A 72089-nucleotide genomic window follows, 5' to 3' on the forward strand; every position below is an offset into this window, starting at 1 on the left:
CCAAGAAACAAACATGTATTACTGATTCCACCATGGCAACAGAATTTATTGCATTAGCCGCTGCATCTAAAGAAGCAAAATGGTTAAGAATTTTGTTTTATGACGTACCTTTATAGCCTAAGCCAATTTCACCTATTTCTATCTGTTGTGATAGTGAGGCTACTCTAGTAAAGGCATATAGATAGTGAGGCTACTCTAGTAAAGGCATATAGCCAAGTATATAATGGAAAGTCTAGACACTTAAGACATAGTTATGTCCGACAATTAATCTCTGATGGAGTGATCACTATTAATTATGTGAGGTCAAGTAAAAATTTGGCGGATCCTTTGACAAAAAGTCTTGCTAGAGATGCAGTAAAAATGGCCTCAAAAGGGATGGGACTCAAGCCTATTAATTAGAGTCACCCATGACCAACGCTTGGTATAATGTCAAATCTTGAGTTCAATGACACAAAGTACATTATTAGTATGTGACTGTTAGCACTATAAATAAATCCATCCTAAGATTAAAGTGCTAGGTACCCATAATGATAGGGTAAAGATGAGTAATGTACTCTTAATGGACCTATAACATAAATATGTTAGAGTGTTATAATTACAAGAACACTTTTGATGGGATCTACCTATGTGAGGGTAAGTGTGGCCGCTTCTAGGAGCCCAAGGGCTTGGCTCTGACATCACTTATGAAAAAATGACACAGACACATGGCCATAATAGTGCCCCTAGATACTATACATTGACCGATGTTGAAATCATTGTGTGAGATATGTTTGGTTAATCAAATAGAATAATTGGTTCAAAGCTTAGTCTACCATGCAATTTCGATTAACTTTAACATGTTTTCACTAAGTAAATGTTCAATCGTAAGATACCTTCATTTATGCAAATTGATTTCCAAGAATATCAAAATTTAAATATTTTGAAAATGGGGAAATTGTTGGAACATTTTAAATATTTATAATGTTCCAATAACTATAAATGAATGGGTGTAACTAACCAAAAGTTATATTATTTAATTTTTGAAAAGAATTATAACTATTTAAATAATATTATTTAAATAGTTATAATATTAAATGAATAATTATGTGTTTATTTTAAAGACATTATTATTCGAAAGACACCTATTGAAAGATGTCTTTATGAAGAGACATGAAAATTCATATAAATAGGAATGGGATTTCATTTGGAAAACATACCAACAAATTCTAATATTCTTTCTTTCCTTCCTTCATTTTATAATATTATTAGATTATTCTATAAAGTATTACTGTAGAAATCTTTTGTAGAAATTGAGTTTCTTGTTATACATTACTCAGTGCGTAGTGGACTATTCTCGTCAGTGCAAAACGCAAATAGTCATTGGCTTTATTGTATCATCGAGGTTAATTTGCTTGGAACTCATTTGCACACCGAAGATAGGTGGGGGCGAATATAACCTTAAAGATAGTGGCTTGATACACGCCTTGGAGCCTTGTCATATTTCTTCTTTTTCTGTTTGAGTTCTGTTCATGTGTTCGAGATTTTCCTCACCGAAGATTTGTGCTAACAACAATGTCATGTGTGGGGAAAGATGGAGGGGTGGCAATGGAAGCACCGAGCAGGTAGGTGAAGGGGAGAGGTTTCGTTTACCATTTTAACCAGAGTGATTCAACTATCTAACATGGGTGTCTAAATTATAAACTTTTTATTATTATTATTTTGGGAGCTTAAAATGAAAATGTTTGATAATTGAGTGACCATCTATGTAGTTTACCCTTAAATTAAATGATTGTTCTTCCTTTGTATAAAGAAGTGAGGAAAAAATTTATTAATTTTGTTTGGCATGGAAGATAAAATTAATTAATCAAATTATAATTATAGGGATTTTTCTTTACTTTTAGCTTAATATGAAAGATTCAGGATCATGTAATCAAAATAAATTTGAGTTTCATATACAATTATTCAACATGACTTATTTGAGTTGATTTTAGTTTGGAAACATAAAATAAATTTTCAAAATTAGAAGGATACTAAATTAATTAATTTTAATATTATATTAACAAATCGGGTGACGTTGTCAATGGATAAATTTTTTCAATAATTTATTTAATTGATTTTTATGTTTTGAAATTTAAAATTTTAATATTGAAAAAAATTAGAACTTTTGGGAAGGGGTAGACAAGTACAATTTGACAATTTTCAAAATATTATTTTAATTTCTACCACTTTTTCACTTTAATCCTTAATTTTTTTTTATCCCAAACAATAAAAAAAGATTTTTTTTGAGTGAGCAAAATAAAAGTGTAAACATGATGCGACGTGCATAATTAATCTCCGTTAGAGATTTAACGGTTGGATGACTAAAATGAAAATATTCTAAAAGTTGAGTGACGAAATTGCAAGAATTTCATTTTGGGTGTAACAACCCGATTTTCGTCAATATAAGAAAAGTTAGTGTCGAGACCAAATTTATTGAACTGTTAAAAAATTGTAACCAAACAATTATAAAATGATTATGAAATTAGTAAATAGAAATATTATTAAATTAAATGAGAAATAAAATTATTTAGTAATTAATATTAATTAGAATATTAAAAGTAATACAGCACTAAACTATTTAGTGACTAAAACAAGTGTAAAATGATTTTGAATTTTTGTAAGGCCTTAAGTGCCAATTGAACTGAAGTGAGGACTTAATAGCAAGATTACCGTTATTATTAAGTGATCAGTGGATTAGCATGGCTTAGTCCATTGATTTCCACTAAGTTATAAAAGGTAAGATCATGTCCCTTGATTTTTGTTTTTAATTATGGATTACTAATTTATTTAAGTATATATATATGTGTGTGTGTGTGTGTGTGTGTGAAGTAAGTGGGAGAGAGAAGTTTACATTACTTTCATTTTATTCTCCCATAACCGTATAAGAGAAAGGAAGAAGAAAGGTCTCCTTCCCCATAATCGGCCATTGATGAACAAGGTTAGCAAGCCATTCAAGTTGTCATAGTTGAGTTTTTAGTGAAATTAAAGCTTGAAAATGGTGAATTGTTGTTAAGCTTAGGTTAAATGATATGCATGCTAGAAATAAAGTAGACAATGTTGGGATAAGATTTGGGGTTAGTTTAGCATTTCTTTCGACAAAGTGCTTTTAAAAAGTGATTTTGAGAAGTAGTTTTAAAAATTTTGATTTAAAATTTAAGTGTTTAGTATTGCTGTCAAAAAGTGATTTTAAGAAATAAAATGCTCATTTTAGATATGGTGTTATAAAGTAACAAATAAAATGCCTATTTTAAAAAGTATTTTAGAAAAGTGATTTTGAGGAGTAGTTTTGAAAAGTTTAGTTTAAGATTTAAGTGTTAGTATTGTCGTCAAAAAGTGCTTTTAAAAATAAAATGTCCATTTTAGACATGGTGTTATAAAGTAAAAAATAAACATTTAAATAATGTTTAATTTAGTTAATATTATAATATTTTAATAAAAATATAGAAAATAATTTATTATAATTTGTTGTTAATATTTTAATATATGAAAAATAAATTTTAAATATTTTTTAAGCAATTAACCAACCATGTGTTAGAGGGGTGAAAACGTAATTAAACTGTCAAAAGTGTTTTGGGGAGAGAAAAGCTAAAAATTTTAAGTTCCCCATAAAGGGAAAAGTGCTTTTCAAAACTCAAAAATTGCTTGTTTAACATTCCTTTTGTTTCAAAAATGCTTTTTATGTCAAAAGTGTTTCTAAACACAACATTAATTAATGGTTGCTGAGAAAACTATTTTTGAGCATTAGGGATTAACAAGAATGAAAGCTGCTAAAAATACATGCTATGGATGGGTAGTTTGAAGTTGCTAGAGAATAAATATGAAGTTGGATTTTGATTCGGTCAAGTAAATAATGTGATACAAACATTAAAAAAGAACTTATTTATAAAAGTATGCAATTATACTTGATTTTGGTTAGGTTACGAGATCGAATTGTCGAGGGTCAAAGATGAAAAGGGGAAACAGATAATGAAATTGGTTTGTGCAATTCAAATTTGTTTCCTTTACTTAAGTCTATTAAATAGTTTTTGTTAGTAACTATTATTGATATTTTTGTTGGTATAATAACTTGTGAATTATAAATGTTATGGTTTTTTTTTAGAATTTTTTACCTTCATATGATTATTTATATTAATATGGGAATGATTATACTTATGAAATTTTGTATAAATAATTAATCTAGGAAACTTTTTATTAAGATAATATGCTCATTCACTTATTTTAAGGAAATGGTAGGTTATTAGGTATACACCATGTTGAAAATTATGAAATATTATGTTTTGAGAATGTTTCAACATGTTTATAGAAAAGAATAGTATTAAACGATTACAATATTAAACATAAAAATAAAGTAGTGTAAAAGAATGATTGTGATCAGTCAGCAATAAACCCTGTATTGATATTAGAGGTTCTTCAAACAATTGTAAACTTGTGAATTCAATAGTAACAATTTTGGCCATGCGATCAACAACTTCATTTTGAGATCTCGTAATATGGTGGACTTGTACTTTCCAGTTACGACATAGAAATTGATGGGTTAAGTGTAACTCCACCATCCTACTATTGGCAATGCCACCAACTAAGAGGGGTTCTATTAGAAGTGCATTTATCACACTCTAGATCTAACTGTCTGAATCCCTTCTCCAATGCTATGCATAGTCCTTTTAAAACAAATCTTGCTTAAATCGTAAATATTGTGTCCTTACCAATAATCATTGAGTAACCACACAACCAATTTCCATCTAAATCTCTAAACACTCCTCCAATAGAGGCGTTGGAACTATTTGATTACGTCGCCCCATCAATGTTAAGGTTAATCCACCCTTTCTCCGATGGCAACCAATGCATAGCAGTGGCCATAGGATTAGGTTGAAGCAAATTGGAAATCTACATTGCATAACTCCTCGCCCAAGTAAAACCTGTATCCACAAGATCTTGTACACAATTATGGTTATTAGAAAAAAAATTTTCAATTTTTCCATAGCAACTAGCATAAAGTGGAGAAGAGTGTCTGCCATTCAATATCCTCGCTACCACAGTGCCCTATATTCTACATATTGCATAGGAACCAGTCATTTAGTGGCATTGAAAAGAAGATGATTTAATTGCTATTTAGACCTTAAGCCAATTTTCTAATTAAAAATCTATAACGATTAGACTTTACAATTTAGTCTCTAAACCTTAATTAATCACTAATTCGGCTAAGTTATCTATCCAAAATTCAATTCACTTATATAATAAGTTTGCAATTACTTTTATTTAATATTTATGGCATTGATTTATGAAAATAGGGTCTCAAGCCTGTAATTTTCGGCACCATAAGAAACTAGGTCTTTTCGAAATTAGTCTAAGTTGCTTCGACAATGAATGTGGCGTCTCACATTCGGACTCGACGATCGAGTCAGGTGTTACATTGGGTGACCAAAATGAAAACTCCTAAAAGATGGGTGACCAACTACGTACTTTACCCTTCTCTATTAAATCTTCTATTTTACAACACAATGTCTAAAATAGAGATTTCATATTTTCAAAAGAACTTTTTGACAAGAATGATAAACATTATCAAACTTTTCAAAAGTAGTTTTCAACTTTGATGATATACTAGCCCTGAGTACATTTTGCTTGTTTGATTAAATTAAAGTTCAATTCAATCGATAGCACATATTCAAATTTGACAAAATGTAATTTATAATATTATAGAATAGACTTTATTTAAGAGAGAGTAAGTTATTGGAATTAAAAGTAGAGTGATTAAATTTAAAAAGTTGAAGTAAGCATAAAAGAATATGCTTTATAATAAGAACAAATGGGTGAAAGTCAGAAAGATGCTTTGCTTTGAGTAAATAAAAAAATCTTCTCTTGGGTTTGGCTTATAATAAGAAGGGTGAGCGACAGGAATTTGATTGAGATGAGAGAGGTCGGACGAGAAAGGTGATTTGGATAAAAGAGGCGATGGCATTTGGTGGATTGGGCTCTTTGGGTGAGGGGCTTCAAATTAGTTAAGTTTGACAAAGCATCAAATTTGGGTTTCAAAGACCGCACATTTTGGGATCCTCTTTCTTCGTTGCTCGAAGGGGTTTTGATTTTGAACTTTTCGCGTTCTCCCTCTTTCCATTTCGTTATCATCTTCTGCCTGGGTTTTAGGGACCAATATACCAAAGAAAACCTCTCTTTTTTCTCTTTCTGTAACCATGGAGTCTTTTGCTACGTTACACTGCCGTCACCAACCTCTCCACCTCTCTTTCATTCACCACCGTCCCTATTTCCATAAACCCATCTTCTCTCTTTCCTTCAGGGCTTCGTCTTCGTTCAAATTATCCTCCATCAGGGCTTCCTCTTCCTCCACTCCCTTCTTTGAACCCCCAAAGCCTTCGCCTTCGCTCCTCCAAACGCTGACGCCCCTCCTCAAAACCACCTGCATTACCGTCACCGCTGCTGCCGCGCTTTTCTTCGCCCGCTTCTACCAGAAACCCGCTCTCGCCGCCCTGACGACACCCATTGTGGAGACCGCCACGAGGGAATCGATGGTCTCCTTAGAAGAGCAAGAGAAAACCCTGGTACAAAAATTAGGGAAGACTCCGAATGACGTTGAAACGCTGCGGTCTTTGATGGAGGTCCGGATCAAATTAAAGAAACTGCAACAAGCTATCGATGTTATCGAGCGTTTGATTCGTCTCGAACCCCAAGACCCGGAATGGCCCATGTTAAGAGCCCAAATTCATAGCTACGCTGGCAATTTCGAGCTAGCCAAGAAGGAGTTCGAAGAAATATTGGCTAAAGACCCAGATCGGGTGGAAGCTTTTCACGGCCTTGTAATGGCTTATTCGGATTCGGGTCAGAAATTGAAAGAACTGGAAAAAAGAATTGAAGGGGCAATGGAGAAGTGCAAGAAAGAGAAGAAGAATAAAGATTTCAGGGATTTCAAGCTATTAATTGCTCAAATTCGGGTCATTGAAGGGAGACATTCAGAAGCTTTGAAGGTTTATGAAGGTTTGGTTAAGGAGGAACCAAAGGATTTTAGGCCATATTTGTGTATGGGGATTATCTACACGTTACTGAAGAAGAAAGCTGAAGCTGAGAAACAGTTTGAAAAGTTCAGGAAACTTGTTCCTAAGAATCACCCTTACAGGGAGTACTTTGTTGATAACATGATCGCCACTAGGCTTTTTGCCGAAAAAGCCGAAAGGGAAGGCGCAGTGAAGCGTTGAGTGTCTTGGGGTTTATTCATTTTCTGAGATGAAGATTCATGTTCTTACAAAGAGGTCCCTTTTTGTTTTTCTTCCTTTTAATTTCCTTTTATTTCTCTTATTTTTCCTACCGTTTTATTCAATGTTGCATTACATAAGTATTTTTGGGTTTAGTATAAAGTTAAACATTGCTTAGTTGAGCTAAGCTTATCTATTATGGAAGTTAACTGCAAGCTCCTGTTATCCTATCTATTTGTTATACAAACATGTATATAAATGTTTCTTCGTCACCGGTGATTACCATTAAAAACAACAGTATAATCTTGAATAATAATTAAAAATGGGAACACTTGCTATTACTATCGATCCTTGAATTTCTGGCGTTGTTAAAGTGATGACTTTCAAGTACCTCTGAATTTGTTAGCAGCTTACCATGAGTGTGTGAAAATTACATTGCTGTTACCTTTTAAATTAATTGCGGTGAAATAGTGATACCAATGCATTTTGTTACATAGCCATAATACAATGGTTGATTAGTCATTGTGGTACTTATGGTTGTAAATGAAGTGATGAAGCCGTGGTTCATGAACAATCCTACCAATATATCCTATTCCAATCCTAGGAAATGCTATGAGACGTTTCCTATATAAGAGTAATTTGTAAAACTTGCAGTGGCTAATGAAGGATATAAGATGCATGCTGATATCTCTGAATGGAGTTCTTAATGAGAGGCTGGCGGTTTAACCCGTGTTTGTGTATTGTGGGCGTCAATATTTTGCTAAGTAAGATACGAATGATTACCATGGTAGAGATTGCTGTACAATAGCTACTTTTACTGATGTTATACTATAGTTGCTTCATCCTGAGGCTTCTTTGATTAGTGAGAATTTGCTAGAATGATTTTGTTTAGATAACAAGGCTTTGAATACCCAAATCTCGGACTTCTTCCTTAAGAAGAAAAAAAAACAGAGGGTAGGAATTAATGTTCAATGTTTGGCAAGTGCATGTAAATCATTATTTGAGCTGAGCTCATGGCTGTCGAATCACAACATATGTACATTAATATTGTTTTATTGCAGTTCGTAATTTGTAACAAGAATCACTTGCCATGATATTTAGATTTTTTTTCCTCCCTTACTTTGATATCCTCTTCCTTTTGCACCTTGGGCCAGCTAGTTGCCAACGATCTTACTAGTCTATAGAATAAAGGGGCCATTTCCATCTAGAATTTGTTGTTATGTGGTTGACCTTACTTGTATGTTCACAGGTTTGCTTGATTTTTGTTCGTTATCTGTTTAGACTTGATTTCTGTACTAGTTTGTTGGTTGTTCCAGGGACATGTTTGGCATGCCACTAGTTTCAGTTCAGCTTAGCTGTCGCTATATTCCCGTTGAGCCTTTGTAAGATCAGCCATTAGACAACTCCGTAGATGTCAATGTTTCTGGTATTTCAATGCTGTGCATGTTAATGGACACAGGATTCATACTTTGATTGTTTGGCGAGACATGTGAAGTATGAGCAGTGTGAGTGTGCGGAGTTGAAATGTTGAATATGGTATTATTATTTACTCCTTGTGTAGTTAAAATACTGCAGCTTCTGCATTACCCTTGTAGTTGTTCTTTTGATTTTTAGACAAAGGTCTGTGACGTAGCAGTCTTGTCTGAATCACACAATAAATGTCTGATACTGACTGTTAGAGGTAATATTCCCTTCTTTGCATGAACATTTTGTACTGTTATTTTACCCTAAACCCCATCTTCAGTTTGGACTTAAACCGTTTGGATTACACTGTAGAGGGTCAATTGCATTTAAGTATAAATTGTTTGTCTTCGAACGGGTGAGCTGGTTAGGCAGCTGTAGGTGACCGGCGATGGCTTCGGAGCCAGAAAAAACGGGAGAATATCAGAGAGCACCGAAGTTTAGGGCTCGGGTTGATGCTTAAATAATTGGGGTTTGAACCATTTACAAGCTTTATCAGATCAAGTGTTGCCATCTTAGTTTTATATTGCATTTCCTTGGATGATCAAAGCGTCATGGTTGGTATCTGAGACAGTAAAGTAGCGAAAGAAATCAGGGAAGAAACAGTGTTAGAAAAGGGTAATCAGACACCGCTTTTCATTAATTTGTTTTTCTTTATGGTGGAGACAACTATCAAAATTTTTTTATTTCTAATTATGGTGCTCTTTTGCATCGGCTTTTTTTACACTGAAATAAAGGCATTCCGAGACAATCATGCCTTGATGAAAAATATACATGGATGGTTGGTGAAAGTGAAACATATTTGATTTGACGCCTACTTTTTTCTTTTTATTTTTTATTATGTTTATGCTCTGAATATAAATTAAAAGTATTAGAAATTATGTCATTTTATTATGTGTTAATAGTCAATTTAAACATATGAATTAAATTTTAATGACATTATTTAATTTTTTTTTAACACAATAGATCTATGTTGTTTATGCGGAATATTTGATTAATGTGGTTTGAATATGCTTTATGGTGGATTAAAAGGAATTGATTGATTAAAATGTTTTGAAAGTCATGGGGTCAATTTGAAATTTGAGCAATAGTTTGGGAGTGTGATGCAATTTAACCCCTTAAAAAGTTGGGTGCAATGAAGCAGCTAAAAGGTGGATGGGCAATGCATTATTTAGGGTCAAATGACATGGTATGTGTGTTATAGTTAGTTTTCAACGTTCGTAGAGAAAAGAAGTGAAATTTAGGACCTACCGAAGGGAATTTCATATAAAAATAATTATAGCATTATATACCAAGATACAAAAATATTTATGCAACAAGTTAGTTGTATGATTTAATGTGGCACAAACATGCCCCCACTAAATTCAGAGCGTAATTTGTTGTGGTAAATATATATATATATATATATATATATATAAAAGTGGTAATGGAAATAGAAATATTAGAAAAATGGAAAAGGCAAGTTGGGGGAGGAGTGAGCAGTTGCCCGCGCAGAGCAGACTGAGCTAGCTCTTATATCTACAATCAACAGTCACTCTCACACTATTTGAATGTTAACAACACCACTCTTGCCTGTTTTCCACGCCTCTAACGGACCTCTTTTATTGCTCCTCGCCCCTGTCACGCTCTCCCTTATAACTATCCCCAGCTAACATTTTCTTTTTCTCTTTTCTTTTCCTTACTTTAAAGCCACTGAAAGTGGAGATGTTTTGGCAACGGAGCCTTGATTTCACTGCTTCAACTGCCTCTCCTTCTTTTACAGGTCTGCTTTCCGTTTCATTTTCACTTGGTTTGGTTGCTAAGTTAATCCTAGGCAAAAGGAAAACCCTTTAGATTCCATTTTTGGCTCATGAAATTGGTACATTTCTGATTGTTACCACCAAACGCATTATTGTTTTAGTTTTACTTTTTCTGGTTATCTCCTCCTTCTATCCTTTGCTTATGCTTTCAGTAAATTTGCTTGTTTTTTGACTTTTCTATGATGCAATCGACATGATTTTGCTTGCTTTTCTAAGGATATGACGAGCTACCAATGCTTAGCTTAGATGCCGGGTTGCTAATTCTCATGTTTTTATACGTAGCTTCTAAAACTGTCTCCCCCTCTCTTTTCCAGGAAAACAGAGAAAATTTCCAAACTCGGCGTCTGATTCCGGTTCTTGCAGTAGTGATACTACAGAGGGAGATAAGGTGCGCTGTTTTGTTGCAGTTATAACCAAATATTTAATGAGTTAATATTTATAACCAAGCAGCATTTCTTTATTGTTGCAGTTAATGTTTGAGCTGGGTTGGAGATCATCAAAACAATCAACGGGGGCTACAATGAAGAAGCTGCTAGCACAAGAGATGTCGAAAGAGAATGAATCTAGAAGACGACCACTGAGTGTTATAGCAAGATTAATGGGCGTTGATGGACTACCACCTTTGCAGCCTAACCACAAACAAAGGAAAAGAACCCAGATTAGTCAAGCCAAAGTTCAAAACGGTGGTACATTCAGTAGCCGGCAGTCTTCTAGGAAATGCTCAAAGGAGGAACAGGAATTTAAAGATGTTTTTGAAGTATTAGATGCAGCAAAAGTGGAGACTGGTGGTTACTCGTCGCAGGGGGCTGCAAATTCAAAGGTTTCTGATGTCCAACTGGCCTTTATTCAGAAGAAATTTATGGAGGGTAAGGGTCTTTCACCTGATGAAAACCTACTAGATTCTGGGGAATTCAAGGATACCCTTGAGGTGGTAGACTCAAATGCGGATATTCTGGTGAAATTCCTTCATCAACCAGATTCATTATTCACAAAGCATTTGGATGATCTGCAAGTTGCGCTACCTCAGTCTCGCTGTAGTCGATTTTCGACTATGAAGTCATCACACACTCTTAAAAACCAAAATGTTTGCTTAGGCCAAAAGGCAGGGAGAGAAACTCAATTGAAGTGCCCTCAGCAGCATCAAGAAGATATTCTGAATCAATCTTATGGGAGATATGCTGCTCACAATCGCCTCAAGGCACCTAAGGTTCAATTGGAAGAGAAAAATGGACCACCTATTTTACCCACAACAATTGTTGTCTTGAAACCAAGTCTAGGGAAGTCACAAAACTCTGCCCTAACTGCTTCATCACCTTGTTCTTCTCATCATCCTCCATCTGGTAGTGCTGGAAACTCGGGTATCCTAAATAGGGAGGCAGAACTATGGAGGGAGAAAAAAGTTCACCAAGATATTGAGTTTTCAATGCATAATTCTAAAGAGTCCAGGAAAATTGCCAGGGAGATTACTAGACAAATGAAAAATCGCTTTAGCAATGGCTCAATAAAAATCTCAACCTCCAGGTTTAGAGGATATGCTGGGAATGTAAATTCTTGTGATGTATCTGGATCTGAATCTGCAAATGATTCAGATGTAAAAACAGTGTCTTACACAGATAACATTGGGTGGAATAAGCAGCATAGGAGGTCATCATCCGGTTCTAGTGAATCATCTCTTAGTAGGGAGGCCAAGAAGAGACTATCTGAGAGGTGGAAACAAACACATAGGCCTCAAGAGGTAGACTTGATTAGTATGGGCAGCACACTTGGTGAAATGCTTGCCATCTCAGAGAAGGAAGTGAGCCCTGCAAATTCTAGTAGTGGCTTCGGTGAGGAAGGATGCAGTGAGTTTGGGAATCATGTTAAGTCAGCACTGTGGAATGAACCTTTAGGCATTAGCAGTTGGGATTGTTGGAAGGACGGATGTCTTGGTAGTCTTTCAAGACCTCCGTTGGTTCCTACTTGTTCTACTGACTTTGGAAGTCTTAGAATTAACACTAATCATGGAACTCGTTGCATAGACCGGCATGAGATTCGAAAAGATGGTTCCAAGAGAGAAGCTTCATTGCCAAGCAATCAAAGATTCTGTGTTAAGAAATCTCGATGTCCAATTAGTAGTTGCAGTAATAACAGGGAAAATAATGATACTTCACTAGATAGTCTTTTCACCCCATATCAATTACTGCAAAATTCAGACGGTGATAATCAATCTGAAGACAACCTTATGGTTTCAGGGGCATCTGCTTGTACTACCAGGAATTCAACTTCAGTTCTTGAAAATGCAGTGGATGCCAATAATCAGAATAAGGTTGTGCTTTCTGAACCTTTTCATAAGGATTTGTCAGCTTCTACTTCAGCGAATGCTGTTGTTTCTACTGGCGACTTGGATAATTTGGACTCCCAGGTATTATTTTTTACTCTTCAATAGTGTTTTAGCTTGTAAATCCTATGCATGTATTGTCAGTAGTTTGGTGGTGCAAATTTTTTAATAATTATAATAATTAATTTTTTCCCAAAAGTTGCATCCAATGATTATATTGAAATAGCTCAACTTTTCTATAAAAGTTCATAGAAGTAGGGACATAATCTTCTATAAAATGTTATGAAAAAGCACATCTTGTACCGAGGACATGTACTTTAATGTGCAGCTTTTCACTACCTATATAAGATTCAATTATGTATTGCTCTGCTTTTCTACTATATTTTCTAACATGTATTGCTCTGCTTTTCTACTATATTTTCTAACATGTATTGCTCAATCGCTCTCATTGTGTTGCATGTAGCGATATTGACTAACCTAATACCTTGGGCACTCTTGGCCTGAAGTCTAACTTATGCGGATAATAGATGCAGTCTTAAGTTGCTCTTTCCAATAGTTGTGTTGTAATTTGAAACTTGCCGGAAATAGTTAACCTCTACATCTTATATAATATTTAGAGCATATGTTTTGTTGAATAGAATTTCCTCTACTCATCTCTTGTATTTTATCTCCAGGAACCATCTGAGGGACCTTCCAAGCAAGCCACATCGCATTGCCCTGTACCAGAGCAAGAATCTCGATTGATCTCTAAGGAAGCTGATCAGCCTAGTCCTGTTTCAATTATAGAAACTCCTTTCACAGAGGATTTTTCATCTGGTTCAGAATGCTTCGAGAGTATTAGCGCTGATCTCCAGAGTAATCAAAGCCATAAGTTCATCCAATTCATATTCTGCATGAAACCTTTTGTTCTGAATTTTCACTGCATGAGTTTCTATCTATTCTGTTTTTAACTTTTAGTTCTGTTTATGCTTTTAGGCCTTCGGATGCAACTTCAACTATTAAAGCTAGAATCCGAGGCATATGAAGAAGGAATTATGCTTCTTTCGAGTGAAGATGAGGGTGATGAAGTATCCATCGGGTTCACTGAGGACAAAGGGATACCGAAGGCCGAAGAGGATTGGGAATCCATGTACATAGATGACATCTGGGTTGAATCTGGTATTAACGGAGCCGACCTGGATACATTCTTAGCGAGATGCCATTCTCCAGAATGTCCTGTGAATCCGTTGACATTCGAAGAACTTGAGAAAAAATATGGTAATCTAAATAGTTCGTCAAGGGCTGAAAGGCGATTGATGTTTGATAGGATTAATTCAAAGCTAGGGGAGACCTATCAGCAATACATGAAGCATCACCTACATCCACGTGTGAAGTCTGTTAGGAAATGGAGCATTGAAGATGTGGAAGATAGCCTGCGCAAGTCACTAGTGAGCCAAAACATGGATGCCGGAGAGATAGTGCTAGCAGGAGAAAGTCAATGGCTGGAGTCGAGCGACAATATGGATGCAATAGGTAGGGAAATAGAGATATGGTTGGTAGATGAACTAGTAGCTGAGGTAGTAAAGATGCTTTCGGTTTTGTAAGTTGAAATATACCAAGAAGAAGAAGAAGAAGATGGAATTATCATTTTCGAGAATGTATAAATTAGTTTTGAATCTTTACACCACAGCTAGAATTATCAGAAAGCAAAGCATCTATATTGCTGCTATCGGAATTTGAGACGGTCTCAGATCCATAAGTTTTAAAAAAGTAAATTAATTTATTGATTATAATTTAATCTGAATAGAATGGAGGTGGTCCAAAATATTTATTATAAATTTATTTAATTTAAATTATTATATATAAAAATAATGTTTTTAATATAATGAAAATAACTTAAAAGTTCCATATAAAATTATTTTAAAAAATATCATATAAAAGTTGAAAAATCATTATTTTTTACAAATATTTAGGAATAAAAGATTGAAATTTTGCCAAAGTTATAAAATAAAATTTATTTATCAAATTAAGTTTAAAATTCATAATAAAAATTATATAAATTAAAACCAAAATGAATTGAAACAAATAGAATTATAATAATATATAATTCGAAAAATTAAAAAAAAAAAGTGATAAAATGCCACCCCTAACTATAAAAGGGCGGTAAGGTTAAGCATTAAATTGGATAGTTTATACAAAATAGTGAAGGGATCTGGTTTTGTTAGGAAAATGAAATTTGACATGGTAATCAATGTGTTCATTAATTTAACAAGGTAGGTAAAAATAGTAGTAATTCCTATTTTATAAAAAAAAAAACCCTGAATGATATTAAATTTGAAAACATGTTTTTCCAAAATCGTCAAACTTTGAATTGACATATTTGTAAGGAATTCTCCAACTTTAGCACATTCTTTACCATCATAATATGTTGATATACGCTGAAATTATCTAAGAATCAAACATCGACTAACATTTCATTCCCAAAACATTTATTTTCCATTGAAGCATGAACTTAATTAAAAGAAAAAAAAAACAAGCATAAATATGAAAAAGGGAGATCAAACATCACAAGGTCCATTGGGATCTAATTGCTTGCATAAACCCATGTAAGTGAGATAAAGGACCCGATCTTTAGCACCCGTCCTATGGTTCTTGGTATGCTTGCAAAAGTACTTCAACTCCGATAATTTACAACACCCCAGCATCTTCCCCAACAGCAAAAACAGCCAATTTATGTCTCTTTTCTTCTTAAGAACAGGCTTCAAGGTACCACCACAAGTTTCACAGCTAGGCAATGTGGGTGTGGTCCATTCAGAGGGTGCTCGATCATGCAATGCAAACTTGTTTTCTTTTATAAAATCCCTTATCTCTTTGAACTTCTCTTGCAAATCGTATTCCACCTTGCAAACCTTGTCGCACTTCTTGCATTGAACATCACCGTAAATGCTGGTCAAGTTGTGAGATACAAGATAATCAAGGGTGTGAACCGTGGCACGTTGGTTAGTGGCCCAAGGGAACGGTGGTGGGATGGTTTCGGATCGCCCTTGCCTTGGTGCTTGAAAAGGGTTCCTACGTGAACGAGAGGGACGTGAATGGTTCACAATCGCTCCAGAAACAGTGTTACTATCAATAGCGTTAAAGCCGGTTGGGGTTTGAACTTGGTGGTTCGGGTAATATGGTAATGGTGGCGCTTGTGGGATTGGGATACATAGTTGAATGGTTTGTTGCTGCCCCATAGGTGACGATATTGGTGGTGGCATTAGTGAGGAAGACGAAGATGACGGTGGCTGCGCTGATGGTGATGGTGTTGATAACGATAATGTGAGTAAATTTTCGTCCTCGTTATTAGAGGCTTGGAGAGGATGGGGGTTAATATCCATGTCAAAGATTAGAACAAAAAAAGAAAAGAAAACTTTGAGAACATTAAGAGAAATTTTAGGTTGAGAAGTGGAGATCTGAAGCAGAAAGGACTGGTTCAACAGATTTATGTAATTTTTTTCTTCTGAGTTCTAATGAGATTGAGATTCTAAATTGAATTTCAAAATAAGTTGACCAGAGAGATTTTAAGGAGTGATTCATTCTATTTAAAATTTTCTTTAAATGGGAAATATTTCATTTATTAATATTAGTTTTGATTAAATAATTTTAAAATATTTAATTTTCAGTCATAAATAATATTTCATTAAGTAATTTAGTCCCTATCAACCTCGTAAGTGAACAACTAAGGTGAATTAATCACAATATTAATGTCTTCCATCAAATATATATAATTTTGATTGAATAATAATAAATTTAGCATTCAATGTTTATATTTTGTCATTTTGGCCTTAAATCTAAAAAATTCAATAAATTCAGTCTCAACATTTACACAAATGTTGCTAGATAAATTTGTTAAATTAGGACAAAATTGACAAAATATGTAAACTTTGAAAGCTAAATTTGTTATTATACCAATCAAAATCATGTACAATTGATGGAAAACATTAAGTCGTGAATTGCTCAATTTTAAAATTGATGAGATTAAATTACTTTTATTTTTGACTATATTTCATTATAGAATCATTACAAGGACAAAATACCATCTAAAAGGTAAAATTCAATTTATAAGTGTTCTTAATTTTCTTTATCGGTCTTTTTATTATTATTATTTTTAGTTATATTTAATCATCAATATCATCAATTTCAGTATTAAATGTGAATTTAAATATATTTAGATGAAATTAGCATAGGTAACTACGTAATATTTTACAAAATAAAAAATGGTAATAAAGTTTAAAATAGCTATTTTTAATAAATAAGTCCAAAATTTTCATGCTGATGTTTAAAATAAGGCGAATTAACCATAAAATTGTTTACATATAACTACGATTAAATCACATTGAGACATTAATATTAAAAAGAAAAAACAAAGTAATGAAAAACGAAAAGAAACTAAATCATAATTAATAATAATCTAAACCCTAACACAAAACCATGAAATCAAAGATGAAAAGGTCCATGAGGATAGAGTTGTTTGCACAATTCAATGTAAGCAATATAAAGAAGTCGATTCTTGGCACCCGTCCTATGATTCTTTGTATGCTTGCAGAAGTATTTGAGGTCTGATAGTTTGCAACATCCCAGCATTTGTCCCAACACCAAAAACAGCCAGTTTATGTCCCTTTTCTTCCCAATAACTGGTTTCAAACTGCTCCCACAGTTCTTGCAATTATCAAGCCTGGGATACATCCAACACTTGGGGGCTCGATCATTCATCCTCCACCTGTTGCCCAATACAAAATCTTTGATCCCCTTCAACTTTTCTTTTATGTCATATTCAATGGTGTAAACCGTCTGGCACACTTTGCATTCAACCTGCCCATTGATGGTGCGAATGTTATTGGATTGGAGATAGTTAAGGTCATGAACCCTGGCTCGTCGTGTTGTGGCCCATGGATATGGTGCTGTTATGGTTTCACTTTTGCCTCCTTTAAGTTTCTGAAAAGGGTTTGCTCGAGCTCTGCGGCCGGTCGGTGCCGCCACCGCAGGGTTAGGGTTAGGGTTAGAGCTAGGGTCAGGTGGTGGTCCTAATGTAAGATCGAGGTGAAGAAACTCTTGATGGTGTCCTTTAGTAGCATTAAGGTTGCTTGGAGAAGAAGGTAGATGATGTTTGTGTTCCAATGAGGAAGATGAAGAAGATATGGATGGCGTCCAAAGGTTAAGTTGGAGGCGTTTTGGATCCATATGAAATATGTAAACAAATAGTGAGAGAGAAGAGAAGGGTTGGATTGAATGGCAAATAAACAAAGGCAATTCCTATATATATATATAATATGTTGTCCAACAGTGACAAAAAATTTAGTTGAATTAATGTCTAATCTCATATTCAAACTTTGGACATCGATATTGGTAATTAATTGAATATCAGAACTTGGGAGTAAGAAATAGAATGAAATTGTGATTGTCTTGACCTGTTTCAATTAAACACCAATTTAAAAATAGATGATTAAGCTAAGGGTGAATGTTAATAAGCAATTTCACTCCAACTTCAACACAAACATATATGGAAATCATTTTAGTCATAGCACAATAATAGAAGAATTAACCACGTCTGAAAATTTTAATCCCCCGTGATAAATTAATGCTTTATTAATGTATGAAAATGAATTCGCTGTTGCAGACCATCCAGATTTCGCAGAGGAATAGGTCGCTCTAACCCAACAATTTCTTTCTTTCTTTCAAAATTAAAATGTGCTCCAAGTGCTTGTACTTTTAGTAAATTTAAAATTTAATCATCTTATTTTTATTTTAATACTTTGTCTCTTTACTCTTCTAACTTAAAAATAAAAGTTTGCGGATACTAGCGTTCAAAAAAGAGGAAATAAAGAGGAGGAGACGGTGGAGGCAAAGAGGTCATTTCACCTGTGACAGACGGAGAGCCAAAGTATCAAAGGAGGAGGAAGGATAAATGAGACTGCTATGCTAGGGTATATTGCTTAAAGGAGTAAAAGTGGGAAGAAGAGATCCCTTCAACATCGTGTGTTGAGGTACTTGGAAGAGCCATGTCAAACGGTGTGTACGAACATCCAATAGACACGCTTAGCATGGGCCACTCAGGCCAAGGCATGTATCCCACAAAATGACATATATCCTATCCTATCATTGGTGTTGTTTCCCAAGGTACGACTATTAGGCTTTGTATTTAATAAGCCTCCAATACCTCCTCATTGTATTCTCAAGAAACGTTCTCAGCACGCTTCAACAATAAGACATTTCATTTACTAAACTACCCATAAAAAAAGCTTTGCCTGTTGCACTACCCGCACAAACGATCCGCCTATTAACCACTCATACTTAACATCTAAAAATAATCTACGATCACCCTTTAGAAATATCCTCACACGAGATTATACACAAGTTTGGGAATTTTCCTTAGAGCTAACCTCCTAGGTTTAACAATGTTTGGATTATGCAAAATGACAACTTGTGGTTAATCTTATTCAAATAATATGATTATTCTTAGAGAATTCCTTTAGCTACTTCATTCCATAACAGGTGAAGCTACAGACGGTGTTGATATGAAGCGAAATAACCATCCATGATTGACGTTATTGACCACGTCATCTTAAATCGGAGAGTATTTGAACAAAGCAAAGGAACCACTTGCAGTCAATGCCATCCATTTTATGTGCTTAGTCTTTTCTACAACTTATTGAATTTTCACAAGGTTTTCATTTCGCAAAAGATGGTATTAGCACAAAATAATGTGAAGAATAAAGGGAACCAAGACAAGATGTGGAAAAAGTTAATTTCATTCAATAAAATATATATACCAAGTACAAATACAAATACGAAAAATCAAAGCCTAGTCTTCTACATTTACAAGTTCATAAGGGCATCTACATGGTTGGAACCTGGAACATGATTTTCTATGGCACCTTCATTTTGAGTAGTTTCTCCTCCTAAACCACTCGTTGGTTCATTTGTTAGGGCGGAAGGAACAGAGAACACCTTGCTAGTCGTACTCTCCTTAAATAGTTCCCAAAAAAAATATCAAATTCCATTTCCCTGCCTTGCACCACATCCATACAAGGTTTCCAAATCACTTCGTACAAATCCAACGACCCACGAGCGACTTGGACCCCTATAATGATCTCATCTCTCACAATAGGTCCAACGGTAAGTTGCTCATCATTAGACATCTTAAGGTCCTTGGCCTAGGCACTTTTGTCCTTCTTCAACTCTTCTCGAGCTTGTTTGAGCTGCGCTTCCTTCTTGTGGAGGACTAGCTTCAATTAGACAGCCTCCTTCTAAGCTACATCTTACTCATCTACTGGCGGTCACAATGAATGATTAATGTATCTTTCTTCCTCTCAAAGGAATCCAAAGAAGCCATGAGAAATCCAACTCGACTTCATAAATAAATAGCTTCTTCATTAGCTTTACTTGCTGAGAGATCCTCATTGGACCCATCTTTCTAGAGCTCTTCTATCGCTTGTTGGCTCTCAACCAATTCATCATTAACCTTTTAAATTATACTTCACATTATACTCTTGTAAAGTTTTGTAGTGGTTTAGGGTAAAGTCCAGTGCATTTTTCGATCGGTAGCAAGCTTTGCATAACACGATCAAAGATGTCACCTCTGACAGACATGCCAGAAATGGTGAGAAGAGTCATTGTACTTGAAGGACATACAAGAAACCATCCAAGCTTGTTAATACAATAAACACCACTCCAAAACCCTCAAGGTTAAGATGAAAGTTATACCTGAAAAGATAATTGTGGCAGGTATTTGACAACTTATTGGGGTTGAGCTACATCCGGCAAAAATGTCACTCGCGACAGGGCTTTAGGACGTAGTTCTAGATTGACCTTTTAGAGCAAATTTCGGGGTAATGACACCAGATAAGGCTCTAGAACACCCTCAAATTTCCACTGTAGAAATTTCAATGGAGCTTGTTGAGGAGTAGTAGGATCCCAAATAATTGCCTTTTGAGGCTTCGATAAGCCCCTGCCCCTTAACCAAACCAGCTTTCTTAATTTTCTTGGGCGGGTTTTTAGATTCTCTCCCCAGTCTCTTCATATCAGTAGTTGCCACGGCGTCAACAAAAAAATTCACAAAATTGTAGCCCATCTGGTCGGTGGTACAGGCTGAGGTGGTTGCAATAAAAGTAGTTGCACAAAAGAAAAGCATACTCAAATTTAATAAAAATCAAGCACAATGTCCACACTTTGAAAGATAATAAGGATAAAAGGAGAGGATACAACCAAAGTTCATGAGCCCCATCATAACATCCCTCCGATATTTGCTCCAACCATTTCTTCTGTTATTTAACATACTCTTGGAGTGTTTCCACATCCAGCGGAAAGACATATTAGAAACCTCCCCTTTATCCTATTTGTTCAAATATATGTCAATGGTGGCTCGAGCTTTAAAGGTTTCCTAACCTGGAGTCTAAGCTTGACTATACTAGGAAGAGGATTGGCTGGTCCTCATGTCAATAGATATAAATGGATGGACGTTCACAGCAATGGGTGATTCTACATTATTTGGAGGTATGATAGGTAGAACACGGGACATACCCTCCGAAATATTCCATTTATGTTACGTACATTTCTCATACTTCACCGTATCTTTCGAATCAAAGGACCATAATTGGCCATGAAGCCTCTACAACCCATCATTCACAAAACCTGCGTGAAGTTGTACTTTACATACCCCTTCGCATCCCTATCAAACAAAGGGGAACAATGAGGTTGCCCCGTCAGTTCATTTGTGAAAGTTGTCGCTGGCCTTACAGTAATCCTGCAATGGGGATTGGTAATTGCATAAGTGTAACGCCTTTACCCAACCCAATCGTCGAGTTCGAGCATGGAGTATCACAATTGAATCGGTTTGGTCTAACATCAAAATTTAATAAAAACAATTCACTAAGAGACTTTATAACTTTATTACGAATATTTCTTACAATAGGTACCTTGAACCAAACATAATTTGACTACCTTGAAATTTCAAATTCTAAGAAAACTACTCAATTACAATAATTCTAACCCCGAGGTGAAGCCTCTGAAGGTACCTCTTTCCATATGCATGACACCTTACTCACGGTGATTCTTGATCTAACACGGTTTGGCTTGGTCCCTCCTCAAGATCCTTATTCACCCAACGAGTCTTACAAAGTTAAGCCAAAATCCTGTAAGTTCAAAAGAACTTAGTGAGTTTCTTTATTCAATTACTTAAAAAAATACCTCATATTGTAGGGGGTAATAAATGAAAAAAAAACTAAACACACTGAACTCCCTAATCGTTTTAGGATGATTTCTCTTAATCTGGAATGGCAGTCTCCAATTCATTTTCCAAGCTTATCTATTGGCAGATATATCGTTAAGTGATCTTCACCTGGTCAATCTTATCACTATACGACTAGCTTGGGTGGTTTCTCAGATGTTTTACCATAACTGCATACTCAGCCCTTTCTTCACATACTCTTTTTATTTCATCCATTCTCCATACTAGATATCCATCTACTCATAAATTTTATATTTAACCCTTAATTAAAATGTTTAATGGTCGGTTACCAGTATGGATCCTCTTTCCACTATGTACTTATAAGGTTGTTCTCCTAAACTTCCACCCTAAGGACCCTTTGGTTAGGTCTTCCTTGGCGAACATTCCAAATCTAACTAGTCCTTGACTAACTCACTTTTCCAAATATAGTCCTGAAAAACTTGTTGCCATCCCATTACTAGGATTAACTAAAGAGAACCTATGCCACTATGGTGGATTTACTCTCATTTCACCCTACACTTGGTTAAAAAGTTGTTTGGATTACTTCCTTATAATCCGCCCTATTTGTGATACTTTACTTTTAAGGTGTAACATGTTTGTCTGTTATGGACCATTTTGGCGTACAGTGTCCCACAAACTATTATCTGAATGACCATTCGAGTTTACGATTTCTCTTATATGATGGTTCCCTACAAAACTAACTCTATGGTGGGTGTACCCGTAATAGTTTCCCTTCAAAGAGGAATAGTCTTGACAAATATAACTGTCACTTGGATAATGCTTAATAGTACTTCTTTCTATCCATAGGTTCCATCAAACCCCTCTTTACAAATTAGACTATCCGGAGTACATACGTTTTGCCTCATCGTATAAACTACAATTTTAATGAAGCCTTAAATTGGGAGTGAATCTCTAGTTACTATTACAAGACCTTTCTCTAACATACAAAGTTTCTTTGAGCACTTTTTGGAGATTCTTAATGGTGGATTCTTATTTGTGATCCTCGGATCAATCCTCTTTCGTTTGCCTATATACAAGGCATTATTGTCATGTTATTCTCATATCTGATTCTTGTTGGGTTTCCACCATATGCCCTACTAGCTTCTATGTTTATCATTTTGGCAGACTTTTTTTATTGCTATTACTTTTTCCTCTTTAGGCAGATTCTTCAAGTCCACTAGCTAATTATTGCTTCCATCAATTATATTTTTCTTCTAACCCTTTTTCCTCATTTTCTTGATTTTTCATGACTACCATCCTGGCGGACTACCCCATTTTTAGTGTCCCAATGAACTACTCCGTGTTTATTATATCGGTGCATCCTGAGGCATGTTAAAAGCACCATTAATTTTGATATTTTATACAATAAAACAAAAGAATGTCTGGTGGTTGGGTATTATGATGTCAACTATGCTGGAGACTATGATATGTGGTGATCGACAATTGGGTACATCTTCAGCCTTGGATCAGGAGCAATATCATGGTGTAGCAAGAGACAACCAACAGTGTCATTATCAAGCACCGAAGTGGAATATCGGTCGACAGCACCAGCGATACAAGAGAGTACTTGGCTGAAACAATTGATGGAATATCTTCATCAGCCAACAAACTATCAAGTAAATCTTGTCTACGATAATTTATCAGCCGTATGTCTAGCAGAGAATCTGATCTTTCATGCCAGGACAAACATATAGAAGTACACTATCATTATATTCTCGAGAAGGTCCTTGAATGGGAGATCAAGATGGTGCCAACAAAGACAGATGATCAAGTTGCAGACATGTTCACGAAAAGCCTGAGTAGACTAAAGTTTGAGAAGTTCAGAGAAGCACTTGGTATGATCTGCAAACCATTTGTGGAAAGAAGTTTGCATTGAGGGGGAGTGTTGAAAGCCAATGTAACTTCTAGATAAAAACTAAACTTATATTTTCTTTGGAAGATTCTAGAATATATATAAAATAAAATAAAAATAGGATATTCTCTAAAAGACTAGATATTATACATGAACATTCTAGTTATTAGATATTTGTAAAATTAATGGTAAGGATGTTGACATGTGTCAATAGTCCAATGGTCACTAAACTTTATAAATAGGGGTAAGAGCTTTCATTTATGTGATGATGAAAAATAGAGAAGTGTGTGTCATATTGTAATTGTATTGTGTATTAATAAAAATTTTCTCTTATCTTGTAATTGTAAGTCTTGGTTAAGCCTTAAGTTTTTAAACACTTAGTGCACTTGGGTTAGCTTTTTTATATGGTTGGTTCTTCAACCTAAGTATTATAGTGCACTAAGAGGTTAGAAAGTAAAAGGTTAACCAACTTCAGAGAGTTGGTGTAACATTAATTGTAGGTCCTAGGTCCTCTGTAGTGGTGTGTTGGGCTCATCGAGTTCCCAACTTCTTTTATTTGTTAATAAAATTTTAAATATATTTCTAAAATAAGAAAAATTAAAAAAAATTCAAAAGCAATTATAATTTTTTTAAATAATATAAAAATATAAAAAAAATATAAATCTCTTTTCAAATATAAAAAATTCCAAATATAATATTTTTAAAGATATGAGAAATACAAAATATTTAATAAAACTTCAAATTGAAATAAAATAAAAATAAAATATAGAATTTATGTAAACTTTTTGGAATATTTAAATTTTAAAATTTTCTTTTACTAAAATTTATAATTTTCATACTTTTCATTTTATATTTTTCAATTGTTTTTATGAATTGCGTTTCAATTTTATTTTCTGGTTTTATAATATTTTTATTTTTAAAATTTTTAACAACTTACAGATTTTTAAGGATATATATATATTTTTAAATTTCCATTTTATTTAAAATTTTCAAAAATTTTATTGTTTTGGATTATTTTAAATTTCTTAATTTTTATAAAATAATAAAATGCATTGTTAAAATTTCTACTTTTTAACCTCTTTTTTTTAGATTTTTAAAACATTAAAGCTTATGGACTAGAATGTATATATAGCAAAATTGTTCGGTCAATATTGAAAATTAGCAAATTTCTCGTTATTAAAAAAAGCTATCCACTTTTTTCTTAAATTATTATTTCCCAAATTGAAAATTTTATATATGAAATATTATTTTTAAATTTAAATTTATACGTAACATTATTTTTAAATGTAAACTTTATAATGATATATTTTCATCCCCAATACTACAAGAGGCAAATTTTAATTAGGGTAGACAACTTATTCAACTATTAATAAGTTTTTATTATAGTCTATGAAAAATTATAAAATTGTCACTAAATATTATTGATCTGTAAAAATTGATTCGTTCGCCCTTTACATCGAGAACGTATTATTGATGTGGAACGTTAATTTATAGGCTTAATAGTTAATTCTAATCCTTGAATTATATATATATATATATATATATATATATATATTAAATATCACTGGTGCTAATTAACACATCGGTGGCATCAATAAAAAAATATTTTTTCACTAACAAAATTTTAAAAAAATATTGGACCGGTGTCGCTTGATAGACCGACGACACCCATTAAAAAATATTTTCTCTTTTTATTTCTCCACTGTGAATACTCGTATTTTTCACAGATATTTTAAAAAATACATACGAGTATCGTCTAACACAGTGACAGTAATAAAATAAATTTTTATACAGTTATGATTGAGTCATGATTAGAGGAAAAAAAGGATAGTATCACCGGTTGGTCAAGCAATACTAACTTCTACTATAGCAATCGAGTTATTTTCGTATATAATATTTTTTTTCAAGTTATTTACGCAATTAATTAATAATTTTAGGTTATTTATATAAAAAAACCTTTTTTTAATAGAAAAATCATATTAAAGGTGAATGGTAAAAGGGGTGTTGGGGAGATGACGAATGGCTTGTGCTTTGTAGGTGTAGACATGCGCATCATAGATGTGGCAGTTACCTATGGTTGAAGCAGCAGCAGCGTGCGAAGATTTGTCCATCACATGCCTAATATTATTATAGGATAACTCCACATTTAATCTTGAAATTCACAATTATTTTAACTTAATTTTTTTTACATTCATGTTATTCTAAAATTATCTCGTATCATAATTTAAATTTTTAATAAAAAAATATAATTTTAAAAAAAAATATCGAATTTAGAAATTAAATAGTACTCGTAAGCCAATATCTTTCTCCTCTCAATTTATGCATAGAATTCTCTTTCGATTCCAACTAAGTTTATCGAAATGGACAACCAATTAAAATTAAGCTTAAATGGTTAATGCTTCTGTCACTCACTTAAACTTTAAAATTAGAATATAAAATAACTTCAACTTCGTCTTTGATCAAATCAAAGAACTGATCACTTAATTTTCACTCTTTGTTAATATATGAAATTATTATTTTAATACAGAAATATGTGAACCATTTACAGCCCAGAAGGCATATAGTTATTGCCACTGCATGTCCCATTTTAAAGTACCACACTTTGTACTTGATTTAAAGGTCAGCATCAATGATTTGTTTTTTTTTTTTTACAGCAATTTTATATATAGATATAATTTTTGTCAGTTAATTTTTTTTATCTTGTAGAAAATAAAAAACAAGTGTAAGAGTTAAAAAAATATGAGCAGATCAGATGGGTTTTTCTTTTAACTTTGACATAATTGCAAAAAAAGCCCTCAATCTTTAGGGCTTTTGGATATATGCCCCTAACCTTTTTATTTTCTAAAATAGGCCCTTAACGTAACAGATTTTTTAGACATCAACCCAATTGAAAAGGTAACCGTCAGCTGACCGTTAGTCAACAACGGGTCAAAAAAATTGGTCTATGTGGAATTCCAGTTGACTGATGATGTGGCAAACATTAAAATAATAACGCTGACATGGCAAAAAAATTAAACAAATTTAATAAACATAAAACAATAAAAACCCTAAATCCCCAAACCCCAAATTTGAAACTTTTTTCCCAACTTCTAAAATCCCCAAATCGTGAAATTCCCCAAATCCATAACCTTCAAAATCTTCATTGAATCCCTAAATTCTTAAAATCCCTAAATCTTTAGTGTTGAAACCATTTTTTTGAAAACAAAAATAAGTTATCGACTTTAAAAACAAAAATTGGAGTCGCCACCGATCCTTTATTAAGGTGTGATCGGCTCACCAAAAAAACAATTCTGGTCTGCAAAATTTGAGAAAACAGGTTCGGGAGTCAGTTACGCACGAGGAAGGGTTAGCACCCTCGTAACGCCCAAAAATCGGTACCAAATTTGATTATTTAATATCTTGATGTCGAAAATTTGAAAAGAGTTTAAAAAATTTTAACCCGTGAATGTATTAAAATGACAAAACATTCTCATTTCAAAGAAATAAAACACCACACCCAGTAAGTTAGGGCACAATATTTTAAATCTTCAAAATACCGAATATTGCTTTTGTTTTAGAAATTTTATTTCGAGATGACGAAATGTCACGACCGAAGAAGTTAGGACCCGACATTTTACATTCCCGAGAATAAGCTTTTATTTGAAAATTGCAAATTTATTGTGAAATAAATACTTAGCTTGCTAAATTCATCGAAAAAAATGATCACGATCCAGTAAGTAGGACACGATCTTTCTCGAGAATCATGATTGCCAAATATTAAAATGTTTTTAAAAAAACAATTTTATATTAACAAAACCAAAAATATACTTTCTTTTAAAGTATGATAAAACGTTCGTGCATATATATACAAAATCACGAAAATGAATCAATAATACAATGTACATGCATTTAAAAAAATAATAAATATAATAATGAATAAACATAATATATTAGTAATTATCAAAATATGGACATATGTATATAAAAAATTTTAAAATATATTTATAAAGGTATAGAATAATATATATCTATGTATACGTATATATAAAAATATTTGGATCATAAAATATAGAAAACATATATATATTATAAAAGTATATACGCATACATATGTATATAAGGCTAAGAAAAATAAAATAATAATAAAATCTATGATATGTACATATTATAAAATTGTATAAACATATGAATTATAAAACAGGAAAATATAAATAATTATAAAATATGAATGTATATAATATATATATATAAACTATATACAAAAAAATTGTAATAATAATAATAACAAAATACATTACTACATATATATTTAAAACATTTAATATATATATATTATATGCACACATATATACATACAATAATAATATGATAATTAACAGTAATAAACAATAAAAATAACATAATAAAATAAACTAAAAAGCAAATTAAGGACTAAATTAAAATATCAAATGAAGTTGAATGCGAATTTTGAAAATAAAACAAGAAATGGAGTAAATTAAAACAGTGCAATAGATAAAGGAACGAAAAAGTAATTTTCCAACCCACCCTAAAACGCTGCACACTATTGGACCAATTTGAAACGAAAATAAAAGGTGCAATGATTTAGAACAAATAAATAAGTTAATTTTAAAAGCACCAAAATCATGAGGACTAATGGCGAAAATAGTCCATTTTGAACCCTATATAATCCCATTTTAAAACCCTAAAATCACTTCCTTCGCCATTTGAAGATTTGCGTCATGACCTCCCTTTCTCGCCATTCTCCCAACCCCGACCAAATAACGATTTAACGAGGGCGCCGACGACGGTAAGTTCTCATTTCCTTCCCTCTCCGTTTATTATTTTTCAAAACAAAGGAAAACAAAATCAAATGAAAACAATAAAAGAACAGAAAGAAAAACAAAATCTGTTACCTTCCCAAAATCCTTTTCTTTCTCTTGTATTTTCTTATTAATGTTCATACAATATTTTTTTTCCAAAAAGCCTTGCTTTTCTGTTTTCTTTTATTTTCTTTAACTTTCGATCCCAAAAATCTGTCCCCCTTTACATTTTTTATCCTATTTTCTACTGTTATTGATCATTTGTTGCATGTGAAGGAGAACGTGGAAACGGGCGTTTGTGCAATGCTGTTGAACGTCTGAGCGATTTACGCGTAAAGATGGAGCAGTTTCTTTGCGACAAAGGCACCGCCGCTAACTCGCTTAGGGTTCTCATTGTTGAAGATTGTTAGGGCTAGGTATTGGGCCAATGTTGAACTATTGTATTTTGGGCCATTTTTTGGGTTTAAAAGTATTTGGGCTAAGTGTTGTATTTGGGTTTGTATTAAGTTTGGGCCCCGGGCAATAATTGGTATTACAGCTGCCCTTCTTTGCTCGTTGCTGTGTAACGGGAACAGAACAAAGACTTTAAGATGGCCAATTTTACCCGGGCATACTGAACCTTAGCGCTCTTCAAGTAGCCTCATTCCAACCTACCGCGTCTTCAGAGGTATAGGAATCGGTGCTTCAATCCACTCCACTGCAACATTAAGGAGGTAGGACTTGTACCCTGTAACTTCTCAAAAGAACAAAATTTGCTATATTTAGTCTACTCCATTGCAACTTTAGGGAGATATGACTTGTAGCTTCAATTTATTCCACTGAAAGTTGACGCGACCTGCTCCTTTGCAATTCATAGAGATAAGATCCGTGGTGTTAATCCGCTCCACTGAAACTTCAGGGAAATAGGATTATCTTCTTCAATTTATCCAATTACAATGTCGAGGAAACAAGATCCGCCGTCATCAGTCTACTCCACTACTGCTTAGGGAGATAAGATCTGAAATCTTCAATCTATTCCACTGCCAACCAGGGGGATAGAATTACTGGCTTCAATGTACTCCACTGTAACCCCAGGGAGGTAAAATTAGCCATCTTCGATCTGCTCCACTACCGCTTAAGGAGATAAGATCTGAAATCTTCAATCTATTCCACTGCCAACCAGGGAGATAAAATTACGGCTTCAATGTACTCCACTGTAACCGCAGGGAGGTAAAATCTGCCATCTTCGATCTACTCCACTACCGCTTAGGGAGATAAGATCTGAAATCTTCAATCTATTCCACTGCCAACCAGGGAGATAGCATTACTGGCTTCAATGTACTCCACTGTAACCTCAGGGAGGTAAAATCTGCCATCTTTGATCTACTCCACTACTGCCTAGGGAGATAAGATATGTAATCTTCAATCAATTCCACTGCTGCCCAGGGAGATAGAATTACTGGATTCAATGTACTCCACTGTAACCACAGAGAGGTAAAATCTGCCATCTTCGATCTGCTCCACTAATGTCTAGGGAGATAAGATCTGAAATCTTCAATCTATTCCACTGCCAACCAGGGAGATAGAATTACGGCTTCAATGTACTCCACTGTAACTACGAGGAGGTAAAATCCGCCATCTTCGATCTGCTTCGCTGTCTATGCAGGAAGGTAAGATCTAAAATCTTCAATCTATTCCACTGCTGCCCAGGGAAGTAGACTTACTGGCTTCAATGTACTCCACTGTAACCACAGGGAGGAAAATCATCATTTTGATCGCTCCACTCATCGCTTAGGGAGACAAGATCTGAAATCTTCAATCTATTCCGCTGCTGCCCAGGGAAGTAGAATTACTGGCTTCAATGTACTCCACTGTAACCACGAGGAGGTAAAATCCGCCATCTTCGATCTGCTTCGCTGTCTATGCAGGAAGGTAAGATCTAAAATCTTCAATCTATTCCGCTGCTGCCCAGGGAAGTAAAATTACTGGCTTCAATGTACTCCACTGTAACCACAGGGAGGTAAAATCCGCCATCTTTGATCTGCTCCACTACTGCTTAGGGAGACAAGATCTGAAATCTTCAATCTATTCCGCTGCTTCCCAGGGAAGTAAAATTACTGGCTTCAATGTACTCCACTGTAACCACATGGAGGTAAAATCTGCCATCTTTGATCTGCCCCACTACTGCTTAGGGAGACAAGATCTGAAATCTTCAATTTGCTTCTCTGTCAATACAGGAAGGCAAGATCCGCCATTTTCGACCTACTCCACTGCTGCCCAGGGAGACAAGGCTGGTATCTTCGATCTGCTTCGTTGTCAGTACAAGAAGGCAAGATCTGCTATATTCAGTCTGCTCTGCTGCAAACTTAGGAAGGTAAGGCTGAAGTTTCACCGGTTTGTCCTCTGAGGAACATGACCTGTATAATTCAACTTATGAACCTAATTATGCCTAGTGATTAGGATATCATGATCAGAATGAATTAAATGCTCCTAACTAGACATGTGTGAATGGTGTTTGCATAAATGCAAAATTTTACTCTCCGAGAATGATCCCGCTTAGGTTGTCATTACTCGAAGTTTATTAAAGTCGTATCACTGACGTGCTACAACGTCTTTTGTTCGGATCACATTTCTAAAGAAACGCTTGATCAAATTACCCCCCACTGTAAACCTCAAAGATTCATCCATTGGGACGTAAAATTTGTACCATCTTTCTCCCGCTGTAACCCAATGGTAGAAAAAATTGGTCTTTTCTCAATCCTCATCTATCGCAATTCAAGAATGCAAAATGTGAAGCTCTTTGGTCTTTCATACCAATCTCAGGGTGTCATACAAAACGCCTATGCACGAATAAGGGATTCTTCTCTCCAAAGAAACCCCTTTTTATTACTTGGTGATTATTGCTTGCTTGTTCATCTAAGCCTTGCCACCAACCTATCATCCTGTCATTTTGTTCAATGTATTCGACAACAAAATCAAAAAGAAAGTCCTAATTTAGACTTTTCCTTCTCAGATTTCCAACCTTTAAACCTAGTGCGTTATAAACAACAGTCCTGTTTCAGGCTCCTATATTGTTTAGAAACTTCTAGAGTAATATGCAAAACTTCCCTTGTGAAAGTTTTATTAGTCCATTAATCATTATTCCAATGCAACATGCTTGCAAAAATGTCATAACAATAGATAAGAATAAAGTTAGTTTTGAGCATAGCTCGAAATGAATAAATTATCAAAAATAGTAAAGAAGGATAACAACGAAATTGATTGGGAATGCGTATCTTGGAAAAGAATGAAGTATTCAAAGAATAACAAATTCAAAATAAATAGTATGGAGACGAGGTGCACCAGATGTCGCAGCTTGAACTTCTCTGTACAAACTTCTTGAAGACCATTTTGAGTTTGACATGTGTTTTGGAGATCTACATTACTCTGTCGATGCCTCAAGATGTCGCGTACCCTTACCCGCTGACTAAGGCATATCAAGATCACAGTATGCCCCATTCTAATCAACATTTGAGCTGCTCTGATTACCTCATGCCCATTCTAATCAATATTTGAACCGCCCTTTTCGGGTTTTCAACTAAAATCCCCTTTGGTCTAAGGCGCCCTTTACGGGTTTTCACCTTAACCTCTCCATTTTACTTTTCAATTTTTCATTTTTTTCACTTTTTCATTTCTCATCATCTTTTTTTTTTTTGCGACTCAAAGTGCCCTTTGCGGGTTTTTACCTTGGTCATCTCCTTCTTTAAGCGAAGCATTTCTTAATTGATTCTGAGTTTACAGGATTAGACAAGTTTTTACTATCCATCTCACTCAAGATCAGTGCTCCTCCGGAAAATGTCTTCTTTACAACATAAGGACATTCCCAATCTGGCACTCATTTTTCTCTAAATCTTTTTGTAGAGGAATGATCTTTTTCAATACCAGGTCTCATTCGTGGAATTCTCTAGGACGAACCTTTTTGTTGTAAGCTCGCATTATCCGTTTTTGGTACATCTGACCGTGACGAATAGCCTTTTTCCTTCAATTAAGTTCAACTGATCTTATCGAGATTGGATCTTCATCCTACTTCAGCTCAGCCAATACCCGGAGAAAAAGAATTTCAACTTCAATGGAAAACTATGATAAGCTAAAGAGAAAGGCATTGCCCCAGCGGGGTTCTTTTTTCTTTTCTTTTCTTTTCTTTTCTTTTTCCCCTTTTTTTGTTTTTTTCTCTCTTCTTTTTTTTGGATTGAATCTGCACTTATAGGATTAGGCAAGTCCTGGTCATTTCTTTCGATCAGAATCAATATTATTCCAGATAAGGTCTTCCTCGTAAGATCTTCCACTTCAATTAGGATGAAATCCAACAAGAATACAGAAAAATGACAACTTGACTTCAACGGAATAAGCCAGAGAAGAAGGCATTGCCCCGACAAAGAATTCTAACTACATCGTTCATGATATGAATCTTGAACATACTGTATATTTTTAACGTGCTATTGCTCAGATTACAATATCAGTGCTTAACCTGGGCATATCCTGGTATAACCATACGAAGACATCTTTGAACTCTTGAAGTAACTTAACATGGTCTTACTTCGTTTCTCCGGTTATGCATGTTCTCTTAAAGTCACAATCTCCATTGTCCCTTCAAGAGGTAAAATTTGTTCTCTTCTTGCTCTACCATCCTCAACAAGTCTGGAGATAGGCTACGATCTATGTCATCTTCAAAGTCATGAGATCCCTCTAAACACATGTCACGCTCAAAAAGAGATTCTAAATCTGTAGCAGTGTCATTCATGTCATTGATATCTAGGGGCCCATAATAAATACCAAAGAATATACAAAAGAATGTATAAATTTATGAATAGTTATCTGTACAGTATGATTATGAATTAAATGAATGAATGATTTGGAAGAAAATCCAAAAGAATGAAAGAATCTAGAATTATTCGAAAAGAATGAAAGAATATTGGCTCAAAAATGAATGCAAAGATGTATTCATAGAATAATGACGTTCAAACATGAGCCTATTTCACAATGGAATTCTTATTGTTTCTAGGCTAAAAGCAACAAGTGTGTTTTGAACATTACCCTAAGTAAGCTCTAAATGCTATAGAGATTTCTTCTACAGTCTGTTTATTTAAAACACTCCCAAATTTATAAGGGTGAATATCTAACAAGGTCTCTTTTTAATTATGTCTTCATGTATGTCATTGATGTGAACGCTTCCTAACATCTCTTCATACATCGCATACACCCCATTATCAAATATGATTAGGTAGCGAATTTTCTGCACTGGATGAGTCACCCAACTTGACAATACCCATGTTGATGAATTTTTCAACTAGCTTTTTGAAGGTAATGCAATTCTCTATTGAGTGCTCTGTAATTCCCGCGTGGTAGTCACATTGCGCGTTCACATCATACCACTTAGGATACGGAGGTTGTGGAGGTTTTAAGTAATGAGGAGCAACAACATGCGCATCGAACAAGCTTTGATACAGCTCCTTATAGGACATCGAAATTGGTGTGAACTGGAGCTTCTCAGTACCTGGCTTCACACATGATTCTTGTCTTGATGAACCCTGCTGATTAGTAACCACCTTTCCTGGCTGATTCACCGTAATCGATTTGTTGTACATGTTCACGCTGTTCACCTCATTTTCTTCTTCCTTTGGGGCTTGATTTCTGTTATTTCCTCCAGCATCAATCTTTCCGCTCCTAATGGCACTCTCAATTATCTCACCACTCATAACTATGTCAGAAAAGCTTTTTGTGGCACTTCCCAACATATGTGTGATGAATGGGGCCTTCAACGTATTTATAAAGAGCATCACCATTTCTCTTTCAAGGAGCGGTGCTTGGACCTGAACTGCAACCTCCCTCCATCTCTAAGCGTACTGCCTGAAACCTTCAGTCGACTTCTTCTCCATGTTTTGCAAAGTAATTCTGTCAGGAACCATTTCTGCCACATGACTGTACTGCTTCATAAAAGCCTGTGTCAAATCCCTCCAAGAACTAATCTTAGCACGGCTCAATTGATTATACCATTTAGACGCTGCCCCCGTGAGGCTATCCTGAAAACAGTGTATCAATAACTGCTTATTATTAACATACCCAGCCATTCGTCTACAAAACATGGTAATGTGGGCCTCAGGGCAACTGGTCCCATTATACTTCTCGAATTCTGGCATTTTGAACTTGTGAGGGAGCACTAAATCCGGTACCAAACTTAAATCCTTAGCATCAATCCCATGGCATTTTTCAGTAGTTTCCATTGCTTTGAATTTCTCCTCAATCCACTTCCATCTTTCCTCCAATTGCTTTGGTAATTCCTCTTTTGTTCTCTCTTTTTCAACTGCTTCATCGAAATCAGGAATAATAGGATTAGTAGGATTGTTCTCAAGACTAAAGCCTGATCCGACCTGGAAATTCATTGACCTCGAAGCATCGGCCTGAAATTGTTGGGGCCTAATCGTAACAGAATATTTACGGGGGTACACTTCCACTTGGTGCTGCATATGTAGAGGAGTGAAGCCTGGAGGATACTGGAGTCCATCCTCACATTCCTCTTCAATATTTGTTACAGGGCTCTTTCCCTTATCTTTTCCTTTAGTCAACAATTGCGTTAACTTTGTCATCATGCTTCCTTGTGATTTCTCCATTTTATCTATCAAACTTTGTTGAATCTTCTCGAGTTGTTCCTTCATTTGCTGCTGAAGCTGATCCTGCGTTTCTTTTTGAAACTGCTCGAGCTTTTCCAACCTTTGGTCCATATTTTTTAATTTCGCTCTTGTACCATAACGGTGCTGGGTTGGCTGGTTGGTTTCTAGGTTAACTGAGGAATAATTTTAATTAATCAGAACCCTTTAATAGTTTTTAATGCATATGATGCGATGTATGAGAATGAATGCAAAAAGAGACGTTGATTTTGATTCAATTCCATTTAGAAAACTTTACTAGTAGACAAATTTCTTTACATAAAGCGGATATATATATACGGCTTTGCCCTCATACTCCAGGTGAAAACATCTTCTCCTTCTTCATCTGGATGCCCAGATAAATCTTGAGAATTCTTCAAAAGGGGTATCTCCTCTACCTCCTTTTTGCTTGATCTTGGTTATAATCCAACGTCTGCCCATCCCCGCAATGCTCCTCAGCTTCTTTAAGGCAGTTGGAATGTTAGAAACTCCTGAACAATCAACTTGACCTTGAGGCACGAAGTAAAGTCATGTATTCCTCCATCACCCTTCTTGTATTTCTCGAAATATATTCAGGCAGCCGTACTATTTTCCATTTTATCAAGAAACCCGTTTTCTTATGATAGGCTTTCTAAATTAGTAATCAAACTTGAATCAACATCTCTTTTCTAAAATGCAAATGCAATGCAATCAAAAACAAAACAAAACGGGTTAGTATCAGGTATAAACATTTAATCCAATACAATCAAGAAATAATAAAAACTCCTAGTCAGGTATCTACTAAGGTTTAGAGTAATTCTACCTAGGGTAAGTTCCTAAGGTTCACTATATGCGGTTTTGGCTTCTAGAGTAAGGGTACCCGAACCAACAGATTCCTCGATCCTCACCCATTATAGGCACATATGGACCGAGTTCGGTTCAGGGGAATACATTTCCCTATGGCTACACGGAGATGAAAATCTCACGAAGACATAGGTACGGATGTATCCCGAAAGCGATCCACTACCCTGCACGGAGGTGAAAACCTCACGAAGGACTAGCTTCTCACTCCCACTTAGAGGGGTAAAATTGACCATGAAATGCAAAATGCAAATAAGCTAACAGCCTTAAGCTAATCAAGCAAATATATAACAATGAAAAATCAATGAATGCAAAAGGGAAATCATGGTTTAAAAAATCTTTAATTCTCGACAAAAAGATACCAAATAATCAATTATGGCTCGACTCTCAAAAATCCCCAGTGGAGTCGCCAAGCTGTCAAAACCATTTTTTTGAAAACAAAAATAAGTTATCGACTTTAAAAACAAAAATTGGAGTCGCCACCGATCCTTTATTAAGGTGTGATCGGCTCACCAAAAAAACAATTCTGGTCTGCAAAATTTGAGAAAACAGGTTCGGGAGTCAGTTACGCACGAGGAAAGGTTAGCACCCTCGTAACGCCCAAAAATCGGTACCAAATTTGATTATTTAATATCTTGATGTCGAAAATTTGAAAAGAGTTTAAAAAATTTTAACCCGTGAATGTATTAAAATGACAAAACATTCTCATTTCAAAGAAATAAAACACTACACCCAGTAAGTTAGGGCACAATATTTTAAATCTTCAAAATACCGAATATTACTTTTTGTTTTAGAAATTCTTATTTCGAGATGACGAAATGTCACGACCAGTAAGTTAGGACCCGACATTTTACATTCCCGAGAATAAGCTTTTATTTGAAAATTGCAAATTTATTGTGAAATAAATACTTAGCTTGCTAAATTCATCGAAAAAAATGATCACGATCCAGTAAGTAGGACACGATCTTTCTCGAGAATCATGATTGCCAAATATTAAAATGTTTTTAAAAAAAAACAATTTTTATATTAACAAAACCAAAAATATACTTTCTTTTAAAGTATGATAAAACGTTCGTGCATATATATACAAAAATCACGAAAATGAATCAATAATACAATGTACATGCATTTTAAAAAATAATAAACATAATAATGAATAAACATAATATATTAGTAATTATCAAAAATATGGACATATGTATATAAAAAATTTAAAATATATTTATAAAGGTATAGAATAATATATATCTATGTATACGTATATATAAAAATATTTGGATCATAAAATATAGAAAACATATATATATTATAAAAGTATATACGCATACATATGTATATAAGGCTAAGAAAAATAAAATAATAATAAAATCTATGATATGTACATATTATAAAATTGTATAAACATATGAATTATAAAACAGGAAAATATAAATAATTATAAAATATGAATGTATATAACATATATATATAAACTATATACAAAAAAATTGTAATAATAATAATAACAAAATACATTACTACATATATATTTAAAACATTTAATATATATATATATATTATATGCACACATATATACATACAATAATAATATGATAATTAACAGTAATAAACAATAAAAATAACATAATAAAAATAAACTAAAAAACAAATTAAGGACTAAATTAAAATATCAAATAGAAGTTGAATGCCGAATTTTGAAAATAAAAACAAGAAATGGAGTAAATTAAAACAGGTGCAATAGATAAAGGAACGAAAAAGTAATTTTCCAACCCACCCTAAAACGCTGCACACTATTGGACCAATTTGAAATGAAAATAAAAGGTGCAGTCAGATTTAGAACAAATAAATAAGTTAATTTTAAAAGCACCAAAAATCATGAGGACTAATGGCAAAAATAGTCCATTTTGAACCATATATAATCCCATTTTAGAACCCTAAAATCACTTCCCTTCTGCCATTTGAAGATTTGCGCCGCAGCCTCCCTTTCTCTGCCATTCTCCTAACCCCGACCAAATAACGACGAACGAGGGCGCCCGACGACGGTAAGTTATCCTTTCCTTCCCTTCTCCGTTTATTATTTTTTCAAAAACAAAGGAAAACAAAATCAAATGAAAACAATAAAAGAACAGAAAGAAAAACAAAATCTATTACCTTCCCAAAATCCTTTTCTTTCTCTTGTATTTTCTTATTAATGTTCATACAATATTTTTTCCAAAAGCCTTGCTTTTCTGCTTTCTTTTATTTTCTTTAACTTTCGATCCCAAAAATCTGTCCCCCTTTACATTTTTTATCCTATTTTCTACTGTTATTGATCATTTGTTGCATGTGAAGGAGATCGTGGAAATGGGCGTTTGTGCAAGGTCTTTGTTGAACGTCTGAAACGACGACGTAAGCGATGGAACAGTTCTTTGCGACAAAGTATGCCGCTACTCGCTTAGGGTTCTCATTGTTGAAGATTGTTAGGGCTAGGTATTGGGCCAATGTTGAACTATTGTATTTTGGGCCATTTTTTGGGTTTAAAAGTATTTGGGCTAAGTGTTGTATTTGGGTTTGTATTAAGTTTGGGCCCCGGGCAATAATTGGGTATTACATTTAGCATTCCAAAATATTCTTGAAATCCCTAAAACTTTTACAAATCAAACCGTTGGATCCTTAAAACTTTTAGAAACAAAAAAAGCTTCAACAATCGTGAGCAGTTTTCATAACCCAAAATCGAAAGTTAGGTGCTTTCTTATTTGGTTTGTTGGGAAAATAAATTCCATTTTTGGTTTGATTTGTTGGTTATTTGTGATTCATTATTGCAATTTTAGTGTCACAATGTAGGGTTTGTTTTGTCGATTTGTGATGGGATCTTTTTTTTTTTTGAATAATTGATCAAGGGATTTTTCTACATCCCTAATCCCTTAGAACCAAATCGTGAAATCCTTAATCTTTCTGGAAATTATTATTTTTCTTCCTTGTTGTCTGAAATCATGGATTCACATAGTTCACATAGTCAATCTAGAGGTTGGGTAATGCATGGTTCAAATGGTTTGAAGAAAAAATCGTCATATGCAAATATTGTTGCTTCATCGCGAGGGGAGTATGTCTACGATGGTCCAGCAGTAAAATGTCACTGCAATAAGTTAGCTCCAAGAGACACTTCATGGAGCGATTTTAATCTAGGGAGGAGACTTTATGGTTGTTCAAATTTTTGGGTAAGTGAAGAATTTTTATTTGCAAATTGAGCTTGAGCTCAACTTTGATGATTTCATAAATCTCACTATTTGTCTTGTTTTCATTTTGGATTATTTCAATTTGGCTGAATTGGGATTTGTTTGTAGGACGGTGGTTGTAATTTCTTCAAGTGGTATGATGGGAAAATGTGTGACCGTGCACTGAGTTACTGCGTCAATTGCGTGATAGTGAACGAAATATTTTGAAGGATAATTTAGCAATTAGAAAGAACGTTATGGATTTGGTTGCATTTGATGATAACCATAATGGTGGCAATGGTGTTGTTGACATTGAGGTTGAAGGAGGTAGATCAATTTGTGGTGTTGAAGGAGAAGTAGCATTAAGGAAGAAAATGTTGACCATGAAGCAAAAAATTAAGTTATCAAGAAAGAGAAGGCAATGTATAAGATATTATTTTCTTGCTCTATGTTATGTATTGTATGGATCACCATAGGTTTCTTTTTTGGCAGTAATGGTAAGAGGCATATGCAGTTAGCAGTTGCAAATGTTGATTGACAAATATTGGTTGTTTTTTATGTAATTTAACATTATGCTTGGAAGTAATGACCAATATTTGTTGTTTATGCCTAATTTAATTTAGCTTAGTAAATAATGTAGTAACAATAAACATAAGACTAAAAGGACGACCTTGATAATTTAAGCATATGATTTCCCCATTGCGATTTGGATAAATGTATGCAGCTAGCAGTTGCAAATGTTGATTAACCAATATTGGTTGTTTTTTTTATGTAATTTAACATAATGATTGGAAGTAATGGCTAATATTTGTTGTTTATGCCTAATTTAATTTAGCTTAATAAATAATGCAGTAACAATAAACATAAGACTAAGAAGACAAATTTGATCATTTAAGCATATGATTTCCCCTTTGCAATTTGGATAAATGTACTTTACAAAAGCATATGATTAGTCTATACACCATTCACCCTATACACTATTCATGCTATACAAGCCAAAAACCAGAATGTGAGTAAGCTATACATGAACCAAAAAAAAACCAACATATTGGTTTTCAATACAACAAAATAACATTCAACAATGGTGTATTCCAAAACCAGAATGTTGTAGGCTCAAAATGTGACTACGATCTTCTATTCTAAAACCAAAATGTTGTAGGCAAAATACCTTACACTGTTCTTTTTAGATCATGAGCTATCGTGAGATGGTCCTACGAAATAGAAACAGATACAAATAGATAAATGAATTATGGCACCCTGGATAAAATGATTTTCTTGACAAAGGAACTTCGCAGACAGAAAACTATTGCAATAAGAGACTTGTGTTTTTATGGACATATTTATAGAAGGTTATATACACAGTCATGAAGTGAATTATGGCATGATTTAGCATACAACATAAAGAAAAGGATAGCATCCCTAGTTCCAGAGAAAACACAATAAATATATATAATGAAGTTGTATTTTTTCCATGTAAGATTGTACAAGTTCAAAAGCAAGTAGTGAATCACAAGACAAACAACAGAAGCCATTCAAAACAAAATAACGGTGATTTACTCATGTTTCCTGCAACTGATTCTTATGTTCCCAAGTGGTCGAAAGGAGCATTTCACTTGTTATTTCGCAACTTGGGTGTTGAAGAAGTTTGTCCACTACCATCTTGGCATGAAGCTGTCGTCATGCTCCTTGTGGTTCTACCAGACTACAAGAGTATTTTATATTAATATTAACACAATATATAATGTTTGATCAATAGTAAAAGCAAGAAACTTACATAAAATGTTTACTTTCCCTTAGATTTATCTGAGGTAGTTGACATTTTAACAGAAGATTTCCTTTCTTTTTTTAGGTGGTTGTGTATCTTGCTGCAAAAAATAGACCATAATCATTGGTTAGATAAAATAAAATAAAAAATTTACTCAATATGTATAACCGAATAACAACACTGTACCTGTTTCAAATTTGTGCAAGACCGCTTGTTATGGCCATGTTGGCCATATTGAGTACATGTCATGAGTAGACATTTCCTACTCAAATGACCAGGCTTTAATTTCTTTGGTTCATCTTTGGCCATCCTCCTATTCTTTTTGGGCCTCCCAAGCATCTTCTTTTCAATAGAAGGTAGCACTGGCTCAATACAAAATTTTCCCAATCATGTGGCCCATTTATGAGCTGCATTGGAAAAGAGTAAGCTTCCTTGTAGGTATCAATGTGATAATATTCATGCAGATATTCATCTGGTTGAAGCCTTAAGTGATACATGGCAGCACATGCATGGGAACATGGAATCCCACTAATGTACCAACTTCTACAATTACATATCCTTTGACTTAGGTCCATTGTATATTGATAACTTCCTTTCCTCAACTCACATCCATTTTCACAATTCCATATCAGTTGCCACTCTACACAGTCTTTCTTGCCGGTATCAAACTTAGCTTTCACCAATGGACCATAATTTTGCTTCGATCCATTACATAACTTCCTTTTTTGTACTATCCTAGTCATCATCTTGGTCCTAATATCCTCAAGCATTCTGATAATTCTTTTGACCTAGCTTCAACAATGCTTGAATTGAATGCTTCACACAAATTGTTGTCAACTATATTTGATTTACAAGTAGTCCCCAAAAATGCCCTAGTCCACATCTTTGGAGACTTTTTCATCAAATTATCGTAAGCATCCTTATCTTTCTTCTCCAGTGCTAAACATATATCCTCCCACTCCCTTTCAGTTGTGCACTTCACAATATGCTAGAAATCACTCATAAGATTTCTCTAACTTCCTCCCTGACCAATTGCAAACACGTGCCTCGTACAATTCCTATGCTCTACCCTTGGTAGTATGTTAGAAATTACAATCCCAAGGCCCTAATTCAAAATAATGAACGAGATAGATTGTTAGAAAATTTTAGTTAAATATAAATAATAGATTAAAAAATAATACCAAGCTTAAAATTGCATATTTACTAACCTTTTGTTGGTCACTGATAATTATGTACCCATACCCATCTTCTAAGCCCAAATCAATTGATAGGAGACTGAGAAACCATGCCCATGAATCAGTGCACTCCACTTCAACCACAGCCCATGCAATAGGGAACATTTGGTTGTTTGCGTCCCTTCCAACAGTTGTGAGAAATTCACTCTTAAATGAGCCTTTTAGGAAGCAACCATCTAGCCAATGAGTAGCCTACACCCCACTTTTCAACCTCTCTTTAGTGCATCAAAGCACACATAATACCTCTTAAAATGAGGAACAGAGTCTGTTGTCACCCTTTGAACAGCCATTTTTATTATTCTTCCTGGCATCTTTGACCTTAACTCATGAGCATAGTCCCATAGCAAGCCAAATTTCTCCTTATGATTCCCAACCATTTTCTCATTCACTATTTTCTTTACTCTATAACAATAGTCAATGGTCACATTTACATACATCTTAGAAACACATCTTCTTTGAATTTCCCGCAGCTTCATCTTAAGGTGATCCTTGATAGTTGCTTCAAAATGTTGGGCAACCATAGCAACAGTCACCATTTTATTCTTAAAAGTAACCAAACAATGGTGCTTATCCTGAAACGTTTTTATTTACAAGCATTTCGCAACAGGACTGTAGCTAGCCCTAATTCTCTATGAACAGTTAGGGGAAGCAATGCACCTCACAACAACCCTTTTCGGTTCATTCTTAATAAACTTTAGTTGTCTTCTACATTCTTTGGAGTATTTTCAAATTGCACACTTAAAATGTTTGCCATCCTTAAACAATATTCCCAGACTAAATTTTAACTTATTATTGTATAAGGGAAACTTGCATGTTCTTCATCTTCATCGGACCCAACCAAGCTTCATGTTTTTCATCTTCATCGAACCCAACCATCCTCTTCTCCACTACTTCTCTCAGCAATATTATCCTCTCCAACAGTAGACCCTAAACTAATATGTCCACCACTTCCCATACCAATATACTCATCTACCTCAATGCCAGTAGCAAACACACCCTTCCCATTAGCTTGTACCTCTCCTACATCACCCTCCCTACCAGATTCTACCTTTTCTAAATCACCATCACCATCAGTTTCTACTCCTTCATCATCACTCTCCCCATCAACTTCCACCCCTTCAACATCACCCTCCTCAATAGTCAACAGAAAAATTTCACCTACAATTATAGGGTTATCAACCTCATGTTCAACATATAAGTCAATCTCTTTAAACTTGACCCAAAAGTCTAACATGGCTATGGTGGAAGTGTAATCATAAATCACCCTTAGATTATTTTGTAACCCTACTGTGCCAGACTCATGAAAATATATTAACATGACAATGTTAAACCCTAACCCAATTTTCACTATTTTACATAATTCAAAATAAGATAATGTGTCTGGGTCCTCTTTAAGCCTAATCACTTCCCCACCTACATATCTAACATATGGGTCCTTTACAAAGTGCCTACCCACATGCAAAATAATATAATATTCCTCATTTGATGACATCAGCAAAAAACAGTAACACATTGTAAGTAAAAAACATTAAAAAAATAAAACAGTAACACAGGTCTACAATTTTAACATCTTTTCTAAGAAAAAACAATTTTCTTTGAATAAACAAACAATTTTCTAAGCAAAAAACATTAAAAAACTCACTACCTACATCGAGACCACTTCTGTGAATACAATACAAAACAGTAACACATGTCTACAATTTTAACATCTTTTTTCTTGGGTAACAAAAATCAATATCATCGGGACCACTGTCGCATCACAAATCAACAAAACAAACTGTACATTGTGGCACTCAAATTGCAATAATAAATCACAAATAACATCTACAATTTTAACAACAGCTTTATCAACAACATTAGGACCACTGTCGTATCACAAATCGACAAAACAAACCCTACATTGTGGCACTGAAATTGCAATAATAAATCACAAATGACCAACAAATCAAACCAAAAATAGAATTTATTTTCCCAACAAACCAAATACGAAAGCACCTACCTTTTGATTTTGGGTTACGGAAACTGCTCACGATTGTTGAAGCTTTTTTGTTCCTAAAAGTTTTAGGGATTCAATGATTTGATTCGTAAAAGTTTTAGGGATTTCAAGAATATTTCGAAATGCTAACGATTTAGGGATTTAAAGATTTTAAAGATTCAATGAAGATTTCAGAGGTTATGGATTTGGAGAATTTCACGATTTGGGGATTTTAGAAGTTGGGAAAAAAGTTTCGAATTTGGGGGTCTGGGGATTTAGGGTTTTTTTGTTTTATGTTTATTAAATTTGTTTAATTTTTTTGCCACGCCAGCGTTATTATTTTAATGTCTGCCACATCATCAATCAATTGGAATGCCACATAGACCCATTTTTTTATTGGCTGTTAACTAACGGTCAACTGACGGTTACCATTTCAATTGGTTGATATCTGAAAAATCTGTTACATTAAGGGCCGATTTCAAAAAATAAAAAAGTTAGGGGCATATATCCAAAAGGCCCCAAAGGTTGAGGGCTTTTTTTGCAATTATGCCTTTAACTTTTGAATACACCAATAGTTACTAGAAAGAGTGTTACAATGGCTTTTTATCTTCTTTTGCTTTTTCTTTTACCACCTGAATTTGTACTTTTTCCAGGGCTCCATTATTAAACAGTTTGCAGAAGTTAAAGTTGGGTCTAATGTTAGATACTTCATTAGCATGGAAGCCTAAAAGTTGTAGTTATAATAGTTTATCTATTTTTGTTTTACAAAAGAAGTTATGGTTTACGGGTATCAAAGTGTTAAAATTCAAAAAAACTTACTCTCTTTTTTTAATTAGGAATGTTATACCTACCTCAGCTTGAATATGTGGCAGCACGAGTAATGATTCAGACGGTACTCACAGATGGTTCCCCACTTTATATTCTTGACAGTGATCACTCAAATGGGCATTCGTGGCTAGCCATCTGTTTACTTTGTACCACCCGCAAGAGACCATTCGTTTTTATCCACCAAGGGAACTACTAAAAGATCACTAAAGCATAACAAACTCATACTACGTCAACAAGGAGAATGTCAAAGCAAAATCACACAGTTTTACGCTTGACGACAACTGACGTATAATGGAATTGTTACCTAGATTGGCGGTCGAACCGGTTAGGTCACTCGTTTTCGGTTTGTCTGATTTAATCAAATAAATTATTAAAAAAGTAATAAATTTTAAAAAAATAGAGGAAACTAGTTCAAGTAGTTTTTTTTTTACCTCGATTGAATCAATTTGTACTGATTTGCAGGTCAAACGATCAACCCATCTATCTGGACCAATACCTCGATTGGCTTCCAATTCAATCAATTCGACCGATCGATCTGATTCGATTCTAATCTTTTAAGTGGAGTTAGTTTATCTACAATAACTTGGTCATATTTAATATTTGTACTTTTAAAATGCTTAATTTTTTGCACATTTAATGAAAAATGTACAATATTTGTTGAATTGTACAAAAATACTAAGAGATTGCTACATGTTTTAAAAAGTAAGGCCCATCAATTTATAATAATAATTAAAAGAAAAAGGCTTAGGATTAAGAAAAGCACATTTCAAAAAGTAGAAGTGAGATTAAATGTATAAAAAGAAAACATAGTGATAAAATTATCTTTTATTTCAGTTTGTCAATCTTTAAAAGTTTTATAAAAGATGTGTATGTTGACCCAAAAAACAGAAGTGTTAAACAATTGAGCTAACACTTAAAATTCATTAGTTTTACTGAAATATATATTATAGGGAAGCTCAAAGGGATTTGCAGTATCAAAACAATGTGGGAGAATCATGGCATTGGCCTAACCACACTTTCACTTTTCTTTTTAATTAAAAGAGAACATGGATGGTGTAATATGAAAATGGAATGTAGAAATAATTAGTGAATGGAAGGAATACATGACTTATAGTGTTATATTGTTTGGTTTCATCAAATAATTCATAAGGACTAAAATGAAGATATAATTCTACTCTTTTATACGGGTGAATAAAATTCGATTCGATTCGAAACAATTTAAAAAGAATTTGAATTTCGAGTTGTTCGAGTTATTTGAGTCAATTCCAATAAGTAATTCGAGTTTCGAGTTCAAGTCAAGTTGAATTTTTCAATTTGAGTAACTCGAATAATTCGACTATCAAATTGGTGTAAATTCTCCTTTGGTCCATGTCAATTTTGAAAATGAGCAAATTGGTCTCTCTCAACAAAAATTACAATAAAAAATTTAAAATAATTTTTAAAAATTCAAAATATTTATAAAAATTCTAAAGAATATATAAAGAAAGTCTAAAATAATAATTTTGGGACCTAAATAAGTTAATTAATGATTCAAGTTTATCATACTAATATATTATTATTATTATTATTATTATTATTATTATTTTTCTTTGAAATTTTTTTAAAATTTATGTGCTCTAACATGGAATTAGTTATACTGTAACAAGATTTTAATTTGACATGTTTAATTTTTTTAATTTAACTTGAACAATTTCACTTGACTCAACTCGAATTTCATTTCACTCGATTCGATTTGAAAAAAATTCAAATCGAGTTAGAATGATAAAATAGGACTCGTTAACTCGAAATTTTTTCACTCAATTCGATCGAACGCTCACCCCTATCCTCTCATAAAAATTAATATTTTATTTATTACTAATCTTATGAAAACTTAAATAAGTTATATTAGGATAAATTATACTCAAGGTCATTAAACTATTATAAAATTTACGTTTTGGTCACTCAATTTCAAAAAATTACAAAATGATCACTAAACAATTCAAAAGTTTTCATTTAAGTCACTATGCTGGTAAAATCACTATTGTATAGTCTTCTCTGTTCGCACCACCTGCATCAAACAAAAGCTCTCATTCTCATTCTCATTCTCATTCTCTTCTACAATTCAATTTTTTTTATAAAACAACTTTGAATTTCACGAATATGTGAACTAAAATTCAAAAAACTTTCTTCTTCGATCTCCGACACTGACTGTCGGATCGACTTGGATCTAAGGTCTGTTCTTCTACTTGTCGATGGGTACTAATCCACCGTACCAATTGTTGAATTGTAGCTTAGAGCTTGTTAGTTGGACTTTTAAAAAACATTTACAACCCAGTGATTTAAATAAAAACATTTGAATAGCTCAGTGACTTAAATAAAAACTTTTGAATAGTTCAAAAAACATTTTGTAACTTTTTGAAATTAAGTGGCTAAAATGTAAACTCACTAATAGTTTAGTGATCTTAGATGTAGTTTACCCTATTTATTAAATATATAAATTTATTACTATAAATTAGGTTAAAATTTGTAGTCTAATTTATTAAAATAGTTTTATAATTATAATATAATAATATTAAAATATGATTACCAAAATTTTATTAAATATGATAAAATATAAAGTAGTTAATAATAGATATTACAAATTAATAAGTTATACTTTCATTTTTAGAATCAATTTATTATAATATATATGAATAAAAAATTATTAAAATAATGATTTTATTTTTTGCCATCCAATGGTGCATGGAATACTGTTGTTATGTATCACCAAAGAATTGTTATTATAAGAGGGAAGAGAATAAAGATAGACTATTGAATGAGCCTACACCTATCGATGGCTGGGTCACCTTCGGGTTTTATCCCCAAATTTACTTTGAATTTAATTATATACTTTTAAAAATATTTTTATTTGAATTTAATTATAGAAAATATATAAATAATACTACCCAATCAAACTCGATATAACCTAGCGTATAAACAATTTATATTTGGACTTGCCTTACCATCAGCATTCATCACTCCCTCCAACCAACATTAAAGTAGATGAAATTAAGCTGAACTCTTAAACCCAAAGCAAAATTGTTCCAACATTATATTCTCTCATGCTCGCTTTCACCATACCATCCCAACAAAAATCGGCTACTTTTTTTTTTTCACTTTGTTCTAAGATAAAAGAGATTCTGATTCGTTCATCAAATACAAAGTTTCATCATTTACAGATAACTAAAAAAACAACACAGTTCCACAAGCCAATTCTAGTTTATTTTTCTTTAGTTTTGTTCCCATTCAGAGTTCATAATAGAGACAAGCTCTACTTGTTTGTCATATTTGCAGACGAAGCAGCAACAGGCATGGTGGATGTCCAAAACTGTGCACTCTTTACCTTTGAAACACTAGCCAATACCCCTAATGGCGTTACATCTCCAACGATTGTCACCTTCTTAGCTGCGAAGTCGATGTTGAATGATGTAACACCTGAAAATAGAAACTTTTTTAACTTGTCTGTAAATTTTTATGTGGAAAAAAAAAATTAAGGTAAACTAATTAATGGAGATGACAGACAATTTACAAAAACATATATACCTTCCATTCTTGATAAATGTTTCCTCAGTTTTCCTTCACAGCCTTTGCAGTGTAATGACACTCTTAAAACCACTACCTGAAACCCAAAATTTTTTATAGCTTTCAGATTGCAAGATTTAGCTGCAATATTTTCTTTTCAGGGTATTTGATAGGGATGAATTATGAGGGATCAAATTATAGTTTTGGTCCCTCTACTGTGTTTACATTTGTAATTAGAGGGTTAAACTAAGTCATGATCTTATAGAATTAGAGGGTTAAACTAAAACATTAAATTAAATCTAAAATTGGAGCATAGTGTAGGGACCAAAACTACATTTTAACCAGTTAGGAGGAAGGGAGCAAACCTGGTCTTTAGAAGGTTTCTCTGGGGGAGATGATGAAGAAGGTTTTGAAACAATGGATTGATCTTGTTTTATGGCTTGAATCTTGCTTGTTTCAGCAGGGACCAATGCCCAAACTGGATCATAATCCGGTCTTCCATCGAAAAACCCAGAATTATTATTATCACCCAATAGATACCTAGTGGAACCAGGAGGGGTGACGAAATCAACCGCCTTGGTGGCAAAGCTTTTCCTACCAGTTTCTGCATCTTTAATTTCACTTGGCTTCGATGTACTGTTCTTAGACGAACCCTTCTTCTTCTTCTTATGATCATTCAACTTAGCTGACACACCAGAAGAAGAAGAACCCTTTCTTGCATGATCATTGCTTGACTTGCTTGAACACTTTTTTTCATTCTTCTTAAGCTGATGGTAAGGCAAAGGATTGATCGGCGGTGGCTGAGATGTACAAGGGTTAGAAGGTAGAGTTCTGGTAAACCTTTTGGCGTCTCGAATGATGGGGTTGTGACGGTCGATGGCTCGACCGCCGAGTTGGACGGCGGATGCGGAGGAACAAGAGGAGGAAGCTGCTTGATCCATGCTTAAACATACGGCTGTTGAAGCTTGGGATGCACAAAAAATATCCATTTTCTTCATATTTTTTGTGTAGCTGTGGAGGATAAACTAGTGGCCTTAGAAGAAGAGAAAGCAAGTTCCAAAAGGAGATGGGTTGTTTTGCCTTTATGCTCAAGTCCAGGACTATAATCCGAGATAAGGAAAGGGGTTACATGTGTTGGGATTTGTATCTTGGAATCCATAAATGTTATCTTTTAAAAACAATTATATCAAAATTTTAGGTAATTTAGATTCTTTCACTACAAGGACCAAATACAATTGAAGAATCTCATCTTTATGTAATGTTACAAACTTAATGAATGAAAAACACCAAAAGTAGAGAGCTGGTTTCTTCTCTTGTGGCTGCTTTTAATATATGCAACTCTTTTAACTTTGGACTAAAAATTAACCTTATTTTAACTTTTCATATTGTTGTTATTAGAAAAAGGAAAAATAGTTTTGGATTGGATTGGCGTAGGTAATGTAAAATCTCAGCTTTTGAATAATTTAGTGACTAAATTATAAATGGTGACCAAAACGAAATGGGAATTTTTTTATATTTATGTTTCTTTACAGAGCATGGTTTAATGTATTTATAATGAGGAGATTAACAAGTACTAGATTTGTTTAATCAAAATATATTTTTCTGTAAAAGAAATTAAATCAAAATTTGTCTTCTTTGTTGTGCAGGTGGGGGGGATGGCCTACATTATCAGTCCATTGTCTGTGAATTCAATGTTTTTGAAAGAGCAAAATAAGGGGTCATATGAGACAAAGCAACGGTAAAAATCATACAGCAACCATGGCAGGACGCTTACAGAGCAAAACATCATGGATTATTACATTAAATTAGTGTCTAGTTTTTTGCTGTTTAATTCCAAATTATTTGAGTTTTAATACCATAATAACGCATGAGGTAGTTGAGGAAGAATTAAGAACATATTGTGGTCCATTTAAAACCAAGCCCCCCCCCCCCCCTTCCCTTATTGCACTAAACACAAGCAGGAGCAGGCCCAGTGGTGTTCCTGCATTTCACACAATTATTATCAAAAACATTTTAACATTCATGATTTTATTCAGATTCTTATGGAACATATGCTCATCTTCAAATTCCCATTCACATTATCAACTGGAATCAGATGCTTGGAAATGCCTTTTCTTTTCTTTTCTTTTGACTCTTTTTTATATTCCCAACCCCTTTTAATTTTGGACCAATTCAAGAGCTCTTCATATATTTGCCAACAGATTTTTCTCATTCTTCCATCACTAGGGCTTTTGTTATTGGAAAATAATATAGGGTCCCTTTGCTTATTGACTATGCTTTGCTTTTGCCACCAACCTGCCATTCTTTTCTCTTCATAAATTTTAGATTTAAATTAGATGTTTTATTACTTGTCATCACTGGAGCTTCAAGTGTAATGACAAAAGACTTCCATTGAAAGGAAGTCATGATTGACATCAGCTCATCTCTAAAAAAATGCTTTAGTAAATTTACATGATTCTTCTCAATTAAAGAATAAATGATAGATGTCCAAGAAAAGTATGGCCCCAACTGCAGTTCTTCTATCAGTCTTTATTCAAGAATAAAAAAAGGGCATATGGGTGGGGGCAATACAATAAAGGCCTGCTGTTGTCTTTGGGTTGGACATCTGTGAAAATTATGGAAAATGAGAAGAACTCTTGAATAAAACTGAGCAGCAGATGAAATGGGTTGGGCACACCAACTTTTAAGGGTTTGTTTGTTTCAAATAAAAAGTATTTTTTTTCCATAAAACAATTTACCCCTAAAAATCAAGTAAACCATTTTACTCTCAGGTAAATCCATTACAAATTCAATCAGTATGATTTTACACAATTTATAAGCACAAATAAATTACGATGATTAGCGTACTGAAAAGACACGAGAGCTCAAAATGAAATTACAAAATTATTTTTTTCTTTTTATTTTATTGCTTGAACTTACAAACAAAGCCTAAGTGCAGCCTTTCAAAGGCATTACTAATGCCTTTAATAGGGTTATAGCTAAGCAGCAGGACCAAAAACAAGAAGAAGATGAACATATACTTCAGCCAGGCCACCAAAGGCCTTCAAAAAGCAATCAATACAAAACTTGACTTCGTGCGAACAACTGCACAATGTAGATGTTAACGCTTTGAACTAATAAAAAATAAAATAATAAAAGAGGAAGGAATAACACATCTTCCCATAGATGATAATAATAAAAATAAATGAATTGGCAAATTACAGATGCTCTTCACACTGTACATACTTGTTTTGGTTATTCTTCTCTCTTTAAGCTCCTTTTCCTTCATCTTCGTTCAAAATGCGCTGCCGGAAATCACCCACCATAAGAGGCAACCCCTCTCTTAAGGAGATTTTAGGCTCCCAGTTCAGCAGCTCTTTTGCTTTGCTGATATCTGGTTTCCTCATGTGTGGATCATCTGCAGTATTTGGTCTAAATTCTACCGTTGCACTTGGATCAATCGTTTCTTTGACAACCTCCGACAATTCAAGCATGGTGAACTCTCCTGGGTTGCCCAGATTAAAAGGCCCTATGTGCTCACCATCCATTAAAGCAACAAGTCCATCCACCTGTCATTCATGAGTTTCAGTATGAAATCATCTTCCATTTTATGAATTCACATGTTCTTGACTTCCTGATTCTCTGATTTTTAACAATTCAAGTTAATGGTATAGAAAAACTAGTTTTTCTTCCAAGCTCTAATCCAAATGAGAAAAATAACAGAAATTCTTTCAACTTAATGCTTCTCCCCAGCTTTCATAATCCAAACACCAAAATAAATGCTTAAATCATTCCCCATTTGCATGTCAAGCAAAAAAAAGGCAGCATAAGGAAATGTACACAAGTTAATAAATGGCCATACCAAATCGGAAACATATTGGAAGCTGCGAGTTTGTTTGCCATCACCATAAACAGTCATTGGTAGCTTCCGAATGGCCTGCAGAACAAAGATAGTTAATAGAATATGTACATATAATCCGAATCTCAACTATTATAGTAAACAAATGACACAATTAGAAGGACGAATAAACCTGAGCAACAAAATTGCTAACAACACGCCCGTCATCCAAGCACATGCGAGGCCCATAGGTATTGAAAATACGAGCAATCCGCACCTGCAAACGCAAGTATCATCATTTGACCATCACATGCAAGGGATCTTTCACATGGCATATGACCTTCTTTTATCTCCCTTTCACAAACACTATTAATTTTTTGTATTCTTCATGTCCGTTTTACGGTTAATGTTAGGGATTTGTGGCTGTCTCTCCCAACAATGTTATCTCCAAGGTTTGAACTCGCGTTCTCTTGTTGGGAGTGCAATGTACTTTACCACCGCACCTAACACTTGTACAGTACACAGGAACCACAAGGCATTAAATTGTACAAGATGTAGGTTCAAGTCATTATCAATAAAAGTTTATCTTTTGGGTTTTGACCAAGGATGAGGATGATCACTTCAATGCTCCAATTAATTGACCAAAATAGGACCTTCAGAATATTGATGATTCACTACTGTTGTATGTTCTCTTATATACATTCTGAACGCATTGACACATTCGTTTAGCACACTACTAAAAAAGAATCTGTAAACTATATAGGGCTAGTTTATCAGTATGTTTCAAAAGTGCTTTTTAAGTGAAACCAACTTTTTAAGCCAAAAGTAATTGTAAACAAATAGTTTTTCAAGCCAAACAAAAGCTTTTCAAAAGTCAGTTTGGGTGCCAAATTATAAATTTGACCCTCATTTATATTAATGGTAAAATATAAATATGATTTATATATTCAAATTAATTTTTACAAACAATTTATATCAATTACTTAAAAGCATTTAAAACTTATATTACATATATCATTGTATTAACAATGAGTTACCGCAAATTATTTTATTATATTTGTATTATATTCTAAGTTGAATATTTGTTAATATCAAAATAGTAATAACATGGTACAGTAGTACTAGTAGTAGTTGTAATAATAATAATAGACATGTGAAAATAAGGATACTTTACCTTTGAGTCAGTTATAATTTTTATTATAATTTAAGTATTCATATTTCATATATGAAAATGTTAATAAATTTGAGTTTATGCATTCCATATATTTCATATATTATAATATTAATTACTTAATAAATTATAGTTTAATACTTTTATTATAAAGTAAGTTTAGATATTCCATATATAATATTGTCTAAAATGAACATTTTATCTTCTTCAAACTTTTTAAAAGCACATTTACACTGCAGTTCTCAACCTCAGTTTAGTAATAGTTTCTTTTAGCATATTACTAAAATAAAAGTGTAAAATCAGCTCCAACCTCTTCTATTGTTGACTGGTTACGGAAGCAGAAGCACAAATAAGCCACTACTTGGATCTATAAACCGACTAACCTATCATAATTCTCACCCACATTAAGCATCAAAGGTTATAATACTTACTCCCAAGTAATCTCTACATAATGCTTGAGAATAAATGTATGCTAAACAGTACTTACAAAGATTCCAGGATGTGGGTAAAAGATATTAGAACATGATAGCTATAAATATTAGAAGATGATCATTTCTAGAGAGGTGCTCGATACCCTGTTATATGTATTGTACATAAATCAAACATGCCAACAGTATTCAACCTACAAGCAAATCAAGAAAACCATACCTCGACACCGGCACCTCGATGATAATCCATAGCTAAGGTTTCAGCTGTCCTTTTCCCTTCATCATAGCAACTCCTCTCGCCTAACCAGATTAAGCCAAACGATAACAATAGACGACATGAATAGGAAAACAAGCAACCAAAACAAATAATTGTTGTAGCACTAGCTACTTTACCAATTGGATTGACATTTCCCCAATAGGTCTCTTTCTGTGGATGCTGAAGCGGATCGCCATAAACCTCACTCGTGCTTGTCAGCAAAAACCTAGCCCCAACTCTCTTTGCAAGCCCCAACATATTAAGAGTTCCCATCACATTTGTCTTGTAATTCACTAAGTCAAAGGATCTCAAATTGACATAAACATGACAGAAACAACATTAAAATCCAGAAAAATAAATATGGTAAACCGAAATTGGCATAAACAATGGCAAAGGATATGATAGTCTTGACAGGATTGTATTTATAATGAACGGGAGACGCAGGGCAAGCTAAATGATAGATCTGATCCACTTCCAAGAGAATTGGCTCAACCACGTCGTGTCGAATGAGTTCGAACATGGGATTCCCGAAAAGATGAACCAAATTGTCTTTCCTCCCCGTGAAGAAATTATCAAGAACAATCACCTCATCGCCTCTAGCAATTAGCTTATCAACAAGATGACTCCCAACGAACCCAGCCCCTCCCGTGACCACGACCCTCATTCTCCGCCGTCCGATCCCAACAGGTACCCGGCCCACCTTTCCATAAACGGCCCTGTTCGTACCGGATGAAAAGGAAGCCGAGGAGTCGTGGTTATCGGAAAAAACGGAGACGCCGGAGGAGACGGTGTTGTCCTTGGAGAAAGATCTGCGTATGGGGGAATGGGCATCGGTGGGACCCAAACGAGACAAACTGGGTTGTAGGATGAAAAAGGTGGAACCAATCAAAATGCCGATGAGGATAAAAAGAAGGCGTTGTTCTTTGAAGAGATAGTTAATGGATCTAGGGATAGATTTGGGGTGTTTTAAGGATTTGGGTGAATAAGGAGGCGTTTGTGTTGATGGGGTCTCCTCATCCCGCCTATGGTTCATGCTAGATTGCTTGTGCAACTGTTTCATGGCTTTTTTATTTCTTGGTTTTCTTGTTCTTTCTAGAGGGGGAGAAATGAAGGAGCCTTTAGAATAATTTGTTTTTCCTTTTGGATTTTTTCATTTAATGGAGAGTTGAAAACGAATGTAGAAGGTGGAAGGCTGGAACACGTTTCAATGATTCACTGGTTTTTAGCACCAAACGTAAATGGAGATGGACGAGAGAGCTGGAGAAGGAATGTAGATAGAAAGAGGGTGGGGGTGGGGGGTGGGGGGTGGGATGGGTCGTTTTGCTTAAAAGGAAACGTAGTCATATGATCCAAATTTTACTCATTTTATTTGTGGACGTACGCACACTCACCGAATCCATCAGGCCATCACCCAGGCCTACCCCAAATGCGTATTGCACCATTGGGCTGCAAACCCGATGCCTAAGTGAAGTAATCCCCGCCCCATTTCATGGCTCCAATTAAATGTTATTTTCTTGGTGTAAGTCGAAAACTATTGATTAAAATTTTGAAAAAAAATTATATTAACATGTTTTTAATTTGGTCACATAAAAAGTTTTTTACAATTTGGTCATTGTTATTAGAGAATTCTCATCAAACACACCACATCATCACTTTTTACTTTTTTTTTTACCTCCATTACCGTTCATCATCTTCTTCCCCTTCATGCCATCCCCTACGTCTAGACTTGTCCATGGGCCGGGCCCGGAAAAAATTTTGGCCCGACTCTTAGGCCCGGGCCCGACCCGACTCGGCCCGAAATATGGACCTAAAATTTTGCCTGCCCAGGAAAAAATAATAAGTACGAGCCCGGCCCGGCCCGGCCCGATTTTTAATAAACACAAAAAAAATATTTTAAAAATAAAAAATAAAAAAATATATTTTTAAAGTATTTTAAAATTAAAAAATAAAAATAAAAAATATATATTTATTATATTCGGGCCGGGCTGGACTCGGGCCAAAAAAGTTGAGCCCGAGCCCGGCTCATTTTTTAAACGGACCTCTTTTTTTGCCCAAGCCTATATTTTGGGCCTATATTTTTACCCGAACCCTCTCATATTTCAGACGGGCCGTCAGGCCGGGCCGGGCCGCCCAGCCCATGGACAGGTCTACCTACGTCCATCATTCTTCCTTTTTTTTTTTTTCTTCCTTAATTCCTAGCTTCCAACAACCGCACCATTCCTTCCACCACCCAACACTTTATTGCATCTGAATCAACACTAATAAACTAAATTTGACATTATGCTTATATTTTTTAGATTGATTATTAAAAAATTGATTTATAATTCAATATTTATAACATAAATATTGATCACTGTTGATAATTTCAATTTGTCACAATAATTTATATTAATTTATAATTTTATAAAAAATTTAATTAATCAAATCCATCACACATCTCTCACCTAATACTACCATTATTTATATTTTTAATTTGGCATAATGACTTATTTAACCTTCCAATTTAACAAAAAATTCATTTTAGTCTTCCATTTAATTTTTCTTAACTTTTAGCTCTTAAACTTTTTTTATCAAATCATCCCAAAATAGATGGAAAAATTAACATTTTCAACTTTGTAGACTTGACATACATGTGGATTGGCACATGAATGACACATTAACATTTAATTATTTTTAAAATTTTTAAAATTTCAAAGAATTTTAAATTTATTTTTAAAATTTTAAAATCATTAAAATTATTTTAAAAGGTGTAAAACATATTTTTAAAATTTAAAAATCAATTAAATGTTGACATGTTATCATATGACAATCCATATGTATGTCACTTCGTATGGTTAACAAACGTTAACTTTTTCAAAAATAATTCCAAAACTCTATGACCATAATTGGGATGGAATATAATTTTCATTAAATATTTGTCACAAGTTGGTTAATAAACTTGTGATAGTGAATGATTAAGTTTAAAATGTTAATTCTATCGCTAACTGTCACTAACTTATGATTGATAGTTTATATAATTTGATGGTATAGAATGACAAATCTTTGTGTCACCAGTGGCGGATACGGCTCCAACCTTCTAAAATAGAAATTTTTTCATTTAAGTCATTTATAATTTATAAAATTTTAAATTAATAATGGTAAAATTGTACTTTAGCCTCCTAAAAATAATAAAAATTTGATTTAATCCTTTAAAATCATAAAAATATAGACATTAAAATGACTAAATTACATTTTTACTATCGTAAAAATGTACAATTTATTTCCGCCCCTAAAAAAAATTTCTGACTCCACTACTGTGTGTCACTGTGAAGACTTTTTTCAACTAGTGAATAGAGAATAGAAAAGATGTGATTTTGATGGTGGATTTTTTGTAATATTAACTATATAATTTTTGAAATTAGTAAGAATAATTGAAAATATGATGTTTAGAAGTTTAAAGAAAGTTGAGGAGGATAAGGATGGTATTTTTTATGAGAGGATTGTTGAGAAATTTTGGGAATGGGTTGTATGCAGTTGGGATTGGTACAAATAGATGGGAATGGAAACCCTAGCTAGAAAAGGGTTTTCTAACCCTTATTTTCAAGTTTTTGTAATTTTTCATTTTAAGGTCATATCATTTGTATTTTTTGCCAATCAAGTCCTTATTTGAAGAATTTCAAGGGTTAAATCTAGACCTGATCATGTGTCGGGTCGGGTCAGGTTTAGATCGAGCTAATGTAAAATTTAAGGCCCGTTTTCTAGGCCCAAACCAAAAAATGGATCTAAAATTTTGCCCAAACCCAATTTAGATTAAAAATACTAAACCCAAGCCCGACCCGACCGCCCGTATTAAATTCTTTTAGATTATTTTTATATAAAAATAAATTTTAAAAATATAATACATCAAATACACTAAAAATATTAAAATAAATATTTCCCAACAAATTGGAAATACATTTAAAAAAAGTTTGTATACTTAAATAACATAAAGAAAGTTACAGTTTAGCAAGCAAATGCCTCTAAAATAGTAGCAAAATTAACAATAAAATAATATTATCCAACCAATAACAACAAAACAACAACAACAAAAGTTTAGGCTAATTCGGGCTGGGCTTAGGCCAAAAAATCCTATTGAAGACCCGATTCGTTTATAAAACGGGCCTTATTTTTTGTCCAAGTCCATTTTTCGATCCTATATTTTTGTCAAAATCCTCTCACTTTTTGACCAGATTTTCGAATCTGGACGGGTGGCTCAACTCATAATCAGGTCTAGCTAAATCTTTGAAGAAATTAATTAATTTTGGTTGAAGTAAAATTAAAGAAACTCTAATGATATTCATTAAAGTAAGACTTCCACAATCTAGAAAAAGTAAATATTTTGTGCCCTCTTTTTATATTTTAAAGAAATGCCAATTGGATTCTATTAAATAAAAGGAAGAAGAATCTCAATATATGAACAAAAAGTTTGCAAGTAATGGCCATTGGTCTAATTTACCAGAAAAGGTCCATTTAAAAAAAATCACGGAAATGGGTCATTTTGCTTGATATTTACTGGAATGACCTTTTTTTTGTAAAACGCGCTGAGCTGGAGTCATTTTCAGAGAGAAACCAGAAAAGTGCATCCAGCTCAGCGCTTTTTTCCCCTTTAACCTGTAAATAACGTCCACATCAGCGCGCTTTACTAAAGCGCTTCCACGTAAGCATGCTTTTTCCCGTGTTCCAACAGCTGTTTCAAATAGCTGTTGGCCCCCCAACAAAAAAAAAAAAAGAAGAAGAAGAAAGAATAACCCCCCAACACATTTCTCACACACATTTCTCACAATTCTCTGCTAATTCTCTCAAATTTCTCAATCAACTCTCAAAAATCTCTCAAATAGTCTCTTAATTTTTTTCCTAAATTCTATTTTTATCTAAATTATACTTTTATCATTTTTTACTAGTATTTTTAAGAAATAATTTTTATTAAAAATTTGTTCGTGTTCAATTATATATTTAGCAATGGTTGGGTCTCTAATACGTCTTGATAACAAGCACATCTCCGTCAACCAATTACAAATGGTAAGAATAAATTTTAATAATGTAACACTCATAACTTGTCTTCGTCGTCAGAGTTGGGTCACGGAGTATTACGATAACAATTTAAACATTTAACATTACTATCTCATAAATATTCAACCATAAATACAAATAATCAAATTACATTCCAATCATAACAAACATACACTTACGGTTAAACCAAGTTTACGATACTCTAAAAATAGTTTAGGAACATTCTGGGGTCAATTCGAAATAAAATAGAAAAATTAAAAAAAAAGTTGAAAAATTGAAAACAGGGGACACACGGCCGTATGTCACAGTCTAGACTGTGTCGACATTTGAAGTACAGACACATGGCTGTGTCCCAGCCCGTGTGTCCATCAGTGTAGATATTCGAATTAAGGTCACACGGCCGTGTCGCAAGCCGTGTGAAACCTGCACCTAAAGACAATAAGACACACGATCGTGTAACTGGACTGTGTGTCACACGGCCGTGTGACAGCTCGTGTCTCAAGTTGTGTGCAGCATATATAACCCCTAATTCAAGCCATTTCATACACCATTCCTTGAGTAACAATTCATACCATATCTAGATTCATTCCTAGGTTCAAAATCACATTCAAATCATCAATTACATGCCAAAAATTCATTCATCCTATACCTAACCAATATGCCATTCAAAAGTACCTCAAACAAAGATTAACCATTCAAATAATCAAGTTAACAGAGCATATAGCATCAACCACATTTTCATGCTCAAACCTTTATCAAAATAGCCAAATATAATCATTTTCATCAAGTTGTCATTATAACTAACATTTACCAATTCACATCAACAATTATATACATCCAAAAGAGTCAAGCTCATCAAAACATACTTATTTCATTCACAAACTATATACAAGCATTTGTTTCAAGGCAATCATTCTCCAAAAGTTTGCATGACATTCAATAAAAGTAGCCTTCATTAAATTCAACTATAGACCAAAAACCATTACTCAAAACATCATCACCCTAGGTACATGCCAAGACACAAAATGAAATACGTCACCAACGTTAGGTTCGAGATTGTCATTAGATGCTGAGTCATCAGACAAAAGTAGGTACCTAACATGCATACAATTGAATAATCAAATATTGAGTAAGTTCACTAACTCAAAGAACTAAAATTATAATTAATGTCCTTAATTTTATAACCCACAACATGTAATGTTCATTTCCATTTAGTTTACTATAAAGTTCAACATGAGCCTTTCATACATCTTCCAAGATATTTTTCAAATACCAACCTTTTTCGATAGATTGATTATACATTGCCAATATGGATCAATCTATGGATGGCACTCGATGCCTAATAGTTAAATCGTAACCAAGTTTTGCATCTAGCGCTTGTCAGATCAATCGACGATACTAAATGTGTACCCAGCACTAGTTGAATTAACCGACAAAGATTTGCGCCCAACACTAGTCGGATAAACTGACAATATTAAATGTGCGCCCAGTACTAGCCGAATTAACTAATAAAGATTTATGCCCAACACTAATCGGATAAACCAACGATATTAAATATGTGCCCAACACTAGTCAGATTAACCAATAGAGATTTGTGTCCAGCGCTAGTCGGATAAACTGACAATATTAAATGTGTGTATACGTCCTACACTTCCAACACAAGACCAGAGAATCTCGATTCCATCATATCATAACTAAACTTCTTAAGTTTACCAATATTGCTCATCATCAACTTATTCAGTTCAATATACAACTCATAAATGCACATATAAATCATTTATCCATAACCAACCATTTAAAAATATTTTCTCAATCATTCAATTACTCCAGTTCACTTTCCATTATACTTCCATGGTCTATTTCATATAGAATTATCATATATATATATATATATAATTCCATGATTCTTCATTTCATAATTCAACCATTGCATCAATGATTATAATTAATCCTTTAATCTATTCCATAGCTATATCTATAACTCTATAACTCTCATTTAACTTCTAGACAATTATATTTATATAGTTGTAATTAAACATCAAAATAATAATCAATTTAATTTAAGTAAATAAATAAAATTCGAGATTAAGGACTACGAACTTACATCGACAATTACAGTTGTAAAAAAAAAAGCCGACGATTAATCCGATCGTTTAACTTTTCCTCGATTTAGGTCCATTCGGTCTATTTCTTAATCTAAATAAATAATTTTTTTCATTCAATTAAACCATTCAAAAAATTTAATATAATTAATACAACCTTTAACCCTTTTAATGGTAAATCTAAAAATAACCCCAAAATTTTACCTTTCATGCAATTTAATCCCTAGATCCAATACTTGTAATTTAACCACTTTTAATTAAAATATATGCTAGCCAAATTTCATCTAGTCTTGTAACAGCCCATATCTTTCACCAATTCACACTATTTCCCCTAAATTTTACTATTTAAACAATTTAATCGTTAACATTCAAAATCACTAAAATCACTTAACAAAATACTTATATCTAGATGCTAAATTTAATAATTCATCAACTATATTCACAAACACATCAAACTCATTCATGGCAAGTCCTTAGATTTTTAATAGTTTTACAAATTGACCCCTGGATTAGCTAGATTAAGCTAAAATGATAACAAAAACATAAAAATTACTAAAAATGGGACAAAATACCATACCATGCATGGAATTTAAGTTTGGTCGAAAGCTTCCAACCTCTCTAATGGGGTTTCGGTTTGTTTTTGAGAAAAACAGAAGATGATAGCAATTTTTTGGCCTTTTGTTTGTTTTAATTTCCATTTATTTTTAATTTACAATTTTGCCCTTTTAAAATTAATCAAATTTCATGCATTTAATCATCCAACCATCCACTATGAAATAAATTGGCACATTTACCATTTTAGTCCATTAGTATAATATTCCATAACTAATTGACCCCTTTATTTAATAGAAATCTACTTTTGCATCGTTTTCAATTTAGTCCTTTTTACTTAATTAACTATTTAAATGTTAAAATTACTAAACCAAATTTTAATAAACCTATATAACCACTCCGTAAATATTTATACTAAATATTTATGGCCTCGATTTATAAAAATAAGGTCCTGATACCTCAGTTTCTAAAACCACTTAACTTTAGTGAAATACCATTTCAACCTAATTATTCGTCCAGTTAACAAAAATCATTAAATCAAAATTTATTATAATACTATATTGGACTCACAAATATTAAATAAAAATATTTACAAATCCACTCGTCGAATTTGTGGCCCCGAAATCACTTTTTCCTACACCACTGAAAAATAGGTTGTTAAAAATAAATTTTAATCTTTTTAAAATTTTTTTATTTCATAGTTATAATTAAACTTAATATTTTTATAATTTTTATGTAAATAGTTGGAAGATCAAATTTTGCAATGCCTATTCGTAATCTACCCGATCCTCCATCACTGTTGATCGAAACATACCCGAGGGAAGTCAATTTTTTGCACGTGGCCCTAGTAGGTCGGGGGTGTAAGTTGGACCCGAAACTCATAAGCGCGTTGGTGGAGAGGGGGAGACCCGACACGCACACATTTCATCTTCCATGCGGTGAGTGTACGTGCATTTACAGTTGGGGTTACCCATGGATGTGTTGGTAACCACCGGGTCTGTTCAATCTATTGATTGGAGAACAGTATGTTACGATCTTTTGAGTGTGGTTTCGGAGACGATTTACGGAGCTTTGATCAAAATGGCCTGTTAGAAATAATTTTACGGAGTTGACGGAGGATTCGACTAAAGAGGCAAGCAAATGATACACTCAAGTGTACGGGGGTATGCTGATGCCGGATAGGTCACAAAACCTCGTACATCTAAGGTGGCTGCTGAAACTCATCGATTTTGGAGGAGCTGGAGAACTCAGTTAGGGGTTTGCTGTGTTGGCGACATTGTACATGGAGATGTGTCGGGAGACGCAACCAGAAAAAATCAAAATTGGTGGTTGTCTTTTACTACTACAATCATGGGCTCGGTACCACTTTCTATTTTTACGTCATCGAGTGAACTACTCGTATACATTCCCACTCGTAACAATGTAAAATTCAAAAGATATTACTATTATTAAATTGATTTAAAATAAATTTATTATGCTAATAAGTTATTTAAATAGGTGGAACCATGCACCGGATCACGTGGGATTACCTACCGAGCTTAAAGATATACGACTTCTATTAGACCAACGATCGAAAGTGGATGTATGTATTTATTTAATTTTGAACTATATACAAATAACGTAGTCAATTTTGTAACACCCCTAACCCATATTTGTCGTCAGAATAGGGTTACGGAGCATTACCAAAATTTACAGATCAAATACCAGACATTTCATATCATTTAGCAATCATATCATAAACCAATCAAAATCAATCATATTGTCCCTTACGAAAGCCTTCGAGTCCCAAAATACACATTAGAAATAAGTCGGGACTAATCCGGGTACTCAGAAAATTTTTCAGAAAACATCAAAATTTTTCTTAGGTACAGGGGATGCACGACCTCGTGGTCAGGCAGTGTGGGCATTCGAAATAGGGACACACGGCCGTGTCCCAGCCCATGTCCCAATTTGGGAGCTCTCTGACTTAGGTCGAAATAGGGACACACGGCCTATGTGCTAGGCCGTATGAATATTTTTAGCATTCTATTTTGCAATTTAAAAAATGTAGGGGACACACGGCCAAACTACACGCCTATGTGCTAGGCGGTGTGTCACACACGGCTAAGACACACGTCCGTGTCTCTGTCCGTGTGGACAAAAATATGCCATTTTCAAGCCATGTTTCTCACCCAAATTTGCCTTCCACCTACATTAACATTTTAACACATTCACAAACCAACACAAGACATTTAAATCAAGCCAAAACCAAGTCTTATACATGTCATATCATCATATATGACCAAGTATCATCATCATATATGACCAAGCATCCATACTTAACAAATTGATCAATTACATATATAAACATAATTGTACCAAATATACCAACTCAAACCATACCTCAATATGCCTATTAGTTAACCATTAATCAATCATACCAAAACACACACATCAACCATGATAAGGCCTCTTATATGCACATCAAAACATGTCAATCATAAGCCATTCCAATGGCTAGTTACAACCAAAATATTTATATGCCAACATTGGCTAATTAATCTATACGTGCCATTATAACCAAAATTAATTTATTATTTATACCAAAATGAACCGATGGATAGTGTGCGTGATCTCCGCCAAGCTTCCAACCCAACGAGCTTCTGAATTACTATAAAACAGGGAAAAGTAAGCAGAGTAAGCTTTAAAGCTTAGTAAGTTCGTATAACATGGAATTTAACTTACCATTTATTTCACATTTAAGGTAGGCAAACTAAACATGCTCAAAATATTTTGGCAAAATGCCTAAACACATATCCTCATCAAGCATGTTAGTCTTATAATTCATATAATACTCATAATCACAAATGTACATAGTCAATAGGCAAGTTTCATACACATGTATTTTTCATCTCATTTTTCAACATGTCAAGTAACATCATTTTCATGTATTTCAGGCATATACGGGTAATAATTTATTTCGTACTCGTATTGTTTCATATCAGAATTTTGCCCATTAAAATATTTAAAATATCAATGGATACACGGGTAATACACACTAAGTGTACAAAACTGTAATTCGTCAATTCATATTCAGAAATGCTCATGTGAGCATAGAAACGAGTAGCTCTTTTGAGCCATATAACGGGAAACTCATGTGAGCTGTATAACGGGAAGCTCTTACGAGCCAATTATCGGGAAGCTCATACGAGCCATAAATGGGACGCTCAAGAGAGTCAAATTCGAGAAGCTCCGGAGAGCCATTAATCGGGAAGCTCATAAAAGCCAAATATCGGGAAACTAATAAGAGTTGCGGTGTGTCTACAACACATGCAAGACCACAACCAATCGGGATACTCATAAGAGCTATTAATGGGAAGCTCGTGAGAGCCATATATGAATAAGCTCAAGAGATCCAATATCAGGATACTCATGAGAGCTAAAAACGAGTCACTCTTACAAGTTGTGGTGTGTCGGCAACACATGCAAGATCACAACCAATCCGAAAACCCTGTATCCATCGAATTTCATTTATTCAAACGGGATTTAATACTTGTCTATCATTGTTAGATATGTGCTTAATTTCATATACATGGAAATAATACAAACACATACATACAATTCAATTAACATATAAATTCTCAAATTAGTTACACGAACTTACCTTGACAATGTTCGTGTACACAAAAGCTACTAATCCGTTACTTTCTCTTTTCCACAATCTAACTCCGTATTAGATCTATCCGGATCTATATGAATGAATTTAAAATCAATTTATATTCAATTAAATTCAATTCACATGTTTGGAAAAATTACTATTTTTCCCCTATACATTCGTTTAATTACAATTTCGTTCCTAGGTTCGGAAAATAAAATTCATTCAATATAATCCTTTTTCCAAGCCTAGCCGATTTTTACATGTGACAATAGTAGCTCATGTATTTCATAAAATTCAAAATTTTTCATGAATTTTCCATCTTTTCAATTTAGTCCCTAAATCATAATTTCATCAAAATTCCTTTACAAAAGTTGTTTATCTATCAACAACCTTTCATTTTCTACCATAAAACTTTAAAATTCATACATAATCATTGATGGAAAAACCCTAACACTTTCATAACTTTGCAAATTAATCCCGAAATAGCTAAATTAAGCTATTACGATATCAAAAATATAAAATTATTAAAAAGAGACAAGAATACTTACCCAAATTAAGCCAAATAAGCTTGCTCAAAACTAAATTTCCATGGTTAGGGTTTCCATGTTTTTTTGGGAAAGATGATATAAAATGATGATATTTTCTTATTTAATTAAATTATCATCTTTTATTATTTCACTTTCAATTTAGTTCTTTTCTTTAATGAATTTTCCAATGATGACTAATCATACTTATCTACTAACTCCTCTAAATGGTCTATTTTCCATATAAGGACCTCTAATTTTGAATTCCATAGTTATTTAGTACCTTTAGCTACTAGAATTCAACTTTTACATTTTATGCAATTTGGTCCTTTTTATCAGATTAGACATGACATCAGTAAAATTTCTTTACAAAATTTTCATACGATATTTCTATCGTAATGCAGATCATGAAATAATATTAAAATAATTTTTCTTTTAGACTAGGATTTGTGGTCCCGAAACCACTATTTCGATTTCAATGAAAACGAGTTGTTACAACTCTTCCCCCTTAAGAAATTTTCGTCCTTAAAAATCTTACCCGTAAAGTGGTTTGGATATTGCTTTCTCATAGTTTCCTCAGGTTCCCAGGTAGCTTCTTCTATTCCGTGTCGTTGCCAGAGAACTTTTACTAAAGCTACCTTTTTATTTCTTAATTCTTTCATCTCTCATGCCAAAATTTTGATCGGTTCTTCACTGTATGTCATATCAAGCTAAATTTCAACATCCGTCAGAGAAATAATATGTGAAGGATCTGATCGATACCGTCGTAATATAGACACATGAAAGACATTATGAATCTTTTCTAATTCTGACGGTAAAGCCAATCGGTATGCAACAGGTCCAATTCTTTTAGTTATCTCATACGGCCCGATAAATCGTGGACTCAATTTTCCTTTATGGACAAATCGAAGAACTTTCTTCCAAGGTGAAACTTTCAGAAATACTTTATCGCCAACTTGATATTCTATCTCTTTATGTTTGAGATTTGCATAGGATTTTTTACGATCAGAAACTTCTTTTAAGCTGTCTTGAATTACTTTCACTTTTTTCTCAGTTTCGCGAATCAAATGAACTCTATGTATCTTTTTATCACTAAGCTTAATCCAATACAATGGAGTTCTACATTTACGACCATACAGAGCTTCATACGGTGCCATTTTAATGCTTAACTTAAAACTGTTATTATATACGAATTCAACTAACGGTAAATATTTCTCCCAATTAACTTTGAATTTTAATACACAACACTGAATCATATCTTCAAGAATCTGAATCACACGTTCATATTAACCATCAATCTGAGGATGAAATATGGTACTGAAATATAATTGCGTACCCAGAGCTTCTTGTAACTTGTTCCAGAATCGAGATGTAAACCGTGGATATCTGTCTGAAATAATGGAGATTGAGACTCCATGTAGTCTTACAATCTCTGAAACATACAATTCTTCTAATCTTTCCAGAGAAAAATCCATACGTACCAGAATGAAATGTGCAGACTTCGTCAAACGGTCGACGATTACCCAAATGACATATTTCTTTTTCGAAGATAGGGGGAACCCAGATACAAAATCCATAGTAACTCTATCCCATTTCCATTTCGGTATCGTGACTGGCTATAACAGTCCTGAAGGTACCTGATGTTCAACTTTAACTTGCTGACCAACAAACAATCATCGGGTCCTATTTGAAATTCTGAATCAAAAGTCGATTCACATTGTACCTGTTTAGCTTGCAACTCATTATCATTTTTTTGAGCTTCACAGATCTATTGTAGAAACATTGGTTTAGCTTTTAACTCAGCTAAGATTGAGCCATCATCAGATAATGACAATCGGGTATTCATTGGTCATAATGCAAATAGAGACTTTCTACTCAAAACATTTGCAATCACTTTTGTTTTTCCCGGATGATAATCGATAATCAAATCATAATCTTTCAGCAATTCAAGCCATCTACGCTATCTCAGATTCAAATCTTTCTGTGACATCAGATACTTTAAACTTTTATGATCAGTGAATATATGACACTTTTCACCGAACAAGTAATGTTGCCAAATTTTTAATGCAAAGACAATAGCTGCCAATTCTAAATCATGTATCGGGTGTCGAAACCATTTTTTTTGAAAACAAAAATATAGTTGTCGACTTTAAAAAAAAACAAAAGTTGGAGTCGCCACCGATCCTTTATTGAGGTGTGATCGGCTCACCTTGAAAACGATTTTGGTCTGCGAAATTTAAGAAAAGCGGTTCGGGAGTCGGTTACGCACGAGGAAGGATTACCACCCTCGTTACGCCCAAAATTGGTACCTAATCGATTGTTTAATGTCTTAGTGTCAAAAAAATATTTTAAAATACGATCCTTTAAAAAGAAAATTTGAATAAAATGAATTGGATAATGAGACTCACTTATTTCAAAGAAATAAATTGTCACGCTCAGTAAGTTAGAGTGCGACATTCTAAATCCTCAAAATTAAGTTTATCTTTTGACTTTTTTAAAACCTATGCATTTTGAGAAGGATATCTGATTATTTGGATCAAATGAAAAAAATCAAAACCAGTAAGTTAGGGCTCGATTTAACAAAATTCCTAAATATCGAATATTGTCTTTATTTTCATTTGTTAGAAAAAGTCCTCATCTCGAGAAAACAATATATCATATCTAATGCGTTAGGACACAACGTGTCGAATTCCCGAGAATGAGCTTTTTATTTATGTTTTAATTAAAGAACATTCTCGATTATTTGGACTCAACGAGGAAAATTGGAACCCAATACATTAGGGCTCAATTTTTCGAAGATCCCAAATTCCGAGTGTCTCATTATTTTGAAAGACTTTGGTATAAAATGATTTTGATACTTGATTAGAAGGTAATCTTTTTGACAAATAAAACACAAGAGGATTACAATGTATATTGTGAAAGAAAAAAAAATCGTAAGCTAATACAAGCTAATGAGCAACAAAGAATCAATAAAATACAAATAAACAATACAACATACATAAGTGCAACAAACCTATATTATACATTATGCAACTACTATCATCCATATTTAAAAACTAGTAAAACCTAAAAGCAAAAAATTAACACAACCACAAATCCCATGTATAAGTTTTGAAATAACTAAAAGATGGCATGAAAGAAAAGAAATTGAGAATTATTGATATATTAACAATATAAAATATTTAAAACAAATAATAAGTAGGAAAATTTGAAATAATCGAAAATGAAGAAAATTAAGAATAAATTATATAAAATAATATATATTTATTTAGATAAATAGCATATATAAAACGGAGAATTCAATATATATAATAGTATAACAATATATACATATAGTTGCAATGAAAATAAATGAAATAGAGGCTAAATCAAGATATGAAAAATGATTTAAATAGGTAAAATAAATATTATATGAAAATGAGCTTTAAATAACTAATATAAATTGATTTAAAGTAAATAGTATAGGATGATTTTAAAATAATTATTATATAAAACAACTTGGAATAAAACTATATACAAAGTAATTTTGAAATAATATGTAGTAAAATAATATATATATATATATATATATATATATAATAGGTAAATGTATAAGCGAATAATATAATAGTAATAGTCAAAATATCGATAATAATGAAAGTAGTAGTAATAATAATAATAATGATAATAATAATAATAATAATAATGAAAATATTAAACTAATTAATAATAATAATAATAACACAAAAAGGATTAAATTGCAACTGGAACAAAATTAGTCGGGAAATAACATAAATAAAACAAAATAAGGGCCAATGTGCAATATGCGAATAACATGGAGGACTAATCAAAAATATTCCCTATCCTCCCAAAACGCAGCTCTACGATATGGAGCAAAATGAAGCAAAAGATAAATGATAGGCCAAATTTAAAAGAAATGAAAGAATTGATCCGGGCGCGCTATAAAAGCAGGAGGACCATTTGCGCAAATATCCCACTAAAGCGAAAACACGCGGATCCTTCCCCTGGGTCGGGTTACCGCGTGGGTAATGGCCAATACAACACCGTTTTGGAGCCACTGGAACAGGCCCCAAACGGTGTCGTTTTATACTTTATAAAACTAAAAAAAAAAATAAACAAAACCTAAAAACCTAAAGCATCTGATTCCATTTTCCCCTTTCAAAGAAACCTAGGTACCAGCCCCAGGTACCGCGCTGCTCTTGCGTCTACGACCTCCACCAAGACTCCGATTGCGACCGAGAGGGTCAGAGATCCGACGGCTTCCAACGACAAGGTACGACTCCCCCTTTTTCCCTTTTTTTGTTATTTCGCATATAAAAAAAACAGAGATGAAAAGAAACGGAGAGAAGAAAAAGGAAAAACAAAGAAAAAAACTGCAAATCACCTTTCAATTTTTTTTGTTTTCGATTCCTCTGAATATTTTTGATTTTTTTGTATTCAATATGCGTAAAAAAGGAAATACAAAGGTTTTATGTTCTTATAGCCTCCTTCGAAAAAACAAAATAATAGATAAAAATAAAAATAAGAGAAAAAATATAATTCGTTTATGTTCTCTGTTGTGTTTTGTTTGTTTGCGCGCAAGTACGATCGTACGGGGGCTGACGTGGCGGCACAGAGGTTGCCGTACGGAGGCGCACGTGGCTGGGGAGAACGGCGCTGTGTGGAGGGGAGCCTATAGGCTGCGGCGCTGAGAATTCTGGAAACCCTAGGGGTTTCTGAAAATTTTCGTTTTGGGTTTCAATGTAATTAGGTCAGGGTATTTGGGCCATTTGGGTTTAATTTTTAATAGGCTCTGTTAATTTTGCTGTAGTCTGGACATGGACTTTAATTATGCTTGGTTTATATTTTTTATTACGTGCCGGCCAAATTGGGCCTATTACGTTGGGTAATTCTTTTCATGCGGTTTTAGTTGTCTGAAAGCATAAGCTATTACTTTACCTTCTTGCATCAAGACATAGTCTAAACCATTTAATGATGCATCACTGTAAATCACAATTTCCTTACCCGATTCAGGCTGAACTAGAACTGATGCTTAGTCAATAGGGCTTTCAACCGGTCAAAACTTTACCGACATTTGTCGGTCTATTCAAATTTTACATCTTTCTGTAATAATCGTGTCATCGATAAAGCTATCATCGAAAACACTTTTACAAATCTCCGATAATAGCCAGCTAATCCCAGAAAACTTCTTACTTCATACATTTTTCGGTGGCTTCCAATTAACAATAGCTGAAATTTTATTCGAATCAACTCTGATGCCTTCAGCCAATACTATATGTCCCAGAAAACTCACTTTTCGAGGCCAAAATTCACATTTACTAAATTTAGCAAACAATTGTTTATCTCTCAGAGTTTGCAGAACAATTCACAGATGCTCAGCATGTTCAGTCTCATCTCGGGAATATACCAGAATATCATCAATAAATACCACCAAAAATCTATCCAGATACGGTCTAAAAATTATATTCATCAAATCCATAAATACTGCAGGTGCATTTGTTAAACCAAACGGCATCACAAGAAATTCATAATGTCCGTACTTGGTTTTGAATGCTGTTTTCGGCACATCTGAGTCTTTCACCCGCAATTGATAATAACCAGAACAAAGATCAATATTTGAAATCAATACGAGGTAGTGGATATTTCTTATTGATTGTAACTTTGTTGAGTTGTCGGTAATTAATACATAATCTCAATGATCCATCCTTCTTCTTAACAAACAGAACCGGTACACCCCAAGTTGAAGAACTAGGTTGAGCAAAACCCTTGTTAGTCAGTTCTGCAACTGTGCTTTTAACTCTTTTAATTCTGTAGGGGTAATTCTGTATAGTGCTATCGAT

The 72089-nt window shown here is 33.7% G+C and overlaps 6 protein-coding genes across 8 annotated transcripts; 2 read left to right on the forward strand and 4 right to left on the reverse strand.

Moving 5' to 3' along the window:
- The first annotated feature begins 5898 nt into the window (after nucleotides 1–5898).
- LOC105768199 (protein SLOW GREEN 1, chloroplastic) lies at nucleotides 5899–7435 on the forward strand. The gene has a single exon (XM_012587982.2). The coding sequence runs from the start codon at nucleotides 6207–6209 to the stop codon at nucleotides 7221–7223; it is 1017 nt and encodes a 338-aa protein (XP_012443436.1). The 5' UTR covers nucleotides 5899–6206; the 3' UTR covers nucleotides 7224–7435.
- Nucleotides 7436–10153: 2718 nt separating this feature from the next.
- On the forward strand, nucleotides 10154–14518 carry LOC105768198 (hypothetical protein). Its single transcript, XM_012587981.2, has 5 exons — nucleotides 10154–10443; nucleotides 10795–10868; nucleotides 10950–12881; nucleotides 13472–13652; nucleotides 13773–14518. Exons 1-5 carry the CDS (start codon nucleotides 10386–10388, stop codon nucleotides 14378–14380), a joined length of 2853 nt encoding a protein of 950 aa, XP_012443435.1. The 5' UTR covers nucleotides 10154–10385; the 3' UTR covers nucleotides 14381–14518.
- Nucleotides 14519–15334: 816 nt separating this feature from the next.
- Nucleotides 15335–16156, reverse strand: LOC105767863 (uncharacterized). Its single transcript, XM_012587434.2, has one exon. It carries the CDS (start codon nucleotides 16154–16156, stop codon nucleotides 15335–15337), a length of 822 nt encoding a protein of 273 aa, XP_012442888.1.
- A 1099-nt stretch (nucleotides 16157–17255) lies between these two features.
- LOC105767286 (uncharacterized) lies at nucleotides 17256–17999 on the reverse strand. The gene has a single exon (XM_012586790.1). The coding sequence runs from the start codon at nucleotides 17997–17999 to the stop codon at nucleotides 17256–17258; it is 744 nt and encodes a 247-aa protein (XP_012442244.1).
- A 30361-nt stretch (nucleotides 18000–48360) lies between these two features.
- On the reverse strand, nucleotides 48361–49937 carry LOC105768194 (hypothetical protein). Of its 2 annotated transcripts, none has more exons than XM_012587975.2 (3): nucleotides 49100–49915; nucleotides 48756–48831; nucleotides 48361–48647 (listed from the first exon to the last, which is right to left on the reverse strand). In XM_012587975.2, the coding sequence occupies exons 1-3, from the start codon at nucleotides 49730–49732 to the stop codon at nucleotides 48484–48486; spliced, it is 873 nt and encodes a 290-aa protein (XP_012443429.1). In that variant the 5' UTR covers nucleotides 49733–49915; the 3' UTR covers nucleotides 48361–48483. The 2 variants fall into 2 exon arrangements, with proteins under 2 accessions (XP_012443429.1, XP_052485347.1); XM_052629387.1 differs by having other exon boundaries at nucleotides 48476–48660; nucleotides 49100–49937.
- A 1667-nt stretch (nucleotides 49938–51604) lies between these two features.
- On the reverse strand, nucleotides 51605–55697 carry LOC105768193 (UDP-glucuronic acid decarboxylase 1). 2 transcript variants are annotated; one of them, XM_052629388.1, is made up of 6 exons: nucleotides 54806–55697; nucleotides 54544–54690; nucleotides 54371–54450; nucleotides 52745–52828; nucleotides 52576–52650; nucleotides 51605–52282 (listed from the first exon to the last, which is right to left on the reverse strand). In XM_052629388.1, the coding sequence occupies exons 1-6, from the start codon at nucleotides 55464–55466 to the stop codon at nucleotides 51983–51985; spliced, it is 1347 nt and encodes a 448-aa protein (XP_052485348.1). In that variant the 5' UTR covers nucleotides 55467–55697; the 3' UTR covers nucleotides 51605–51982. The 2 variants fall into 2 exon arrangements, with proteins under 2 accessions (XP_052485348.1, XP_052485349.1); XM_052629389.1 differs by having other exon boundaries at nucleotides 54544–54686; nucleotides 54802–55697.
- Nucleotides 55698–72089: the final 16392 nt, after the last annotated feature.

The sequence above is a fragment of the Gossypium raimondii genome, chromosome 4 (assembly GCF_025698545.1).
Source record: "Gossypium raimondii isolate GPD5lz chromosome 4, ASM2569854v1, whole genome shotgun sequence".
NCBI lineage: Eukaryota > Viridiplantae > Streptophyta > Magnoliopsida > Malvales > Malvaceae > Gossypium > Gossypium raimondii.

Bases quoted from the DNA above. Each gene is read 5' to 3' on its own strand.
- LOC105768199 (XM_012587982.2), top strand. From the start codon at position 6,207: ATGGAGTCTTTTGCTACGTTACACTGCCGTCACCAACCTCTCCACCTC.
- LOC105768198 (XM_012587981.2), top strand. From the start codon at position 10,386: ATGTTTTGGCAACGGAGCCTTGATTTCACTGCTTCAACTGCCTCTCCT. The intron at 10,444-10,794 runs GTCTGCTTTCCG...TCTCTTTTCCAG, and splicing joins TGCCTCTCCTTCTTTTACAG to GAAAACAGAGAAAATTTCCA. The intron at 12,882-13,471 runs GTATTATTTTTT...TTTTATCTCCAG, and splicing joins TGGATAATTTGGACTCCCAG to GAACCATCTGAGGGACCTTC.
- LOC105767863 (XM_012587434.2), bottom strand. From the start codon at position 16,156: ATGGATATTAACCCCCATCCTCTCCAAGCCTCTAATAACGAGGACGAA.
- LOC105767286 (XM_012586790.1), bottom strand. From the start codon at position 17,999: ATGGATCCAAAACGCCTCCAACTTAACCTTTGGACGCCATCCATATCT.
- LOC105768194 (XM_012587975.2), bottom strand. From the start codon at position 49,732: ATGAAGAAAATGGATATTTTTTGTGCATCCCAAGCTTCAACAGCCGTA. The intron at 48,832-49,099 runs GTTTGCTCCCTT...TTTGGGTTTCAG, and splicing joins AGAAACCTTCTAAAGACCAG to GTAGTGGTTTTAAGAGTGTC. The intron at 48,648-48,755 runs GTATATATGTTT...TTCTATTTTCAG, and splicing joins ACATTTATCAAGAATGGAAG to GTGTTACATCATTCAACATC.
- LOC105768193 (XM_052629388.1), bottom strand. From the start codon at position 55,466: ATGAAACAGTTGCACAAGCAATCTAGCATGAACCATAGGCGGGATGAG. The intron at 54,691-54,805 runs TATCCTTTGCCA...TAGTGAATTACA, and splicing joins CAATCCTGTCAAGACTATCA to AGACAAATGTGATGGGAACT. The intron at 52,829-54,370 runs GTATGGTTTTCT...TTGCGTTTGCAG, and splicing joins ATCGAGGTGCCGGTGTCGAG to GTGCGGATTGCTCGTATTTT.